Source organism: Balaenoptera acutorostrata, chromosome 12, assembly GCF_949987535.1.
Source record: "Balaenoptera acutorostrata chromosome 12, mBalAcu1.1, whole genome shotgun sequence".
Lineage (NCBI taxonomy): Eukaryota > Metazoa > Chordata > Mammalia > Artiodactyla > Balaenopteridae > Balaenoptera > Balaenoptera acutorostrata.
In genome coordinates, this window is record NC_080075.1 from 39,290,900 (window position 1) to 39,362,988 (window position 72,089).

Genomic DNA, 72,089 nt, shown 5'->3' on the forward strand with positions numbered 1-72,089 from the left:
CACACACACACACACACACACACACACACACACACATACACACACAAAGAGATTTGGCTTACACAATTAATGGAAGTTGACAAGTCCTAAGATGTGCAGTCAGCAAGCTGGAGACCCAGGAGAGCTTATGGTGTAGTTCCAGTCTGAAAGCTGACAGGTTCAAGACCCAGGAAGAGCCAATGTTTCAGTTTGAGTTCAAAGGCAGGGAAAATTCAATGTCCATGCTCAAGGCAGTCAGGCAGGAGGAAAAGCCTCCTTATTTGCAGAAGGGTCAGCCTTTTTGTTCTATACAAATTGGCCTTCAACTGATTGGATGGGGCCCACACATTAGGGAGGGCAATCTTCTTTACTCAGTCTACCAATTAAAATGTTAATCTCATGCAAAAACACCCTCACAGACACACCCAGAATAATGTTTAACCAAATATCTGGACATTCCGTTAGCCCAGTGAAGTTGACACATAAAATTAACCATTGCAAGTACTTATCTCATAGGGTGGTAGCAAAGATTAAATGAAATATTATACAGCAGTTGCTTGGCACAAATAAGATCTTAATAATGCAATAAATGTTAAATACTGTCATCATCATTACTCTACACACTCTTCCTGGGTGATCTTATTCACATTCTTGGATTCAGTGATGGGATGAGTCCTAAATATTTATCTGATGCTTACTGGTTATCATAGAATTCACTTCAAGCTTAACTGTCCAAAGTGAAATTCATCATATCCTTCTCTACAAAGTTGCTTCTCCTCTAGTGTTCACTATACTAATGAATAACTCCAATATGTAATGCCCAGTTACACAATCAGAAACCTCCACATTATCCTTCCCTCCTTTTCCTCTTACCTCCCACATCCAATCAGCAATCAAGTCCTGTTCAGTCTACCTCTTAAATGTCTTTGGTATCTGTTCTCTTCTTTTCGTGCTCCACAGCTATTTAGTTTGTCCATCATTTCTCACCTGAATTATTGCATAGTCTCTTAACCGATCACCATGCTCAAAGATAAATATGATTTATGTCACTCCTCTGTTTAAAATCTTTCAACAGTTCCTCATTGCCAAACTTCTTGGCATGGCATGGCATGGCATACAATGACTTTCATTATCTGATCCCAGAAAATTCCCCCAACCTCAACATTCAGGGTGCCCATGTCACACCCTATGATCTGGCCATATTGAACGGCTTGTAGTTCTCTAAATAGGCCCTGCTATTTCATTTTTCCATGTCTTTTCTTAAAGTGCTAGTTATACTGAAATGTCCTTGCTTACCTGATGAACACCTTCTCATTTTTCAGGACTCAGCTCAACCACCAACTCCTCTTAGAAGTGTTTGCTGACTGCATTCTCATGAAAAATTGATTATTACCCCGTCTACATTCTCACTATTCCCTAAACATCGTTCTAGAAAAGTGCCTATAAAATTTTATTGCACTTATCTATTCACTTGATTATAAGCTTTTTCAGGGTTGGGAACATGGCTAATTAATCTTTGTGTCCGTAGCCTGGCACCATAGTAGATGCTCAATAAGTATTTGGTGAAAGAATGAATGCATGAAATTTGAGGTACAAAAATACAAGTAATTATTCCATGAGTAAATAAATCGACAGGGATGGAAACACAATCTAAATTTTCTCTTCATGAGTTTTCCACTTCTCTCATTATTCAGTATTTGTTAAAGTTCCAAAATAACTGCTGGCACTCATGTTGGTTGGACTAATACTGAGACTATATAGGCTGCATTCTTTGGTGTTCAAGCATACTCCTTTAAAACATTAAAATCTTAACTAGCTTGTCTTTGACATTTTCCAAATATATCTAAAATGTCAGAGCCAGCATTTGGGGCCTACAAATCTTTTGAGTGAAAGCCCAGGCCTTCAAATTGTGTGCCATTCACAGGTTTAAAATAGGAACATGTTCCATGTTGGCTATGAGCTATTTGGAGACTTTGAGGACATTAGGAGAGAATAATTTTATTTGGGGGAGGAATGTTGGAAGGTAGGAGTTTTGAGAGAGAACCTATTTATTATCTGAATATTGAAATGAACACACACACATGCACACACACATGCACGAGCACACACACACATACTTTATTACTCTCAAATCCAAGAATCTCAGCAAGAGTCCGATATGCAGTCCAAAATGCAGTCTAGGGTCTTTCTGATCCCAAAGGGAAGTCTGCCTGAATTTTTAGCAACAAAAAATAACTTTTGGCATACATGAATTAACAGTATATAATCATTTGTACATATAAAATAAGAGAAATTTGTACTAAACATAAAAAGATATGTTCACTTGCAGGAAATGAAAATTTTCCAATAAAAGGAGAAAAACAAGTTTGCAACAGTTTTTTCAAGTCATAAGAAAAGTTTGGTGTGTTCAATTTCCTCTGCATCATGTACTAGTAAATTAGATTTATCGCATGATGTTTTAGAGAAAGGTACCAATATTGTGATTTTTCCTTATGTTCATATCCTAAATACCATTTTTATTTGCTTGGGAGAGAGTAGAAACATAGTTTTAGTTGATTTTTACATAGTCATACGGTAGAGGAAATGCTGAAATTTACTGAGCAACTTCCCAAGATGAAAAACTTTTTAGAATTTAAGGGATAGAAATAATCCAACTTGTTAGTCCCTTAGGATTCACTTTCTGACTGAAATGGCTAGATATCTGAATATACCAAATTTGAAATTGCAGATAGACAACAAAAGATTAGCTACTTTGGTCAAGGAAATGAAGGTATTAAACTAGATATGTGGACTGAGTAGATGGTAATCAGAGGTGCACTCACTTTCCATGACTGAGCTGTCCTCTGTTCAAAGGACTGCAGATTTTGAAGCACTATACAGAACTGTGTGGTGGATACAATTTCAAAAAGAGATTCACAGATTTTGGTATATAAGTGAATGCCACCTTGATTTTCTACACCTAACTTTGGAGCACAAACCCCACCATATGTCTAAGGTACATCTATCTTATTATTGTGGATCTGTTTTAAAGTAACATATATTGACTGAGCATTTACTATATTCCAAGGACTACACTAAGCAATTTACATGTATCTTCTCCTTCAAGAAAAACTGATTGAATTAATAGTAATTGATGTTCATACAAAAGATGAACTATCCTTGGAATTATAGTGACAATTATGAACTCCAGAACATGTGTTGAAGTTATTGGCCATGTGGCCAAATTCTGGGCAATGTGCGGGTCTGCCTGATTCTGGGAAATACACTTGATGAAACTACTTTTAGGCTTGTGACTATTCTGATTAGGTTCAGCTGTACATAGCACAGACTACAAAATAAATATGCCTTTAAACAAGACAGAAGTTCATTTCTCTTTCACTTAAAAGAAGTCAGGAGGTGAAAAGTCCAGAGCTGTATGTCAGTTCCATGGTCATTAGGGACACAGATTTCGTCTATATTTCTGTTTTTATTAGCTATACCTGTTATTATCTATACCTGTTTATTATTAGCTATACCTGATTGTTTTATTTTTGAGGGCTGTTTTAAGGTTTAGAATATGCATTTTTAATTTATCACAATTTACCTTCAAATAATAGTATAATGTAAATTCTAACGATATAATTCCATTTCCTGCTTCCATCCTTTGAGTTCAAATAGTTATTGTGGTCAAGCATTTTACTTCTACTTATATGTTATAATTTTTGCTTTAAATAGTTATCTTTTTAAATTTTTTTAAATGAGGGGAAAGTCTTTTATATTAACTCATGTAGTTATCATTTCTGGCACTTTTCATTCTTTAGCATAAATCCAAGTTTCCATGTGGTTTTGGTTTTTTATGCCAAAGAAATTGCTTTAACATTTCTTGTAATGCAGTTCTGCTGGCAACATTCTCTCAGCTTTTGTTTTCTTTAGCCTTCATTTTTGAAAGATATCTTCTCTAAATATAGGATTCTATGTGACAGACTTTTTTTTCTTTCAGCACTTTAAAAATGCCCTTTCATTGTCTTCTGACTTGCATAGTTTCTAATTAGAAGTTTACTGAATTTTTGTCTTTGTTTCCTTATACATAACCTACCTTTTTTTCCACCAGCTGCTTTTAATCTTTTCTTATCACTAGTTTTCAACAATTTAATGATGTCTTTTGCAGTGGTTTTTGTGAGCATGTGGGAATGTGTGTGTTTATCCTGCTGAGGGCTTACTGAGCTTCTTGAGTCTCTGGATTTATAATTTTCATCAAATTTGAAAATACTTTCAGCCATATTACTAATAATTTTTCTATCACCCCTCTCACCCTCCTCTCATCTGGAACTCCAGTTACACATATATTAGAATATTTGGTATTATCCCACAGATCACCAGGGCTCTCTGGTTTTTTCTTTTTCTTTTTTTTTTTTGGTTTTTGTTCTTCGTGTGCTTTATTTTGGCTAGATTCTACTATGTCTTCAAGTTTACTCATCTTTTCTTATGAGTGCCTAATCTGCTTCTGAGTGTTAATCTGATCCAGTGAAAATTTTATTTCAGAAGTTGCAATTTTAATCTCTAGAAATTCCATTTTTATGTCTTTAATTTCTCTCTTTCAGCATATAGAACATATTTATAATAATTGTTTTAATATTTTGACTGCTAATTCTACCATCTCTGTCATTTTTGGCTTTGTTTATTGACTTTTTTTCCTGAAAATGTAATAGATTACATTTTCCTACTTTGTAATACGTCCTAGTTCTCTTGCTAGTTCCAACGCATCTTCATGCTCTTCCTGCCTACTCTTTAAGTGCTGATGTTCCCAGCACTTAAGACGTAGGCAGGAAGAGCATGAAGATACCTTGATGCTATTATTGGCTCCTCCTTTTCTGCTGTGCATTCTCTCCCTGGCTGATCTCATCTTCTCCCAAAATTTCAGTTACCATCTATATGATGGTATACTCCGATTATATCTTCTGCTGTCCAGATTTCTCTTCAGAGCCCTAGATTCATATATATAACTGCCCACTCCACTTCTCCACCTAGATTCAGAGCCACCTCAAACTCAGCATATCCAAAATGAACTTGTCAAATTCTCAAAATGAACTCCTCAAAATCTGCTCAATGTCTTGTATTCCCTAACTCAGTGAATGGCATCACTAGCTCATAATCGTATAAGCCAAACATCTGTGAGTCATCATCTTTCTCCTTCCTTGTAGTAGGTATTGTGGTTCTCTCCTTCTCAGCCTCCATTCTTCTTTTTCTAGGTAATCACCTCAGTTTTCATTGGGATATCCACACCTTCTCATCACAGCTTTGGACCTAGAGGCAGGGCATATGTCTTTATCCTAATATAACTAGCCTCATGCCATCCCCTGGCCACCATGAATCAATTCTTGAGGCTTCTGGGAAAGTTTTCTCTCCTTTCTAAAAGAGTTTTCATAAATACTCGCTCTTCTTCTCTTCTTGGACCTAGATGATGAAACTCATAGCCATAAGAATTGTTGGCAACTGTAAAGCCAATACTAAGGAAAGAAAAGCAGTGAAACAAGAAAGAAACGTGTCCTTAATGACATCACTGAGCTGTTGAATCATTCAGCCCTGTAGCCCATCTTTTCACTGGACTTTCTATCTAGACAGGTCAATATTGGTTTATTGGTTAAGCCAGTTAGAGTTGAGTTTTTTGCTGCTTGCAACCCAAAGCATCATAATTGATAACTTTCCTTCACCCTTCACCCCCAGACACAGGCAATTTACTCACTAGGTTCTAGTAATTCTATTCCTTGAATAGTGTCTGATTTCCCTCAGTTCTGTCTCCTGCCACTGCCAGTACCAGTTCAGGCTCTCATCTTTTTTAAGTGCATAAAATGCATTTCTAAAATGTATACCTTACCAAAATTTCATCTGCTTCCAATCCTGGCATGGCTTTCCCTTGCTTCTAGAAAAGACTCTACATTCTTTGCATATTGTACAAGATTCTTCATGATCTGTCTCCTTTACCTTCTCGTGTCTCCTTTTGCCACTCCCTTCAATCCCATCCTACCACAGGCAATGCTGAACTCTTTGCTGAACCAAACTACTCTTTGATCTCACGCCTCTAGCACTTTACTCTCGCTGCCCTAACCGTAACCCTAACCTATGCTCCCAATGCTCTCACTCACTTCTCCCTTCTCCTTCCTCCACCAAAGCACACAAACACACTAATTCCTAGTCATCCTCAAGTTTAAATGTTCTTTGAAGCATTTCCTGACCCTGCCTGAGTCTGGGGTAACTGTGTGTCAAGGCACCTAGTGTACTTTCCTACTAAAGTACTTATCACACTGAGTTTGTTTATTTACCTGGCTCCTCCTCTACACAGTAAGCACTTTGAAAACAATAAATCCTTCTTTTACATTCCTGTATTTCTATTTCTGGGAACTAATAAAGTGCCTGAGACATAGTATACTCAATAAATGTTTTTTGAATGAATAATTATGTGGTCTGCAAACATAAGGATACTTGATCTCGAAACTCTCTATCCGAAAACCTTAACTTTTCCTGTGTTTCTGATTTCTAAGCATTAATCTTTTTCTTCCAGAATATGGGGCTCTAGGTAGGCAGAGAAGGAAAACAAGAGAGCCTGGGACAGGTTGCCTATAGTCCTCTGGAGATCCAGTAACATGTCCTGCCTTTCACCACTCTCCTCCACCACCTATTCACACCTGGGTGCCCTGTGTGGGTGTCGACTTAGCTGAGGAGCCCAACAGCATACTCAGACCTTGGTTCAGATTTCTCTTATTGCCAAATGAAAGTTGGCCAATGTATACACCGTAAACAATGTTCAAATTTCCACTTATCTTTTGAACTTATACTTTATGAAATTAGTATTTCTTAAAAATTGTAGGCCTTAAAATTTTAGAAATCTGGATTATTTTGCACTGATCAAGTAAGATACAGCGATCTTAATCCCGAGCTTTACCTTTACTGGCCTTAAAGTTAGATGTGACTAATTGAGCGAAGAAATGAACTACCAGAATCTGACAGTGGCAATGTTCCTAACCGTTTTATAACCTAATTAACTGTTAAGTTATTGGAAGCAACAAGTCTTAGGTTAAAAAAAACAAAAACAAGCAAAGAAAACCTTGAATTTAAGGCAGAGAGGATTCGCCTGAGGGAAGGGAGGGAAATGGTTATTCGTGATTCCGAATTTATGGGATAAAATTAAGCAGCAGGGAAGACCGAGATATGGTGAGGAAGTCAGATTTCACTGGGCACTTATGAGTGGTGAGGGTAGGAGTTGGAGGTGGAGCGAAGTAAGAAGGACTAGCAAAGAGCGGGATCCCTAACAGCACCATAATACAAAGAGGGCCTTGTTCAGCCAGGAGCAGCGCTGAACACGTTCCCTTCCTTAGTGTGTCGGTGAGCATAGTAACAGTGGGGCCGAGCCTCTTCCCTCGAGCATGCGCAGTGCAGAGCGAGCCCGGAAACGTCCTCACCAAGGTACACCTTTTTTCTTCAGAGAACTACAACTCCCAAGAGACCACTCGGCGCCGCGGCACCGCCTCCCGCTGTGGCCCTGCCCCCGTCCCCTCCCTCCGGCCCCGCCCTCCAGCTAGTCCCCTCCCCTCCCTCCGAGAGTGTGTCAGTGACCCAGAGGCGGTGTGAGGCGGAGGAACCGTCGGGGGGCGCCGCCGCCGCCGCCGCCTCCAGCAGCAGCAGAAGCCGCGCCGCGCGTTCGGATTTGCCTCGAGCTCTCCGGGAGCGCATCACAAAGCGGACCCCACGGCTTTCCCTCCGCCCGCGGCTTCTCCAGCGCTCGGCTCTGCGGCCAACTTTCTCTCGCCGGGCTCGGCCGGCAGGCGAGGAAGGCTGCGGTGGAACGCCGGGCTGTCTGCTCGTGCTCCTCGCGCACGCACCCTTCACCCCCCTCGCTCCGGGTCTCGGGGCCGTGCTGGGATTCCGGCCACCAGCAATTGTCCGGTGAGTGTGGCCGCGGCGTGCCGTGGGAGGGGTCGCGGCGGGGCCACCGAGGGATGCGGGCCAGGCGGGCGCGCAACTTCCTCGGCGGCTTCCCCCGGCGGCCGGCCGGCTCTCCCCGCCCGCCTGCGCGCCCCCGCGCCGGAGGCGGCCGGGAGAGGAGTTTGCGGCGTCTGCATCCCGCGCTCTCGCAGGAGGAAGCGCCTTTGTCAGGAGCTGGCGGGCCCCCTCCCCCTCCGCCTGAGTGCGGGCGCTCGGCGGCCAAGTCCGAGCCCCGCGCCCAACGCCCGGCGCCGGGCCGCCAGCTGCTGGAGGGGAGCTCCGCGGGGGCGGGGAGCAAGATGGAAAAAAGAGAAACAAAGGGGGTTGTGGGCTTTTGTTTGTGCGAATCTGATAACTTCTTCCTTCCTTACATAATACAGACTTCCAAGTTAGTCATTCTTTTTATTGTTACGATTATTGCCATCATCTTTGCGTGTCCTTCGCGTTTTCTTTCATCTCTGGATCTCAGAGCACTTAAAAACACTAATTAATTACACCTCCGGGGCCCCTACGAAACACGTTAATAAGCCTGTAAGTGGGTAAACTGAGGTCCAGAAGAGCTCTCTAATTGATGGATACGCTTGCTGTTCCACCGCACCTGGTGTCTGAGGACCTGAAAGCATCTATGAGTAAGAACTCGTTCTTCAGTGCCCCGTGGAAAAGTTAAAGATGCTCATTTTACTTACAGGCTAACTAAAGTCTAAAAGAAGTCGGGGTGATTGTTAGGTAGTTAAAACAATAACTCTTCTTACATAGTGTTTGAATCTTAAAACCTCAGAAGAGTCTTGAAAAATGCTCCGAGTGGGGAAAATACTGTACATCACAAACTCACCTCACCCATCTACTTTTATTTTTGTACATGCAGGTCTCTTACAAGGCGGGAGAGCAGTGATGGGGGATGGGAGTTGGGGGAGGGAGGGCAGAGATTTTTTTAATGTAGGCTTAACAGATTTTAGTCACTACGTGCAAGGAAATGTCTTGGTTTTAATAGCACCAACAACCTTCCCATCGTTTAGTCATCAGATAATTGAGTGAGCACTTTATCCATAAGGCGCTCGTTGTGCTAAGAACTGACGCTTTAAGTGTACGAAACGGTCATCTGTTTGTTTTGGTTCAAAGACTGTACTTCTCTTACTCTGCAAAATGTTATTTTGTTTTCTTAGCAGCTGATCTTTTGTTTTTGAAATGGCTTTGTCTTTTTCTACATTGAATATGTGTTACTTTTATAGCTGAGCAGAATCGTAAGAATGTTGTTGTTGTTGTTGTTTAGTTTGCATAGTAGTGTGAATTTAAATTTTTGAATTGTGGAGAAGGTTCAGTTTCTCCAGTTCTTCGGTTTCAGTTTATGACGTTTTCTTTGTAGCTAACAGAGAAAATGTTTTCTCGGTGTGATCAGATTTATATCTTTCAAAACATTGTCCTTCTTGTACAAATACAGCATATGAATTCCATATGTTTTTTATTCACATCAAAAACCTCTTCTGGAGGAAAATACATAATGCTGAGGACAAGTTTGTTTATTTTGGTAGTTGAACCAAACTGGAAGGTACTAAAAATTTAAATCAAGCATCATTTCTACTAGTTATTTCCTGAGATGAATAATGATCAGAACTGTAGTAACAGTACTTTCTCTTACCCTAAATTCTCTTGAATTTAATTTTGTATTTTATAGTTGCCCCCAGATTTTAGATTCTGGTGGTCCCATCAGAAAAGAAAAAGACATTTGTTATTTTAATATTTTTCCCCCAATCCTCTAACCTGTCCCTTTTCTGTAGTATGTTGAAAGAGATCTTGAGTTTAAAAAATTGAAAAATAAGTTGTTAGGAACATACAGTTAAGTGTACGGAAAATTGTATGTAGTGAAGTGGTTATAATACGCATCTAATAAATTTAAGACTTTTAAAGAGAAAACTGCCACCTAGGTTTTTATTAATATTATAGAAGTGCTGTAATGTAATAATAGTAGTATTTATTGACTTGAAAAAAAAGTGATCTGGGAATTGTGCCTTAGTGGCGGATTTGGGGGGGGGGGCGGAAATCTGTGCTCTCCTTAAAATTTTCATTTAGGTGACCTTACAGTTGGTTATGTTGAACTTTTTCTGTAGCGTTTACAAACCAGATTTGCCAGAGGCATTTGTACTTTAAGGTAGTTACTAACACAATGTCTGCTCAGTCACTGGAGTCCAAAGACAGAAGTTAGTGTTGACTGTCAAAGGCTGGCATTGCAGGTTTCCTAGTTTCTTTGGGACCCTTTAAAGGAAATGAGTGAAAAGTACAGGGCAGGGAACTGAGTCTAGTACTGCTGAGCTACTGAGCCAAGTTTCAAGGGGAAGCCTGAGTGTGTTTGCCTTTGTCTTTGTTTCAGCTTCCTTTCAGGTTGTCAAAATGCCACTTGTATATGAAGAGTTCTGTCAATTCAGAATATGCCTTATTGTGGTTGTCCAGTAGGTCAGATGATAAGGACTAAAGTAGTCTTGCTCTGTGAACAATTGTTTTCAGACAGAAGCTTCTGTAACTGATAGAGATTTTAAGCTGGAGGAGGTAGAATTGAAAACTGTCCTAACATTCTTGCATACATACATCTTACCATGGCATATCAATATAGACCTATTCTCGTATTTGTTAAATCAGAAAGGCTTATATGGATTATTTCATCTGTTTTAACTGTATATATGAAAACATAATGACAAACACATGATGGCACTGAGAGATGGTTCTAGGAGTTTCTTTGGAAAAATCATCTTATTTCATAAAGTTACATTTGTGTCTTTTAATTGAGGAGAATAAAACAAATTTAAAAGCCAGTAGAAAGAAGAAAATCAGTAGAATGAAGGAAACCTGGTGAAGATGTTTTTATAGAGTACAATATTACAGATTCCTGACAATATTGTATAAGGGACAAAATTCTAGCTAAAGTCTGTGAACAGTGAATTCCACTTAGCATTTTCTGTTTATAGATCTCTAGCCATCTTTTCATGATTCTCTCTAAATATATCACACAGGAAAAGTAAATGGAAAGCATTCTTTCAAGGGATTTGGGTTGTTGGAGTTTTTTTTACACATGTGGTAGTGGAGGTTTATTGTTTTTCTTTAAGTTTGACCTCTGCCAGAGAACATTTTCCCCAGACTAATGTGTGGGAACCTCAAAACAAGAAAAATTGGACACTGAAAGAACTAGATATAATTTCAAGTTGTACCACTGGCTTTTTTTATGTTCTCTTGAAAGATCCCTTCTAATAATTGTTCCTTCCAAAGGCTGAAAATAATTGCACTTAGTAGGTCCTACGTAGTTTTTGTTTTTGCTGAATGAATTTACAAGTAATAAAGAGAAAGCACAAGATTTCCTGAGTCAGAGAATTTCTGCTTTTTTTCTTTTTAAGTAGAAGTAACTGATGAACATGTGATTGGAGCCCTTCAATTAGCATAGCTTCCTTCAGAAATAAACTTAAGAGGAAAAGAGCTTCATCAGGTGATTTAAGAGAACTGAATTGCAGATGAGTCTAAGAACACCTGATTATTTTTTCAGACTGTTGTACATGATGTTTTAGGTTTTTTGCCACAATAAACTCCGTTTCAGAGAAGTAGAGTTCTACATGTTACTCCTTGTGTCACGCCTGTAATGCTTTTTTACACCTCAAAATACCATTTACAGAAAAATAGAATATGTTGCTGGTGCCTGTGGGAAAATCCTGATGTTTGTCATCCCTCAGTTAATCGTGACCATTCATGTAGTTAAAAGTTTTTAATTGAGTACACATGTAATTTACTTCCTTTTCAAAGAATTTATTGCTGATTTTTATTTCATAATGAACCTCTTGGGATGTTGCTAGTTCTAAAAATATGTAGTACCCCCCAGTTTCCCACCATGTTCTGCAGTTTCTTTTTCTATTAATTTTTTGGCTGCAATTTGCTTTTTCCCCTAAATTGTCTAAAATGAGCTAAGAAATGTTTAAACATACTTGGCAAGAAATATAGTCAGTAATTTATTATGCTAAGCTTCAGCTGAATTTCCAAATACAAGGTATGTTGAATCTGTTTTAGAGATAGAAGTATACTTACTTTGAAGGGGGCTAAAGCAGGGATATAGCCAATAGATTTCATCTTGGGTACCAAATCTGATTGCCTGGAGGTGATTGCCTGGAGTGTTATGTTTAGAAAATTGGGAGTCCTGGTTAAGACTCAGCAGGAGCGAGTGCTGTGATCAGCAATTTCTGCAGTTGGGTGGGCGGTGGGCTTTTGGCATGAATGCCAAATACTCATTTTGTACTTATTGGATGCCTTTTATGTGTCAGACACTGGTCTAGATGCTGATATCACACAGACTAAAATCTCTGCCTTATGGTGTTTACATTCTAATAACAAGACACAGACAATAAAAAGGTAAAATATTTTGTGTTTTAATGACAAATGACCTGGTTTCTTTAAAAAATAAATAACAAGAAATGGGGGGGCGGATATAAGATTAAAAGCAACTAAAGGGGCATATCCACCAAATGTATTGTGTGGACCTTAGATCCTGCTTTGAGCAAACTAACTGTAAAAGGACACTGATGAAAAATTTGGGAAATTTGGACATTGATGGGTATTTAATAAAAAGGAATTGTCAATTTTTTAGGGTGTAGTAATGTTTTATGGTTTTAAAACAAGAGTCCTTACCTTTTGGAGGTATATTTATGAATTAAAATATGATATCTGGATTTTTTTACTTTAAAATAATTTGCAGGGGAGAGGAGCATAGATAAAACAATATTGGCCATATATCGAAAAATTTTTGAAACTAGATAATGGATACATGAGATTTCTTATATTCTCTCTACTTTTGTGTATGTTTGAAAATTTCCATAATTAACAGTTTTACACACACAAATAAAGCAGAAAGGGGGAAGAGGGAATATGTGGGATGTGAGTATGGGATGGGAGTGAGAAGGTGATAGTTATTTGAGTAAAGACCTGAAGGAGGTGAGGGAGTAAGCCTTGCAGGTAATCTTGGGGCAGGACATTCCAGGTGGAGGGAACAGTGAGTACGGTGACCCTGAGATTGGAGCTTGATTGGAATGCAAGAAATTACAAGAAAACCAGTGTGTCTGGGTTAGAGTGAGAGAGAATAGCAGGGGATAGTCAGAAATATAAAGGAAGGGTAGAGGAGACCAGATGGTATAGGACTTGGTTGTCCATCCTTCCTTTAAAGTAAGGATATTTATTTTATATACTTATCTAAAATAAGTCTAGTTTAGTCCCCCTGGAAGCTCTACACTTATTTCAACAATACTAGCATTACTCAAATTTTTTTGGTTCTTTTTTTTTTTTTTTTATTGCCTTCTAAGCCAGTTTAAGAGCCACACATGAACAGAGCTCATTACTTTCTATTTCCGCCTTGTTTTTAAGGAAAAGGGGGGTATTAGCCACATGATACCTTATTTATCAGATATGACTCAGAAAGGATTTTGACAGAAAGAAAATAGGAAATAACTTCAGGCTGTTTGTAAATGTCAGATCTACTCTGAGAAGGCCATTACTGTTTCTGAAAATCAGATCCACCCATAGACTAAAGAGGAATTTTAATAATGTTCTGGACAATTGTAGCATCATTTAAAGTAAGGATATATAACCTGTGAGACTGACTAACATGGAAGAGACTATACATTTGGATATTTAAGTTCTGTCTCATACATTAAAACACATAACATATACATACAAGACAATGCATATTTCTAAAGTATTCAAAACAGTCATTGCTGATAAGTTTCATTTGTATCATGCATCCAAGACTGAAGAGATGGCATTCATCGTTGTAATGAAATTGTATAACTTTCTTGTTGCAATGGCTTACACTTGGGAATTGAAAGACTAGCACACGTTTAGTGTTAGGAATCTGGCTTTCAAGTCTTCTTGTATTCATGCTTCAAATCTCAGATTAGTAATTTTTTCAAGAACATGCTGATTTCCCATAAAGAACTCTTTTTAAATCTTTTTTTTTTTTTTATAATAAATTTATTTATTTTATTTTTGGCTGCGTTAGGTCTCCGTTGCTGCGCGCGGGCTTTCTCTGGTTGCGGTGAGTGGGGGCTACTCTTCGTTGCAGTGCGTGGGCTTCTTACTGTGGTGGCTTCTCGTTGCAGAGCACGGGCTCTAGGCTCGCGGGCTTCAGTAGTTGCAGCACGCAGGCTCAGTAGTTGTGGCCTGCAGGCTCATTAGTTGTGGCGCACGGGCTTAGTTGCTCCGCGGCATGTGGGATCTTCCCGGACCAGGGCTCGAACCTGTGTCCCCTGCATTGGCAGGCAGGTTCTTAACCACTGCACCACCAGGAAAGTCCCTCTTTTTAAGTATTTATTAAAATTATCAAAAAATCAGTCCTCATCCTCCAAATGTTTGGAAGCCCCACCCCCAGAAAAAGCCCTCCATAAATATGGGTTTTTAAAATCTACTTAAAGGGCAATATACATGTAGAGATTACTAGTTTTGAATATTTTTATACTAGTTCATTTTTTTTTATAAGAATAAGTTTTCCAACCTGAGAAACTAAAAATATTTCAGTGATTTTTACTCTACTGATAACACTGAATAAAGAAGACATCCTTTTTCTAGTTAATTATGCGTAACGGGAAGGCACAATATTTTCTTTAACCAATAATGTGTAGAATATAATGGGATTAAGTAGAATTTGTGAAATGTTATTATATAATAGATTGCAAAAAGTGACCACTAAGCATGTAAGTATATAACTGTATAAGGAATACTTTAACAAAGCTTCCTATTTTTCAGAAAATTGTTAGGAATCTAGTTCTTTAATTCACTCAAGAGTTTTTGTCCCTTTGGTGGATAGATAGATAGGTAGATAGCCAAACCTTTTCTTCATATACTGCACATACTATTAGGATTGAGCTGCTAGGCTGGATTATTTAATGCATTTTAAACACTAACCTATGAGCATGGAACACAGAGCCCATGTTTAATTTCTGGGCTTTCCACTAACTCTGAAAGTCTTTTAAAAGCTATCTTTGGTTCATCTGTAAAATAAAAGTGGTGGTAGTTTTTCAGAAAGGACTTTGAAATTCTAAGGCAGTGACTGTACTTATGTGTGGCTCGTTTTAGAAATAGCTTTCAGTCTTTTGATTTGGTGGTAGGATTATGAATCTGTTTTTCATTTCCATTTTTGTGGAATAAATAACTTCTGAGGGAGGAGGAAGAGAAAGAGAGAGAGGGGAGGGAGCAAGAGAAGGAAGGAAAGAAAAAAATTGGTTCTCACAAAATAGTAAACATGACCATGGATAGATAATTCTTGTAACTTGAATCTATTTAAGTGTCCATGACCTAATGAGCTAAGACTCAAACTTATAAATGAAGTAGAGAATAGTAATGATAATACACCTTCTATTTTAAGAAAAAAAGTTGCTTTGCAAAAGGCACATGTTATATTTCATGTTGACTTAAACATTATGACCATGATAAAGCCTGTACTTCATCTTGGAATTGATGATGATGATTAACAGTAGTTAAGAATTATATGGAAATTCAGTCTATTACTTAAGCTCTATAGATGATTGCAGCATCAGGTTCTAGGTTATTCCTTTCACCTTGTGCATTGCAAATACTCATATTCCACATCCCTGCCTCTCTCACTTCATCTCTCTCTCATGCTCATCTCTCCATCACTCTCACTGGCTCTGTTTATCTTCCTTCGCCAGCTTTAGTAGTGCCCATTGCTCTTATACAGTGTTTTCTACATTTGTCTGCCATTTTTTATATTTATAAAGAGGGCTTGGAATGAATTAAGGACCTAAAAGAAGTGACATGTAGATGGCAAGTATAACACTTTCTCTATTTGTGTCTTATGTGCTTAGCTTCTTTTTGTCTTGTGCTGTTTTTGGTGTGTATTCTGGTTGAGGTATGGTATATTGCATTAGCTGGCACTAACTGACCTATAGGATGGAATACTTTTTGAACTCAGTAATGTAGGAAATAGTAATAAACTCATTGATTTGAAAGCCTCATAAGTTAATCCTGCATCTATCCAGAATCTATATTTAAACTAGCCTAGTGGAATTTCAAAAGCTGTTTTCAGCTCTTGGTGTATGTTGTTGTCTTTTCTGAAAATGTCAAACAATCAGGGACTTCATCATCACTGTAATAATAGTTAATCATAAATGGCCTTGGGGAAAAACTGTGTCTAGACTCATGTTGAGCTGCTTTTTGACAGTCGAGAGGAAAGTAGAAAAAGATCAGTAATATGGTGAAGTCATTTATAACTTCTTCCTTCCATAGAATTAAATATGAGGTGAGTGGCCCTGAGTTTTTGCTAGTTGTAGTGTTCAACATGTCAGTTGGCTTAATCTTCAGAAGGCACAATTAAGTTTAATTTTATTTTGTAACAATAAACGAAAACAATTGGAGGTGTGTGGTTCTTCAAAACCTTAGTGTTGTATTCCTGGTTCTTGGCAGATACTATCCACAGTACTTCATGTTTCTGGGGATTTATGCCAGATTTAATGAACTGCATGTACTGGAAACACTAAAAGCTGATTTTCTTTAATTTTAGACTGCAGTTAACATAATGGATTTTTCTTCGAATTGTCTCTCACTACCATACTTTAAAACTTACCAAAGGACCAAAACATCCAAATTACAAAGTTAAGTTTATCATTCATGAGAAAATGTGTGAAATGTGTCTCTTTTATAAAGTTCTGGCTGCTTCTAATTAGGAACCACAGCCCTATAGACAGACTTCATGTATCTGAAAGCTTTTCAAATTTACTTATTGCTTTACTGTAATTTTCATTTAAAATGGGATGATGCAGTCTCTGAATTAGTCCTGTCAGTTCACTGAAGGAGTTATGAATTTTGAGGTGGACTACCTTTTTTAAATTTCATCACCAACAGCACTTCCTCAACAAAAAGTAAATCCCATTTTGCTGAAGCTTCTTGATTATATCTCTTGTAGAAATGGCACGCCAGTTTATCTGCGTATAGTTGAGCTCTTAAAAGACCAGTCTCTTAAGGCTTCCGCCAGAATTTGCCTCTTGAAGCTGTGTTCAAAATGGCTTCCAAATAGGATTTGGTATTTTTCCAAACTGAATAGTCCGTTAATGATTCAGTATGCCCCGTCATTCTCCTCCTACTTCTTAAATTGAAAGCTCCTTCATAGCATCTAGGTGCCCTGAGTCATCATGGCTAAATTCTTTTTTTTTTTTTTTATAAATTTATTTATTTATTTATTTATTTTTAGCTGTGTTGGGTCTTCGTTTCTGTGCGAGGGCTTTCTCCAGTTGTGGCAAGCGGGGGCCACTCTTCATCGCGGTGCGCGGGCCTCTCACTATCGCGGCCTCTCTTGTTGCGGAGCACAGGCTCCAGACGCGCAGGCTCAGTAGTTGTGGCTCACGGGCCTAGTCGCTCCGTGGCATGTGGGATCTTCCCAGACCAGGGCTCGAACCCGTGTCCCCTGCATTGGCAGGCAGATTCTCAACCACTGCGCCACCAGGGAAGCCCCATCATGGCTAAATTCTAAAGAAGAATTTGTCAAATGGAAAAACTTGGCATGAAGTAAAATGGTCAGAAAACAATCTGAGTCAGAGATAATTCATTGATCACAGTGATACAACTTAGAGGTTGTGGGCTTCATTTAAATCTTTGAATGTACTTACATGTAAGTCTTTATCATAGGACTTGTAAATTCTGAGGACTTACTTATCCCCAGTTAAATTTTAATTGGTTTGATTTTTATTATCTACTACACAAAAATGATTTATTATTATTATTTTTTAATAAGTATATCAGAAAGGAGAAGCAGTATGATTCAGGATAAGAAAGTCTCTTGATTCAGAAGTCAAGAGACATAGAGTTCCAGTCTGTTTATTTAGGATGTATCCACTACCTCACATATTTCACTTAACCTCGCTGAGCCTTAGTTTCCTTTCTTTACAAGGAAGGTCAGCAACTCTATGAGAGCCCTCTTTGGAACCAATCCATGGCAGATAAAGCTAATAACTGACCTCACAGTGGCTTTAGACTCCTTTTTGGTACAGCACTGTCCGCAGCTATATGGCTGGCATTCTAGATGAAATCTGTCCTCTCGGCCTTATAAGATCTCTTCCAACTCCGTGAATCCATGACTTTAAACGATTTGCCTATAGGAAGTCTCTCTCTCCAAGTCTTTACTGTCTTTTCGCATGAGCGTTCAGGGTTGAAACTTACTATGTGAATTTAAAAATTCTTTGTGGTCAGGGATAGCATGTTTATGTTTCACATAGTACTGTAGACTGAATGTTTATGTCTCCCCAAAATTCATATGTTGAAACCTCAACCCCAATATGTTGGTATTTGGAGGCAGGGCCTTTGGGAAGTAATTAGGTCATGAGGGCAGAGCCAGCACACAGCAAAAAGATGACCGTCTGTGAATCAGGAAGTGGGCCCTCACCTGACACCAAATCTGCCAGTGCCTTGGTCTTGCACTTCTCCATCTCCAGAACTGTAAGAAATAAATCTCTATTGTTGATAAGCCATCTAGTCTATGGTATTCTGTTATAGCAGCCCGAATGGACTAGGTATGTTGTGATATTAAGAACAGATGATTGGAGAAAATTCACGGGGACACTGAAAGTTCCAAGTGAAGTGGAAACAAGTAAAAACGGTCAGTGATAACTCATTTCAACTCCTAAGTGTTTCTGTGGCAAAACCCTCAGGTTAGTGAAGTTCAAAGTGATGTTGTGTCTGTTTGGAGGGCACGTAATGAAGCAGAACTAATACTAAACTGAGAGACAAGAAGCCTGAGTTCTGGGTCTGCAAACTTTTTAAGCTAGTTAGTGTCTTCATCTGTGTAATGATAACAGACCAGTGCTTCTCAGACATTAATATAGTGTACGAATTATCTGGGGGTCATATTAAGATGCATATTCTGACTTAGTAAGTCTGGATGGGCCTTGAGATTTTGCATTTTTAACAATCTCCCAGGTGTGCTACTACTGTACGCCATGGACCACACTTTGCTTTTAAAAAAGTACTGTGATGGTATGAGGCTCTTTCTGGCTGGGTCTTTAAATCTTAACTCTACTTCTTTCTCTCCAACTGTTTCACATCGGTTCATTAAGCTTGTTCTTTTGGAAGCCTCTTGTTTTCCTAGACTCATCCCTTATTTTCTCAGTCTGGCAGCTTCTTCAGTTTTGCTGTCTTTCTTTTTCCAGAACCAACTTCATAGGTGGTCATTCAAGTTAGAGGTACAGTAGTATAATAGAAAGAGGCTTTGAGTTGAAGAAAACTGGATTCAGATCCCTCCCCCACTGGTTAGCAGCCTTGGACAGTTGACTCAGTTTACCTCTCAAAGCTTCGAATACCTTCCAAGTAGGGCTGTTGAAAAGAATAGAAATAATATATAAAGCCCTCAGCACTGTGTCAAGCATAAAGTAGGTGCTCAAAAATCAGAAGCTATTTTTATTCTTATTGGCATCCTGATTTGGTTTTGTAGAGGAGAAAAAAGCCGTGGAGATCACTTATTATCTCCATGTTGCTAAATCCAGTGACACTTTTCCAGTATTTATCTTACCTGACCTCTCAGCAACATTTGACATTGTTGCTACTTCCTACTTTTTGAAACATTCTTCTTCACTTCCAGGACACCATATACCTTACACCAACACCTTAATGCTGTTGCTTTTTAATCTCATTCAGAAGCTGCTGCTGTTCTTGCAGAATCCTAAATTTTTGAATTCCACAAGGCTTGGTCTTTTTGTTTTTTAATTTATTTTTTGGCTGCGTTGGGTCTTCGTTGCTGTGTGCGGGCTTTCTCTGGTTGTGGCGAGCAGGGGCTACTCTTCATTGCGGTGTGCAGGCTTCTCATTGCGGTGGCTTCTCTTGTTGCGGAGCATGGGTTCTAGGCGCACGGACTTCAGTAGTTGCAGCACGCGGGCTCAGTAGTTGTGGCTCGTGGGCTCTAGAGCGCAAGCTCAGAAGTTGTGACGCACGGGTTTAGTTGCTTCACGGCATATGGGATCTTCCCAGACCAGGGCTCGAACCCGTGTCCCCTGCATTGGCAGGCGGATTCTTAACCACTGCGCCACCAGGGAAGTCCAAGGGTTAGTCTTAGGTACTCTTCTCTTATTCTGTACTCTTCCTAGGTAATTTCTTTTGTAGAACATTTCCAGGTTTATATTTCCGTCCCAAGCTCCAGATTTGTACATATAATTGTTTCCCATGGATGTCTCAAAGGTAACTCAGATTCTCAGGTTCAAAGTCAAACTAATGGGAATCTCAAGAGTTATTATTTATCTCCTAAGAACATTAATAACTCCTGAGAAGGAGTTAAAGAATTAATATGTAAAAGTCTTTGAAAAATGCCTGACACTTATGATAAGCACTGCATACATGTTAAGATTATTACTTATTATTATCTCAGGTTTACAGGAGAGGAAACTGAACCTCAGTACAGTTGATCCAAGTCTCACACCTATTAAACGACAGTGCCAAGAGTCAACATAGACAGTCTGACTCCAGAACTCCCTTAACCACTCTATTTTACTTCATCTCAACTAATAAGAATTTATCTCATCCTTTTGCACACGGACTCCAAATTAATGGTCTCGTCGTGATCCTAAGAGTATTGTAATTCATTCCAGCAAACACATCTGGTGTTTAAAATGTAGAAGATCTAAAATATGCAGGTAAAATTTCACTTCAGTAAGATATGAGAAGCACAATGATACACATCTTAATTCCATTTTATTCCATGTGTATTTTTTGGTTTTTTCCCTTCCTTGTTAGCAGTTAAGTCACGAAAATCCCTAGAAAATGGAAGTACTAATTCTGTATTACTCTTGAGTGACTTCAGTTGTTGTCATTTACTTACTCTGTTAAATCCTCTTTAGCTAAAATTTTCAGAATGACTTGGGGGCTCAATAGCATGTTGTATCCACATAATATGCTTAAAATCAATAATTTTTATGATTTTGATTAACTATTAGCTCTTTTGAAATTATGTAGTGATTTGTCTGTTTTCAGAAGTCTAAGACATTTCAATTTCCCAAGGAATTTGTCTTTGAATTTTAATTTTATCAGCTGATTTTCAAATAAGAACTTTGATTTTAGCATTATATCTTTGTATTAGATTCTAGATATAGTTGAATCTGCTGAATTTTATAAGCTTTAGTCTCTGACTCTCATTTAACTGTTTAGTAAAAAGCACATCTGGATATTATTTACAGTTTCTATAGAGGATTTACTTCCCCCCTACCCACAATTACTTATTCCTTTTTTCCATTGTTGATTTTTTATTCTTATTCCTTTGCGGCAAAAATTTTTTTTTTATTTTTTATTAAGACAGTATAAAGGCAGAAGATATAAAGTCTTTCATAGTCTTTGAACTTAGCAGGGGGTGGGGGGTTCTTGAGAAGGAGAGTGGATTTTGAAAAACCAGAATCATCTATGGGGAAGAGTCTGTTTTTACCTTGTTTGTGGAACTGAATTCTATGACCTAGTGTATTTATTATTGGAAAACACTTAAAATAGTTGTTATATCAGCTTAGACTGTATTTTGACAGAAAACTCCATTCAAACTGGCTTAAGTAGGGGTGAGCCCGGGGGGCGGGGGAAGGAGATTTATAACAGTTTGTGTAAACTGGTCCAGGATAGGTGTGGCATCAAGAATGGCTCCACCCAAGGCTCAAATAATGTCATCAAGACTCAATTTCTGTATGTTTCTTGGCACTGCTTCCTCAGTGTTAGCTTTGTTCTCCAGCCCTACATAAGCAAAAGATAACTTCAGTCCCTTCAGCCCCTAAATCCTTAGAGTCACGCGTATCTGGAAAGATTAACCATCTTTTTCCTAGAAGTCCCAGCAAAAGTCTCACTGCATCTCATGGGCTCATAGTAGCCCACTTCCCTTGTAGCCAAGGGAATGTGAAGTTTGGATTGTCTGGGACAGAGCCATGTACCCAGCTATCGAGTTTGAGGGTGTAGTCAACTACACCAGACACACATAAACTATATGTATTTACAATAAGGGAATGAAGATATCATTATACCACCAGAAGAGTGAATGTTTTTTGGGCAGTGGAAAATAGATGTATTTTATAGTATCTTTTCCATTTTAAGAGTTAGCACTCAAAGACCAATTTGATTTTTTTTTAATTTAGTATTTAGCGCTAATTTGGAATTTGTATAATTTCACTTCCAAATTACTGTTTAAAGCAATATGTAAATGGGAATTGCTAGACTTTTCACCTCTGAAGAGCTTTGAGAATGTATCAAAATTTAAAATTTGGTGCTATGTTAACAAATACCATACTACTAATTTTCCTATTATCTATGGTAATCCAGTTTGTTGATAGCTAGTTCTTGTGATATAGGGCAGTGTCTTTATGGATTAACATCTTTTTCTAGGTTGACACTTCTTTAATGCCTTAAGCAGACTGGGCTCTTGGACCAAGAACTTCATAAAGAACCATAAAATCGAATATTCTCTCCTGGACACTCAGGGCCTTGGTGAGAGGAGGTGGAGTAAGGGGCGATAAGGGACACTAGTAAAGACATTACATATTGATTTCTATGACTGATTTTAGTCTGAAAATGAAAACTTGGTTCTTACTGAAAAAATAAGATACCCATTGTAGGGTTTTTCTTGCTTTTCAACATCAAAAATATGAAATGAAGTGGCAAATGATATTTACATTTCAGTCTCTAATATAATCATTTAGCTATCTCCTTCTAGTTTTTATGTTACATTAATATGTATATGAATGAGTACATCCATCCCCATAAGGCTTTAACATTCTATAATCTCTAGGAAATTTTAGTTTTTTTCTTTTAAGTTTCTTGATACCCCAGAAATATTTATGCTTTATCCACCAAAATTAAAATGAAGACTCCAAAGGATCTAATGTAAATGTATAATTAACATCATCTTTTCCTTTATTATTAAGTGCTGCAAAATGAGCAAAACACTCTCTTCAGGGAGTTTTCAGCTTTCATAGGAGATAGCACAAGGTCATGCATAACTGTAATGCAAAGCTGGATATAAGGATAAGAGTTCAGGGGATGAGGAAAAATTTCCTGATTGGAAAAGGAATATCAAATGGGTCTTGAAACATTAACAGAATTTTTTTACAGGTAAATAGGGATAACATTAAAAGTTACTGTTTACTGAGCATTTATTATATATTCAGTTTCATTTTTGTCAAAAACGTGTGTTATATATGGCATAGAGAGGCACAGCCATGGCACTTTATACTTGGGAAGAAGTTGGAAAGAATTTGAATTACAATGGATTTAAAAGACACTTGCTTTAAAACTTAAAAGTTGACGTAATGGAGCTTATTGGGGCACATCAACTGGGGAGCTTTCTATTTCAGCCACCACAGTAACTCTTCCTAGTATAAATACTAGTTGAGAATCATTTCTAACAAAAATTACATTGTTTCTCTGTAGGTAATCAATGATTTGAATAAAAACTTAACAGTGCATACATTGCCTTAGGGGGTGCTAAATTAATGTTCTAACATTAGAGTCATTATTAAAGAAATTCCTGTAACGGTATTTGGATCAGCAGTATTACCAATTGCAGACTGTATTCTACATCTTCTAGAATCAGCAATGTATTTATTTATGTGGTTTTTGTATAGGTGTTAGTGCATTTTACAAATATAGGATGGTTTGTTTAAAGTGGATTTTCCACAATACATTGTGACATTAAATGAGTGGTCTTAGAAAATTTATAAGTAGTCTGAATATTTACTGAAGAACATTTTTATAATAAAAAAGGGAGTAATATATTTCATGAGTTATTAAGAATTTGTCTTTTTAAGTCTTAAAAAGAGCAATTAGACAAAGCCTATTCGAATGATTATAATTGCAGTTTATTGAATTATATGAAAAAGAGCCCAAATTAGTTTAAACAAATAAGATCTGAATCTGTGGTATTGTGTGCCTAGTATTTTTTTCATTGAATGTCAGGGGTATATTAAAGTGCCTACATTTATGTTTCTCTACAAAAGATTGTTCTGACAGTAAGTTGAAGTCATTTTCACCATTTATTGCTGTCTAAAAATTTCCCTTGACTTCACATTTTGTTCTGAATGTCTTGGTTTCTTTCCTCCACCTACACAATATTGAAGGCAAGTGAAGCAAGAGTTGCAATATGAATTTGAGAACCCTGGCTTTTCTTTTTCCAAAACAAAATACACCTTTATTATAAGGTTGCTTTTTATTGCTACCAAAAAAAGGGCTTTTTGGCAAGTGTTCAATAAATGTGTGAATAACCTAATTGATTTAGTGGAATGAATAGGAAGCTTTGCTCTTTGTCTTTGTAGATACTTGGCGCGGTAAACACAGTGATAGACCAAGTGCTATATGGTCAAAGGTAAAAACAAAACCAAAAAACTCCGAAGCCCCTCCAAACTTACAGATCCAAATAGCAATTTCTTGTCTATGTCAGGGCCTTCAAAGAGAAAGAGCAATATGTTAATTAAATCTTATTTCTATTATGAAAAATAATCATGTTAACGCACATAAAACTCAGTGCTTTGACAAATGTTAATATGTTAAAATATTCATAGAGGAATTCAATCATTCAATCCTCTTTAAGAATTGTAAGTTGTATGAAATTCAAAGATATGTGTGCAAATTTAAACATACTATATAGTCTGCAATAAAACTCCAGTAAAGGCAGGAAGCATAATTAGGACAAACAATTAAAGATAACAGTAGAAGCAAATTAAGAATTTTTTAATAACTCATTACAGATGTCATATTAGTTCAACTCAGTCTGTAACTCTGGTTAAAAATGAAAAATTTTAGGAAAATTTTGAGGTTGTGTAAAAAAATATATATATATTCTGTAGTGGGAGAGGAAAAAAGAAAGAAGTGGTGGTGGCAATTAAAATGTATACGGTACTTTTTAAAAGTACATTTACAAATCTGATCGCTTAGTTTTAAAAGCATAGACCTGTATAGTGTATAACTTTATTTGCTTATAAGACCATTATATGGTTAAAATAGGAAATCTCAGAAGAATTCTAGGAGGAAAAGGTGTTTTCCCTAATTTTAATGACTCCTTTAAGATAAGAATATTTTTCATTTAATCTTTGTATCTATAACTCCTGGCACAGTACCTGATCCATAGTAGGCCCTTCATAAATGTTTACAGAACTAACCTTAACTTTAGAAATTTCAGGATAGACAGTGTTATTTTTTTGGCCTTGAAAACTGTACTCTCCCCCAACCCCCCAGCACACACACACACCTTTGTATGTCAGTTTTGATACAAATAGGTTTTCAGTTTTGAATGTGAAGAAAACTGATGTTTTTCATCTACCCAATCTTAGCTTGAACTGAAATTACTTAAAAGGGAACTCGATTTAACAGCATTCCTTCTTTTCAGGTATCTGGTGTACAGAATATAGATTCTAAACCATAGGGGTGGGAAGAATCTGGTTTTATCTGAGGTGACTGATGGGAAAAAAGTCAATAAACTAAGGTGGAGAACCAGTTTGAAAAAAGGATCTCTTCCTGTCTAGTGGTCATTCCTAACAAATGTAATTAGAGGGAAGCTAAATTCTGACTTTCAAATGTTAACTGAGGCAACAACCTAGATTTTCCAGGTTAGTTCCAATTTCAGGTACAAAATTACTTTGACAACAAGGAGAAGAACTATGGTTAGCAAAATTGCAGTTGTTGCAGTCAAGGTCTGGTTGGAAATAGAGTTTGAGAAAAACAGTTAAAGCAGCATTAAATGAATATACTTTTAACACGACGAAGTTCCAAAAGGCATCCACTTCCGATTCATCAGTGTTAAAAACCTGACTCACTTAACATTGTTTAAGAAACATTGCTGTGATGCTCATAATCTACTAAAGCATAGTCTCCAAACAAACTTATACAGAATCATACTCTGAAAAGTTTTCAAACCAACTCTTAATGGCTTGAAATTGGATGAGTTTTGTGCTTTTGTTCTCCCATGTTTTATTGTTATTGTTTAATAAATATCAGCAAAAGGGTTATGTAACAACCTGGGCTTTTGCAAGTTAATATGCTTTAAGAGAATGTTTTTTCTGGTCTTGGTAGCCTATCCACTATTGAAAAAATATAGTGTAAAGAGATTTTATCTATTGTCAAGATATAAAGAGGAATCAATAATTGTTGTCATACTTTTTTCTTTATGCTGAACTGACTTTTTTAAACTGAGGTTTTAGATTTTATTGTACAAATATTAAAAATCATAACGGATGAGTGATTTCTTTAGTTTCCTTCCAATCTACCCCAGCCAGCTTCTCATTCTTATAGGTAAACTCATCCTTGGTCAGGTTTGTCCTGGTTCTCAGTACCTAAAAATATGAAAACCATATCCAACATCAAACAGATTCCTTTTGATCAGTTTGGCCTGGCTAGTTTTAAAAAGTTTAATAAGCATCTTTCAGCTTTATATACAGCTTCGTACTTTATTTACATACTTGCCTTCCAGAAACATGTGTGCAACTGATCTCACTTAAAGAGAGAGCCACATTACTAATCTGTTCTTGATCCATCAACCTGAGAAAAAGGAAAGGTACAAATCCTCCCTGTGTGGCTTTCCCTCTGGGAGAAATTGACAATTAACGTACACAAATGCTGAGGGAGCCCACACCAACCTTCTGTATTCATCAATATAGATTTTCATAAATAAACAGTAAAAAATTGTGAGGAGAATCAGTAACTAGAAAAGGAGCCATGCTGCTTGTGTCCTTGTGGGCTTTGTATGGCTTACATCATCCATTTCATCTTAATGAATTGGCATATATTTCCCTCTTCAGATTAACTTCTCTTATATCAGTTTAATCTGTTTGGAAAGATAACTCTTTCTTCGAGATGACTTACCAAGAATCCCCAAAATGAATTTTATGTGTTTACTACAGCCTATATTTTGGGTCAGACTATCCCAACATTCTACCCAAATTTGGCAAAAACCCATTTTACCATAATGTAGTAATAAGCAGACTAAAAAATTTAATTTGACGTAATATGTTCTTTTTATCCTAGACATTGTGGCCAGACATCTTTTGGCCCTGGCTTGATTGATTGGTTGACTTTTGCTGTGTAGAATGGTAGACAGGATGTGTGTTTAGACTCAGATGTCAGCTTTTGCCACTTAGTTTCTAAATGACCTTGAGCAAATTATTTTGCCTGATTTCCTTATCTGTCATAAGACAGTTGTAAAGATTGAGTTTAACAAATGTAAAGTTCTTACCAGCTACATAGTAGGTAATACAAGTTTGTTTTCTTCCTTTTCTGAAAGCTTTATTTAAAGACTTTGGACTAACTCCAGAGTAAAGTTCAATCTCTACCCAGACTCTTAAGGCCCACTATATCAGGCACTTCTTTACCTTTCAGCTCTATCTCATTCAGTTATTAAACATTTATCAATGCTTGCTGATACAGTCACTGAGCTTACAGAAGGTTACATGGTCCCTGATTTCCAGGCTTACTGTTTATTGGTCTCCTAACCAAACCCTTCACTCCTGGGAACCTACCCTTTCCTGAGCACACAATACATTTTTTCCACTTGCCTTTTTTAATCTTGATGCATGTTGTTTCTCCCACCTGAAATGCCTTTTCCCCACTTATCAGAATCTAGACTGTCTCCCAAGGCCCAACTCAAATACCGGTCATTCTATAAAGCTTTCCCTGGGTCCTCTCCACCAAAGTGGTAACACTTTTCTTTGAAGTCTTACCTTATCTGTTGTCTTTTGTTTTAATGTGGTACCTGTCCTTTACTGATTTGGGTTGGACTGACTGATTTACACCTTTTTTTTCATAACTGTAAGTAAATGAGAGGTAGTATAGGGAATCATACCTTTTGCATTAGTTTGCATACTCCTATTGCTTCTGGCATTGTAGTGAATGCTCAATAATATGTTGGATTAGTAATTGCATTATTAGACTCTAGATGTGACTCTAGATGTGAAAGTAAGGAGACCACAGGCCTCAGTTTGAAAATTACTCAAACATCTAAGTTGATTAAAGTGCAAGGAAGCCCATAATTGCTGTTGTTAGTAGAAGAAATCATTAATAAGCATTTAATGGAATCTAGAATGTTGAGAGAAGGGTGGCTCTTCATAATCCTGTTGTGGAGAGATACCATCATCAGTTAATTTTCTAACTGTTTTCATCTATTCAGCCAAATAAGACTATAAGCTGTTTAATACTTTAAATATTTCAATAATACTTCCCTTTATAATAAACTGGTAAACGTTAAGTGTTTTCCTGAGTTGTGTGAGCCATTCTAGTAAATTATGGAGCATGAAGAGGTAGTCATGGGAACCCCCAATTTATAGCAGAATTAAGGGTTGCCTGGGATTTGCAGCTGGCATCTGAAATGGGGCCCTTCTGTAGGACTGAGTCCCTTAACTTGTGGGATCTGAGCTTACTCCAGGTGGATAGTGTCAGAATTGAACTGATTTCTTGGACACCCAGTTGGTGTCAGAGAATTGATGAGTTGGTTGGTGTTAGAGGAAACACCAGTCACTCACACTCGCTGAAGGTGATGTAAGATGTCAGCAAAACCAAACCAAAAAAAAAGCCAAAAAACCTGTGTCTGCAGTTAAAGGTAGATTGAAACAGAATGTGAAATTAGAAATTCCAAGCCTAATTGTGAATTTTGAGATTTCTGGTACAAAAAGCAGTTGGTTTGGGAAAGTCTTCAGCTCTGTTTGTGAAAACTTGTATATCTTGTAGAACGTTCAAATGATTGTTTCCCTCAGTTTCTATGGTTCAGGAAGTAGCAAGTTCAAGATCAGTATTTGAATTCCAGGTGCATGCTAGCATCCAGTGATCTTGAGTTTATGGCGGGTTTTTTTGTTTGTTTTTTTTTTAATGTGGTAATGCTTTCTTTCTCTCTGTTATTATAATAGCTTCATTGAGATGTAATTTATATACCATACAGTTTAACCAACGTAAAATGTATACTTCAGTGGTTTTTAGTATAGTCATGGAGTTGTGCAACCATCATCACAATCAATTTTGGAACATTTTCATCACCTGAAAAAGAAACCCCATAGCATTTAGCCATCACCCCTTCCCAACCCCCCCATCCCAGCCCTAGGCAACCACTAATCATACTTTTCTGTCTCTGGATTTGCCTACTCTGGACATTTCAAATAAATGGAATTGTAATATGTAATCCTTTGTGGTTGCCTTCTTTCACTTAGCATAATGTTTTCAAAGTTCATCCATGCTGTAGCATGCATTAGTATATTATTCCTTTTTATTGCCAAATAACGTTCAGTTGTATGGGTGTGCCACGTTTTATTTATCCATTCATCAGTTGATGGACATTTGGGTTGTTTCCACTTCTTGGCTATTAAGAATAATACTACTGTGAACATTCGTGCACAAGTCTTTGGACATATGTTTTCATTTCTCTTGAATATATACCTAGGAGTGGAATTCCTGGGTCATATGATAACCTTGTGTTTAATCTCTTGAGGAATTGCCAGACTGTTTTCCAAAGTGACTGCACTTTTTACTTTCCTACCAGCAGTGATTTTGATTTTGATTTTGATTTTGAATTTTCCACATCCTCGACAATATTTCTTTTATGGATGATAGCTGTCCTAGTGGGTGTGAAATGGTATCTCATTATGGTTTTGATTTACCTTTCCCTAATGGCTATTGATGTTGAGCATTTTTTTTTTCCTGTAGTCATTGGTCATTTGTATGTCTTTGGAGAAATCTTTTTCAGATTCCCTTACCAAATTTTAGTTGGATTATTTATATTTTTATTATTTAATTACAAGAGTTCTTTATATATCTGTACCTGGATATAGATATGTATACCATTCTGTGGGTTATCTAATGCAGTGCTTTTGATATCTAGATTTCTTTGGTTTGTTTAGGGAGACTTCCAGGTTAGCAAAGCCGACAAAGTGGGAGTGTGACCAGTTCTGGGAGGCATGACCCATCTGGTGAGCAAAAAGAAACAAATCTCCATGGTATGCACATTATCAAACTTTTATTTGTCTAATTTTCAGCTTTTTCTTTGTGGTATAAAGTAACAATACACAGCAAAAAATAGAGCTAAAGGTAAATACTTGGCCATCTCATGTGATTATACTATGGTACAAGGTATGAGTTACTTGTTAGCTGACTGCTCTGTTCTTAAGTGTTTGTGGTATTGCCTCCAAAACTAATGAAACAACCTAACAGAAGTCAAAAGATCTATTAGCTGGCTCCACTACTTAGTCCTATGACTTAATCAAATACCTTACCCTCTCTGGTTGTAGATTTCCCTCATCTATAAAATGAGGGAATTGAAAATTGAGTAAGCTGATAGGATATTCGTTAGGGTTCTTTCCAGCTTTAATATGTGGTTATATGATACAGTAATACCAGTGACGTTTTTCTTCTTCTTCTTCCTGCCCCTAAACAAGGAAGACATGCCTTGTTGAAAAATCTTAGGCCCCAAATACCTTTTCCTCAAAAGGATGAGAGTTAAATGCATTTGGCAAGTAAAAAACCGGGCACATGTAGATATTCAGTAAACGCTTATTGTGGAATAGCCAAGGCCATCTATGTGAATTTGCCTTATGGGTTAGAGGAACATGACATAGCTGTTACCGGTGAGGTGGAACTAAAGGATGAAATAATGTATAAGCCTGCTGTGGGTGTGGCTAGACGTAAAGGGACTAGGAGGAATGAGTCCTTGATTGCATCCTCAGAAGTATTCGGAGATCATTAGGGGAGAAGCAAGCTCTCAGAGAGGTCAGTTGTGTCCAAAGGTAAAATCAAAACCTAAACTACAACACATAAGAAAAACAGGACGTGAGAAAAGAAACATCTGAAAAAGGCATAGAAATTGTGAGGTAAGTACACTTTGTTTTGTTTAGTTTTCTTCTGGATTGATTTTTTTAAGTTTTCAGGGTACTGAAAGTTTTTTCTTGGTCTCTGAGCCCAACTGAGATAAGTGCCAGAAGTTCAGATATTGTAGGTGAAGACAAGGAAGTTTGACACCTGTATGCCAAGGCAGATATGGAAGAAGAGTGGGGGAAAGGTCATTGAGATTAAGGTCCATCTGCCAGAGTTTGGTAACTTTGATTCCTACCAGCCGACAAAGCTACTTAATGTTTTATTTTTGTATTTGACTGGCTTCCATGATGTTATTTAATCAGACATCATTGTAAATAAATCGCATGTGAAAAGAAAAAAGAAAAAGAAAAACAGGTAACTAGTCAATTCAAATTGGGAAAGAAAAGCTTAAAAATTTAATTCTAGCCCTTTTCCCTTATGAATATGGGTCTTTGTCCCATTTAAAAATTGCTCATCATACTCACTTAGTAAATAGGGAGGTTTTGTCCTTAATGTCTTCTTAGAGCTCTTTAAGAAAAATATATGCCTTCAGGAGATTATTTGATATAAACACAGAGCTTGAAATATGTAAGGAATTTTTATACTCTCAGTGCTCTATTTTTAATCATTAAGGTAAGTCATTATGATAGTATATGAGCTATTGATATATTGACTGCCTTAGGAGCTGAGCAGGAAATACACTCCCAAAATTAAGAGGTCAGTATATTGGTCTAAAGAATGGCAGGTCCTCAGGTTTTGTTGTGGAATCAAGTTTAAGGCATAGTCAATAACAACTACATTCTGTTTAGTATAAGTATTGGACCTGTCATGTCCGGCTTCTTGAGCAGTTTCATCAGCCTAGAAGCACATGACAGGGCAGGATCACCAAATAGCAAAATGTTAGAATATGCCCAGATCATTTTTACAAATAGGTTTCCTGAACTGAACATGTATCTACATTGGACAAAAGCAGACTACCTGAGCAGATTTACTTTACAGTAACCTAAGTGGGCCTGCTGCCAGCAGAATGAGCAAAAGAAACAGTATGCAGATTTACACAAGAATAGCTTCAGGGGATGTGACACAGTTATGGAATGCTGGGTAGCAACAGAAGTAGACTTGTAGCTATAAGCTAGAAGAGGGTTCATTTTGTGACAAGATATTATTAGACCTAGGGCTACCAAAAGTATTTTTGTGTAAGAGCATACGCCCCCTAGACTCAAGCTGAACAACACTTTAGTGGGTGAAGAGTATAGATGGTTTGCATATGCAGCTTATTAAACAGGTATGGAGCAGAATTTGCTCTTGTGACTTAATTTAGCATGCTTAAAAAAATCTTAAATGTAATTAAGCACAAAACAGGTTCACCTTTGGCTGTGTAGAGGAATATACAAGTTACATGTATAACCCTTCACCATAAGGAAACACATTTCTTAAGAAAAGGTACAGGGGGAAATCAATTTTCACTGCAAAGTAAAGGAGCTGTTGCAGTGGAGGATTGCTGGACTGAATGTCAATATTATGACATAGTATAAGTGTGTTTCATGTTTGGTAATTGCAATCATTGTTGCTTTTGTTGTGGTCATCCATGTACAATGCTTGGTGTCAGTCTATCTATCTCTTGTAAAAATAAAATACAGTGTGTGTGTGTGGAAAAAAAAAAAAAAAAAGAAAAGGTACAGGGGAATTTGGAGAAGCAGGCAGTAACTCCTCAAATGAAGCTTATGAGTAGGACGATCTAAAAGCAGCTGAAGTCAGTAAGTCAGGTGCCTTCAGTAGCTATTTGGTGAAACTTGTACAATCCCAACTCCCTCTGGGTACTGCTATCATTTCTCCATGTTTATGAACACCCAGTGAATCTATTTTAAAGTATAAAGCTGGAAATAGACAAGCATGGTCAATTAAAAATATGATTGAATGTTCACCTGTTCTTATGCCTGGGATCATGTGGTTTTTTATAACAAGGCCAAAAAAATCTGCTTCATTTGATAGTTCTAAAAGGGTACTCTTTCTTTACATATGAGTGGTATTGATTCTTCTGTTTTTTTTAAATGGAGTGTTTCTTAACAGATTGAGTATTATACTAAATCTGTTAAAATAGGCTATTATTCTTATCATGAAAACGTAATTCAGTATCTTAGTTATATTTCCGACATTTTTAGAGAGCATTTATGTAGTTCAGTCAGCCTTTTAAGAAATAGAATACTCCCTTTTGAGGTACCTTATTCCATAACTTGAAATTCAGCCAGTGTTAAAAATTGTTCCGTGCTTTCCTCTTACTTCCGTTTCTTCCCTTTTGGGACACAGACTTCCTTAGGGAGGAGGGAGGAGAAGTGAATTCTGAATTCAGCCAATAGAATCTAGAATTACATAGTGTTTACCTATTTTGCATAACACAGGCCCACCCACACATATTATGAAGGTGCTTAAGTGAAAACACTGAGCAGACTGCTATTCTGTGTGTGATTCCAAGGGTAATTGGAAGATGCTTTAGTACTATCTGGATTTTATCCTCTGGTGAGAAGGTTGTTTATCTAACTTGTGATAATAGCGATGGAATAAAGAGGTAGGTGTTCTGTGGCTTAATTTTAAGTGTCACATTGTCAGTGCTTCGGGTTAAAGGTAGGGTTGTTAAAGGAATGATTTGAATTATCAGATGGTTTTATTTAATTTTTTCACATTTTTTTCACATTCAGTTTTAGAAGTATGTTATGTATAAATTATATTTCCTTCCCTCTTAGAAAAAGGGTTGAATAAATCTCAGGCTCCAAGGATTTTGTGTTTTTAGGGAGGTTTATACTATTAATCTTAACCTCTTATTAGTCTTAAAGAAAGCATAAGACAAATAACTACAGGGCTTTATTGCCTTTTGACTGTTGGTCAGCAGAAAACTGAAAACTCTTCATTTGCAGTATTTTTCCAATCCAAGCCACAGTATTTAGTTTTTAACATGCTTTGGAACTCAGTGTTGTCCATTGTTTTCTTTTGAATTATTAAATTTGAGAATTACGTTGCTCTCTGAAGGAAATTGTTTGGTAGCCAGAATGATGGTGCTGTCATTGTACTTTGGTTAGCTGTTGACAGCTTATTCAGAATCTAGTTTTTTGACCATAAATCTCCTGAGGTCCTCTCAAAGAGATCTAGGCCTTTGAGATAACTACAGTTTACTATTTAAACATTTTTATAAGTTAGGGAAAATTTATAAAGAATTTTTGTAAATATTGAGTCTTGCTTTATAAGAATTTTAGGTTATGTCTCTACCTGAATGTTTTGTTGTTCTTCTCTGATGTGGTAGGAAGAGATTTAATAATTTTATATCTGATGATTGATTGAGGGGGGGGCGGCGAGTAAGGCTCTTTCTGCTAAAAGATGAACAGTTATAAGTTCCCAGCAGTGTTCTTTTCTGAAGCATTTTATTTTCATTAAAAGAAAAGATATAACTAAGGTTTTTTAAATTGAAAATTCATGAAAAAACAATGTTTGCTAGAATACTGACATGCTGCCCAGTAATGTGTGTTCATTTTTTATCAAATTTTCTAATCTATTCGTGAAGGGGAAGTATCACTCTCTTGTGTATGTATACAACAAGTCAGCAACCAGAAGAGTTGCAAATTAGGAGGAAAAATTGATCATAATAAGTTACCTAATCGGGGTATTTGTAATGTGATACTATAACAGTAATCAGAGTAGAAAGAGGAAATTTGTAGAAATATCCAAGCTATATGTATGTATTATTTTCCTAATAAAGAGTTAAATAGGAATACCATACTGAGTGATTTAAAATATTCACTCTGCTAAAAAATAGATGTTCTTAGCCTCCCACACACAATGTCTCTAAATTACTGCTATAAAAATTTATGGGGAAAACATTATGGTTTGGTCAGAGAAAGATCAGCTGCTGTTACTTTTGAGAACTTTTCATGAACCAAAGAAAAATTAAAACTCATAACATGAAACTCTTGTTCATTAGTGAGATTATAATAGTTGTCATCTTTTAACAATGACTTCTCTCTATGGGTAGCTGATTTTACTGTTAGAAAAAATATTGGAGATTCATTTGTAATTTGAATTTTCAACTACATTTCTCTTTTCCTACTCCTTTTTGATAGAGCTTATGGAATTGTGAAACTATAAAAGAGTTAAAGTTAACTTCCCTGTAAGAGCAAGAAATACATGTACTAAATCTTATCTGATTTAGATGTAGTTTTTTCCACTATTGAGAATCAATCATTTGTATAGCATTCAACCTTGAAACTAATTGCAGTGATCTTTGAGGCTTTTGAATATATTTCAGGGTGTGTTATTATTATGAGCAGTAGAAGATTAGAACTTGCTACATGGTATCAAAGTTACCTACAAAGAACTGATTATAAACATTTGTTTAGATACTGAGAAATTAAGATGCATCTCTGAGGAAATAATTAAATATTAAGTGATGAGGCAGCATCACCATAAATTAACAGTTATTATCAAGACCAACTTTGTATGCCTAACTAAATACATTTAACAAATACTTGATTTTTTTTTTTAACATGGCATTAGAACCTTGAAAATCACTGGTTTAACTTTCACAGTTTGAATAATTTTAAGAGACTCAAAATTCTATGACTTGGATATTTTGTGAGCGAATCAAGCAGATGACCCAACATACAAATCTCCGTGCAGCTTTGTTGTTCGCATTCAGTTCTGGTGACAAATCCTATGAGGTGTGGAAAATATTACCCCCATTTTTAAAATTTATTTATTTATTTTTGCTGTGTTGGGTCTTCGTTTCTGTGCAAGGGCTTTCTCCAGTTGCGGCAAGCGGGGGCGACTCCTCATCGCGGTGCACGGGCCTCCCACTATCGCGGCCTCCCCCACTGCGGAGCACAGGCTCCAGACGCACAGGCTCAGCAGTTGTGGCTCACGGGCCTAGTTGCTCCGCGGCACGTGGGATCCTCCCAGACCAGGGCTCGAACCCGTGTCCCCCGCACCGGCAGGCAGACTCCCAACCACTGCGCCACCAGGGAAGCCCCTACCCCCATTTTTTAGATGGAAGATTATGTGTTATAGGACTGGTTTGTAGGTTTGAGAATTCGTGAAGGACCATGGATATAGCCCTCATGACTGTCAAGGGCCAGAGTTCTCAGGGTTGGCCCTAGGCAGTCATAGCTTAGTCCTTCACAAGTCTCTCTTCTAGTTTGAAGAAAACAGTATCATAATGAAATAATTAGTGAATAATTCAGGAAAGTATTTGACTTTTTATTTCTTTAAAATAAAATTTTCAAAATTTTATTTTAAATGAAATCTGTCAAAATTACCCAGGGCTGATGCTTCCCAGCTCTTCTTTCTTCCAGCTCCCCTTTCTATTCCCTTTTATACACTCTTTAAGACCAGGATTAATGTGTGTAGGTGGCTAGAACTCAAATTCAAATACTGTTAGAGGTTTCAGTGTAGAGCATTAATTCAGAAGCTATGATATAATTCCATATACAAAGTGTTTTCTAATGATGCCACCTAGAGCATTCAATAGTAAATTGCCCTTATGTCGTAACTTTTTAAAAAAGAAAAACCTGTGAAGCATGATTCTGCCAAATTCAGATCAGTATGCATCACTTTTGTTCAGGTATCACTCAGTCCAGTGAGTGTCCACACTTTTTTTTTTTTTTTTTTTTAATTTTTATTTATTTATTTATTTATTTATTTATGGCTGTTTTGGGTCTTCGTTTCTGTGCGAGGGCTTTTCTCTAGTTGTGGCAAGTGGGGGCCACTCTTCATCGCGCTGCGCGGGCCTCTCACTATCGCGGCCTCTCTTGTTGTGGAGCACAGGCTCCAGACGTGCAGGCTCAGTAATTGTGGCTCACGGGCCTAGTTGCTCCGCGGCATGTGGGATCCTCCCAGACCAGGGCTCGAACCCGTGTCCCCTGCATTGGCAGGCAGATTCTCAACCACTGCGCCACCAGGGAAGCCCGAGTGTCCACACTTTTGTAGTAACAACTTTATTCACCAAAGAGGCTGTGGATGGGACAGTTACACATCAGAGAAAGGACATGAGACCAGACACTGTGACTTGACAGGGCCAGCATAAATGGAAATCTTGAACCTTTAGGTTGTGGGAGGGCTGAAAGGAAGCAGACTTTGAATCATGAATTCATTTTTTTAATTAAATTTTTTGTTTTTAAATTTTTATTAAATTTGGAGGGCTATTTTGTTTTCTATTTTTATTGTCTTTTTAAAAAATTTTTATTTTGAAATAATGTTAGCCTTACAGAAAAATTGGAAAAATAATGCAGTGAGTTTACATAATACCCTTTACTCAGCTTCCTCTAATGTTGACAATCTATATAACCAGGGTATATTTATCAAAACCAGGAAATTAACATTGGTACAATATTGTTCACTAAACTATAGGACGTATTCAAATGCCAGTTTTCCACTAATGTCCTTTTTCTGTTCCAGGATCCAATTCCTGATCCCATATCCCATGTAGTTGTTGCATCTCCTTAATCTCCAATCTGGGAGTTTCTTAGTCTTCCCTTGTTTTTCATGACCGTGGCACTTTGAGTACTGATAGTTATTTTGTAGACTGTCTGTCAATTTGCGTTCGTCTCATGTGTTCTCCTGATTAGATCTAGGTTATACATTTTTTGGCAACATAACCACCGAAGTGATGTGGCTTTAGTGCATCATAATCAGGGAATACATGCTATCAAAATGTTTTATTACAGATAACGTTAACCTTGATCAGTTAGTTAACATGGTGTCTCCCAGGTTTCTCCCACTGTGAAGTTACTGTTTTCTCCTTTATAATTAATAAGCATATTGGGGGAGGTACTTTGAGGCTATTGTTACTGCCTTTTTAAAATGCGTGTAATTTGGTCAGCGTTTTAATAAAAATAAGGACTAGAGAAAACCCAGATTATTCTAGAGTAATCTAACTGTCCAAAAATAATCATTGCACAATACTATTTGTGGAACATGGACTCCATATTCCATTTTTAATTTCATAGGTTGGTATAGATTTCAAGTGGTTGGGAAAAATCTATTTTATTCATTTTTTTCAAATTTAAATTTTATCCAAGGGACTTTTAAACTCAGCTTTAAAATTGAATTACTAAGAAAATTTAAATAGTCAATATTATAGAAGTTTATCTCATATTAGGACTATACCATTTATGTAAACTCTCACTCTTTAATACATTATAGTAGGAAAAGAGTTGGGGGCTTTTCTTGTTGTTTAGTTTCCCAATGTAGTTCTTTCCTCCCCACCCCCCATGAACTTTTCATTTTATTTTATTTTATTTTTTTTAAACATCTTTATTGAAGTATAATTGCTTTACAATGGTGTGTTAGTTTCTGCTTTAAAACAAAGTGGATCAGTTATACATATACATATGTTCCCATATCTCTTCCCTCTTGCATCTCCCTCCCTCCCACCCTCCCTATCCCACCCCTCTAGGTGGTCACAAAGCACCGAGCTGATCTCCCTGTGCTATGCAGCTGCTTCCCACTAGCTATCTATTTTACATTTGGTAGTGTATATATGTCCATGACACTCTCTCACCCTGTCACATCTCACCCCTCCCCATCCCCATATCCTCAAGTCCATTCTTTAGTAGGTCTGTGTCTTTATTCCCATCTTGCCACTAGGTTCTTCATGTCCTTTTTTTTTTTTTCCTTAGATTCCATATATATGTGTTAGCATACTGTATTTGTTTTTCTCTTTCTGACTTACTTCACTCTGTATGACAGACTCTAACTCCATCCACCTCATTACAAATACCTCCACTTCATTTCTTTTTATGGCTGAGTAATATTCCATTGTATATATGTGCCACATCTTCTTTAATTTTATTTATTTGGTTGCACTGTGTCTTAGTTGCAACAGGTGGGCTCCTTAGTTGCAGCTCGCCGGCTCCTTAGTTGTGGCATGCGAACTCTTAGTTGCGGCATGCTTGTAGGATCTAGTTCCCTGACCAGGGATTGAACCCAGTCCCTCTGCATTTGGAGCGTGGAGTCTTAACCACTGCTCTTTTTTTTTTTTTTTTTTTTTTTTTTTACTTTTCATTTTAAACTCAGTTGTTTCCACAGTTCCAGAGTACTAGCTAGAGTTTGAGTTGTAACCTTGGTTTTCTTATCTATTAAACAAGGAATATAATAGTTCCTACCTCATAAGGTTGTTCTGGCATTAAATCAGTTGATACACGTAAAGTATTTAGAACAGTGCTTGGCACGGAGACAGAACCCAGGAAGTGTTGGACACTATGAAAAAAGGGTAGCACAAGCATGAGTTGCCTGCCGGTGTTGGATGCTGACTTTAGAAAAACTATAGAATTTCCAACGAGTATACTTTTATCAGATGTTTTATGTTCCAAGTAGCTATCTAATCCCACTGAATTTGCTGCATTCTGCAGAATTTTCTTTGCGACTTTAGTGGTTAAATCTAGGGGAATTTCTAGTCTTGCTTTCTGAGAAGTATATTATCATTTTAGGAACTTTGGTAGTCTAAAAGAGTTGAATACAGGCCAAGCATGGGCAGAGACAGTAAAAATGTTTGAGTCCTTAGTTGTGTCTTTTAAAATACATTTTCTAGATGTGGGGAATTAAGTGATCATTTTGGAGTAGGGTGGCAAGGTTGTATTTAAACCCCCTTCCCCCAGTCAGGAATACTGCCCTGCACTTTTCTCTTGGCTGTCACTTTTCTGGGGGTGCATGAAGGCTTCTGTCCCTAGGCTATCTGGACTCTCTTCTAATACATGTTTTTTTCTTCCTGGTGGTGCCAGGAATTTATCTTAGTGTAATACCCTGCTTTTCCCCTTGGGTTCCTTTCTCCCCTCCTCATTTTTAAAATAAGCGTGCAAAGTCCACTATTTACTGATGTTTTTATTGTTGGTCACTACCAGGAAGCAGGGTTGACAAATACAGTGAGCACTGAGGAAGTGACAAAGTTTCAAATCTCAAAAAGCCCTAGTCATAATTGCATAGTTGTGACTAGTGTATGCTGGAGTATAACTTGTCTAGAGTTTATTATACTTTTTAATCTCTCTCCTAAATGGCCCCATAATAGGGTCTCTTACTCTTATTTAGGAGTCAGCCCCACCCAACCTTGTTTGGGGTGTGATTAGTGGTATCAAAAAACCTGGACTACTTAACTTGTAGGAGTGTCAGTCTTCCCATTTATCAAATGGGGATAAATGATTATACTTGGTATAGTTGTGATAGAAATTAAATGAGTTAATGTATGTTTAATTAATACACGGGTTTCAGCCAGCTCTGCCAAATATTACCTGTGTGGCCTTGAACCAGTCATTGGCCCTTCTGACTGACAACTTCTGTTCCCTATCTGGAAAATGGAGTTAATAAGACTTTCCTACCTAATTCACATGGCTATTGTGAAGGTCAAATAAAATAATCTTATGAGAAAGCACTTTGCTAATTAACATTCTGTGCAAGTACAAAATAGACCTTAATCTAAGTTTGATTCAGATTGATACGCCTTTTGATTTAAAAGCATTCCCCTATGCTTTCCAAAGCCTACTTCTAGTTTCTCTAGGTATGGGTCCCCTAGGTCAAGAAGATATTTCCTTATCTGGCCTCCACAGATTAGCCTTTCTCTAAATGTCAGGCTACCCAGCACTGGCCTTATAGCTACTTCTTTGGCCAGTCCCTTCAACCACTTGAGAGAGGTTGCTACAATACTAAAATATTTTAAATGCACAGAAATATTAATAATTAATCGCCATCAAGGTAAGATGATAGTTCTCCCATTCTCACTCCCAGCCACTCTTATCAAGTCTAATAAAATACTGAAACTGCAGCTTCAAAGCCATTGCCTTCACTATCACAAGGCTTAGTAATAACCTTTTAAGACATCAGTATGATTATGGTAGTAAGCAAATGTTTGTTAAATACCTTGATATGTGCCAAGCATTATACCAAAAGTATGGGAAATTTCTCTCTGAAAAAAATTGTTATCCCATTTGTTCTCAGTGGCTCTGAGGGTGAAGAAGGATGGGGAGGAAGTTAGGGGATGGAGTGTGGGAAGGTGAGACATTTTTGATATTACAACCAGGGGTGCTGCTGAACTTCTTAAAATGCACAGGCCAGCCCCCTGCCCCCGTGTCAAAATGTCAGTAGTGCCAAGGCTGAGAAACCCTAGTTTAGAGGAACAAATACTATCTGTGGGAAAGATGTTCGTTGCTTTCCCATCAGGATGAAAATACGTTATCCCTGTAGCTGATAGAATATCAGCATGTCATTTGGCCACCTTAAAGGGGGAGGCTGGGAGTTTGTCCAGGGGGTGCCCTGTATCCTGAGAAGGGGAACATGGCCTTAACTTCCTTCAGTGCTATATTCAGAAGCCAGAAGACACCGACAGAAAGTAAAGTAGTAATGTAACCTCATACTCCTACAGCTGACACCATTATTTCTCCTATTCCTCCTCTCCTTTTATGGAAAATGCTGCTTATTAATCCTGCTGATTGTGAAAGAAGGAAGGTGATTAATTTTTCACTCTTATCAAGCAGCTGCTATAAGTTTACCTCCCTCCAATCATCAGCTAAATTGGTTTCATAAAATGGCTCTACCACAAATATAAGAAAACAGTTCCTTCTGTTTGAGTCATCCTTTTGAAATCAACCACAGGAGAACTCTAGTGTAGATGGAAATCTGTTTCATCAGAGATAATATATGCAATCCACATTATATTTTTCACCATAAAGAAGCTTTGTAACATTTTCATGTTTTAAAACATTTTCCTTTTTTTCCCAGCACCTCTTATGCCTACTCACTTGCCCGCCAAAATAGGAGTGTTCAAAAGATTATGTAAACATCTTCCTAAGATCTGTTTTGTCCCTTGCTTAGTGTTTCTTTTGCTTCTTTTTATTTTTCAGGACAGGAATCTTGTACTTGTGTTTAGTATGTAGTAAGCAAGCAAAAAGGCTGTGTGCAATGTACAAAAAAAAAAGAAAAGAAAGTGTTATGTTGAGGGAGCAATTTGGACAAAGATTGGTTTCCCAGTTTTCCTTCTTAAGGTAAAACTGACAATTACGTATTATAGAGTCTTTCCTTTGCAAAGACTTGATAAGAAAACAATTGTATTTCACTGGCCTTTAAAGAACAAATGATTAGAATGTTGTATCAGTCAAATTAATGAGACTATTTCTAAGAAATATATTTTTTATGGCTAATTATTCGTGTTTTCCTTGCCCACACAAAAAACAACACTATTCCAGAATATATTTCTTTTAAAAATTTGTTTAACTTGGGAAGGTTCCTGCTGATGAGAACAGCATGCTTAGTTTTCAAGGATCAAGCAAAGCTTCAAAGTAATAGATATTATAGAAAACAGCCTTATTAATATCTTAGCAAGGTTTTCTTTATCATTTTTTTCGAGTCTCATGTAGAATTAATGGTGCTATTTCATATTCTTTGTGCTAGATCACCTTGGGATAGGACTGAATATATGGGGTCAGACCAACTAACTTAATTGAATACCAACAGGTGGGGCCTGTGATTGAGGCATTAGAATATAAATACTTTATGTACATACCCATTTCATGTTCTCAGGAGCATGACTTCAGGAATTGATTTTGAAGAATTCTGTATATTATTCAGATTTCAAAACACAGAGATTATATGAAGAGAGTGAATGCAAGAGCACTATCTAGCTGCTGGGCTTTAGGATTATACATAACCAGTACTACTAAAGTATTTTATTACAGATTTTAGATTATTAGATACAGAAATAGAAGCCAAGTTTGTGTTCCTGTGATTGAAATTTTGATATCACTGATAAAATACCCCAATTCAGACCTTCTAAGGGACCTAACCAGAGTAAGAATAATTGGGAATATGTTGTTTTTCTTGGCTCATTTGGCCAGCGGTTCTAGAAGGTATAGAATGGTGAGCATATGCCAGCCCTACTCTACTAATTCCTTGTCAAAGCTAAAATTTGTTCCTTTTGCTATAGAGGCAATAGGACTAAATCTATAGTGCCATGTGCACATTACTTGTAAATTCTTATGTTAGGACCAGATGGTCTCTTATATATTACCACCTCCAAAATTATCTTCATTTTACTTTAGTCCCTTCATCTTTAGAGTTGAGGAAACAGATTACTTTGTTCAAAGAGAGAGCTAGAACTGGAACATAGGCTAATACTTGCTAGCCATGCTTTAAACTAATATCAGCCAAATATGGACATTCATGTATCATTTTCAGATTTTTGCCATATATGTGTACTTACTAATCCTATTAATACTATTGAAATAGACTTCTTTAAGTTCTTTTTAAGGAAATGTTTTGCTACTATAAATGAAAACCCCCCACTTCCTAAAAATAGAAAGTAATTCTAAAAAGGAATCTGAATCAAGACAAAGCAGTGTTATTAAAACTTAATTTAAATTTTCAATTTAATTAATACTTGTTATTAAAATTTTAATTCTTGCTGTTCTCGGTCAGAAGTGTGTCAAAGCAGTGTTTTCATGTTTGACGGCAGTACCTTAATTGTCTAAGAAGACCACATTTTAAAACCTCTAGTTAAGCTTCTGCTTAGCTTTTTAAAATGGAATGCTTCTTTAGGGGAGAAAAGATATGGATACATATTCATAAAATAAAGTATGATACAGTGTAGATTAGATGGTCTTGTTATATGGAACTAAATTGTTTTTTAGTTAATTTTTCTTAAAACTTTTACATTTTTACATTGAAGGATTTAGTTAGCTTCACATCAGTTTCTTTTTCTAAATGGGGTATTTGATCAGTATAGTTTATTTTACTTAAATGAACATTTCTGCACAAACCTAATGTCTCATAATTATGGTGCTATACCTATATATCGATTTCTGTAAACTTTGAACAATTTAATATATTAAAATCTGGTCATCAAAAGCAAATTCATCTCGGGAGATGAGAAGATTTTATAGCATATTTGAAGGAAATGTTTTTCTTAAAATAGTTCTTTACGAATGTTTCATTTCTTTAATTTTGTAAGCAATTTTAAAATTTACCAACAAAAAAGTTAGTGTGTTTGTCTGGATTGCTGGTCTAAATGTGTATGTCAGTTACAAGCGAATAAAAGGGCATCAAAAAAGCTAAGCCTTGTTTTTTTACTTGTTCTTATTCATTGGGCTACAAATATTCTGTGTTGCCTTCTCTCCAGAAGTGTTGCTGTACAAGCATATTTTACTGTAATGTAGAAAAAGGCAAGTAGGCATTTTTCATTCATGAGTTGCCTATGAAACCAGTTAGTGGAAGGATAAAACCAAGAGACTTTCATGGGTTAGCTAGAAAAGTTTTCTTGTGAAACCTTCATAACAGGGCTATCAGGAAGACCAGGGGGAGAATAGATATAGGAAGTACCTGGTCCCATTAAACTTCTGATAAAATAGACATCGTAGTATTGTGGGGATTATTTATTGTAGTGATTCTTCTAGCTTATCAGAAGTGCTAGTCTTTTGTTTTTCATACATGTGTCAAATTTACATTTTTAATTAAACTTTTTATTTTGAGATAATTGTAGATTCACATGCAGTTGTTAAGAAATAATACAGAGAGAGAGAGAGATCCTTTGTACCCTTTACACAGTTCCCTCCAATGGTAATAGTTGCAAAACTATATAGTACACTATCACAGTCAGAATATTGACATTGATAAGGATACAGAACATTTCCATCACCACTGTGGTTCTTTACTGTTGCCTTTTTGTAGCCACGCCCACTTCCCTCCTACTCCCACCCCCTCCTTAACCTGTGGCAACCACTTACCTGTTTTCTGTTTCCATAATTTTGTCATTTCAAGAATGTTATATAAATGGAATCATACGTAACCTTTTGAGCTTAGATTTTTATACTCAGCATAATTCTCTAGAGAGTTGTCCATGTTGTTTCATGTACCAATAGTTTGTTCCTTTTTCTTGCTGAGTACTATTCCATAGTATGGGTGTACCACAGTTTAATCATCCACTCAGTAAAGAACATCCAATTGATGTTGATTCCAATTTTTGGCTATTACAAACAAAGCTGTTATAAACATTTATGTACGAGTTTTGTGTGGACATAAGTCTTGATTTCTTTGCGAGAAATGCCCAGGAGTACAATATATGTATTGCCCTAAATAATTGTCTTAAATATTTCCTTTACATACATTTGGAACTACATAGGACAGTGTTAAAATTTTTGCTTTGACCTTCAGACCTAATGCAGAAGATTCAAGAAAAGGAAAGCTTATTTACCCATATTTTTTTTTTTTTTTAATGAGGATCTTGAATCAGATGCGTATGTTTGATTGATTGATTGATTGATTGATTTTGGCTGTGTTGGGTCTTCGTTTCTGTGCGAGGGCTTTCTCCAGTTGTGGCAAGCGGGGGCCACTCTTCATCGCGATGCGCGGGCCTCTCACCGTCGCGGCCTCTCTCGTTGCGGAGCACAGGCTCCAGACGCGCAGGCTCAGCAGTTGTGGCTCACGGGCCCAGCCGCTCTGTGGCATGTGGGATCTTCCCAGGCCAGGGCTCGAACCCGTGTCCCCTGCATCAGCAGGCAGACTCTCAACCACTGCGCCTCCTGGGAAGCCCTTTACCCATATTTTTACTACCATGTTCTTTCTTCTTTTCTGATGTTCCAAGTTTTTTTTCTTATCTTCTGTCTAGAGAATTCCCTCTAGCCATTCTATTAGAGTAGATCTGCTGGTGACAAATTCTCTTAATTTCCCCTCATCTGAGAATGTCTTGATTTCCCCTCCATTTTTGTTGGGTGTAGGAATCTGGTTGATAGTTATTTTCTTTCAGCACTTGAAAAGGGCCACTTTCTTCTGGCTTCTATAGTTTCTGGTGAAAAATTAATTGTCATTCTAATTGTTTTTTCCCCATAGGTAAGGTGTAGTTTTTCTCTGACTGCTTTTAAGAAAATTTCTTTGCCTTTAGTTTTCAAAAGTTTAATTCTGATGTGTCTTGGCATAGATTTCTTTAGTTTTATCCTGTGTGGGGTTTGTTCAGCTTCCTGAATCTGTGGTTTTGTTTCTCTTTTCAGATTTGGTGAGTTTCAGTCATTATTTCTTTGAGTACTTTTTCAGCTCCACTCTTTCTCCTTTCATTCTGGACTCTGGTGATACAAATATTAGATCTTTTGCTGTAGCCCCACAGGTCCATGAGGCTCTGTTTTTTTTGTTGTTGTTTTTTGTTTTCCAGTCTATTTTTCTCTCTGTTGGTCACACTGGGTACTTTCTGTCTTCCAGTTCACTGATCCTTTACTACATTCCTTCCATTCTGGGTTGAGCCCATCCAGTGAGCTTTATATACCTTCTGTTTCTTTGCAGAGACTTTATATTTTTTTGTTTGTTTGTTTGTCTATCCCAAACTTGTTTGTAATTGATTACTGAAGCATTTTTATCATGACTGGTTTAAAATCTTTGTTAGATAATTCTCACATCTATGTCATCTAAGTTTTGGCATCTGTTGATTATCTTTTTGCATTGTTTTAATTCTGTCTAGTTCTTGATATAATAAGTGGGTTTTTTTTGAAACCTGGACATTTTTGTATTAAGTTCTGACACTGGATATTATCCAGACCTTCTGTTTTCACTGGCTTTTCCTCACATTGCTCTGTCAGGGGAAGAGGGGGAGCCTCTTTGTTACTGCCAGGTGGACATGGAAGTCCAGGTTCCCTCCTCAGCCTCCATTGACACCTGAGGGAAGGAGATCCTGCCTAGTCCAGGATGGAAGTCCAGCTCTAGACCACTCCCCGTGGTCTCCACTGACACCACTAGGGAAGAGGAGGGGGCATGTTACTAGCCAACAGGGTGGAAGTGCTGGCTTTCTACTTGACCTGCTCTGACACTACCTGTGGCAGGGGCAGGGCCAGGGGAGGTCAGGCCGCCTCATTATGGCCTCATGAGGTAGAAGTCTGGGCTCCCCACTCAGGCCTTGCTGGTGAGGGTGGTGGTAGGGTCACAGTGTTTCCTGTGGTGTTGGCTGCAGTAGAGCAGTTATTGTCAAAAGTTTTCTGTCTTGCTAAGGCTGCCATTTTCTTGTTCCTTTGATTAAAGAGGCCAGACATTTGTCAGGTGTTTGTTTGTTTTTCTGTCTGCCAGTTGGCATTTCCAGGTTGCTAGATTCTTCAGCTCCAAGTGTGGGATTATATTAGGCAAAAAGAAAACCCAAAGAACTCACCACTGTTCCGCCTTCTCTCTACTTTTCAGAGTCGTCTTATGTATTATATATAATGTCCAGGGTTTTTAGTTATAATTACCAGAAATAGTAGGGAAAATAATGTCTACTTCATCTTCCTGGAACCAGAAGTTGCTAAATTTACATTTTTAACGTATTTAAACGGTTATATCAAATATATAACCATTATTGGGGAAAATGTCACATACTTTATATATTATGTGATACTTTGCATAATATTGTGCTCACAAGGACTGCTAGAAAAGAACATCTTTATTTAAACTGAAATTCATTGTTCAAATTATTAATGAAAACTTTTCCCCTCTAGGAAATAATGCAAAAGGTGTCCCAAGGCTCCTGATCAGTGAACAGAGATTTGAGAAAAACAGCCAAGCTCATGTTTTCTCCTGATCAAGAAAATCATCCATCCAAAGCACCAGTAAAATACGGTGAACTCATTGTCTTAGGGTAAGGTTTCTCCATCTGATGAGCATATAATTGAATGATATATGGTAACTTGAACATCTAGGTTAAAAGTACCTTTTTTAGAATTTATATCCTACCGATTTCCAAAGAGTATTTAGAGCTATAGAATAGTATTACCAAATCAAGAAACTCTTTTAATTCTCATTTTATTATCATCTTTTATAAGTACTCAAATGCTACATAAACTCTGCCTCACCCTCACCCCTAGAAAGGACAAACCTTAAAGATGAAGTAAAAGTGGTATTTGTCTAAAGTCACATAGCCAGTCCATTTGTCTTTCCTGTCCCTTCTTTTAGAAAATTTGCCTCAGCTACTTTACCAAAAATCCCCTCTCTGCTTAGGTCATTTCGTGTGGGTTAGTATTTATTTATTCCTTTCCCCTCTGAGGTAGCCAGGACCTTGCTACTTGTTTACTTCAAAAGTAATCTCATCCATTCAACTGACACAGATACAATCTGTGATTGAGGAATAGATGATTCCATTATTTCAGTTTATTCAATCTAAACTTGCCACAGCTGTCAAAATGGAGACACAATGTTAGTCTGTTTACTAGAGATCTCAGAAACTAGAAATTGTGAAATTTACTTTCCCCCTACTGTTTCTCTCCTGCTTAAAAAGCAGCTCTAGACATTACAACATGTTTTAGAATCAGTTTGGTGCAAATTCTTCTTTAAGTGAGAATATGTCTATTGTTTCAGATAAGAAAGTAAGAAAAACTGGGGAGATAATATGGCATTACTAAGCTTGAGTGGAAGCCAGGAATCCTGGATTCCAGTGCTTATTCCAACACTGCTAGCTGTATGGCCTTAGGCAAGTCAGTTAACCATTCTGGGCCTTAGTTTCCTCTTCTGTAAAATGACAGGTAGACAAGATCATCTAAGGCCCTTTGAGATAAAAAAGCAGGTTTTTTCTCAAAAACAATTTAAAAGATTGTAAACAATATAGTAACTACAATATTACAATTTCAAATCACATAGATTTTGATGTATTAGTGACAAACAGCTTTTAACCACCAAAAACTATTCAGAGTTAAATTCTTCAGGAAATTTGAGTCATTTGAAGACTTAGAATTTAAAATTTAGTATATGGTTTAAACTGGGTCTTTTAGCCCAGCAGTTTCTCAGTTAATCTTATCAGTAGTAGTTGTCTCTGTACCTGGCACTTGGTATCTTAAAATGCAAATAATGCTTCTTCTCAACCCTCTAGAAGGAGAAGTCAAGCTACATAAGGTTGTCAGTTTCATGCTGTTGCTTTTTAAAAAAGAGCTCTGAGCTGCAGGAACACAGTGTGGGAATAGAGAGCATATGTCCAGAAGAGGAACAAGGCAAGCTCTGGGTGGACAGTAGTGAGGGGCAGTGAGGAGCCCACAGTGGGTGGGCTGGGGCCAGCACAGCCTAGAACAGCAGACTTCATGCATTAGCTGCCAGACGCCACTCTGAACTTCCAGCAGGGGTTTTCTCCAGTAGAGTCAGAGTGTGTGACATTTTATAAAGGTTCAGTGTAATTTCTGTATCTGACAGTCTTTGAGTAAACTCCCTTCCCTTCCTCGTCAGACACTAACGTAGGCCATTTTACAAGTACATTCTCCTCCACCCCGAAAACTGTCCCCATTCCTTGCCTCATTTTCCCCCGGATTAACCAACTGTAAATAAGAAACCATCAAACCAAAGATTTTTGTCGGGCGGTGAGAAGATAGTACATGAAGAGAGGTGATTATTAAGCTACCGTTCATGCCGCAACGGTGCAGTAAAGAATGAAAAAAGAATGACAAACACCTGGATTCCAATTCTAGCTTTGCCGGTGTCACTTGTGTGACCTTCAGGAAATAACTTAATTCCTCTGCGCCTCTGAGGAGCTTAATTCCTCTGAGGGATAACTTAATTCCTAACCTGTAACAGTGGCTAGTTGGGTGCCAGCCTCGCAGTTTTTATGAGAATGGATTAAGTGAGGTGATGTGTGGAACAGAGCCCACTAGTGCCTAGTACATAGTAAACACCCAGATGTTTTGAACTTTTTTCCTATTAGTTCAGTCCTTGCTTCCTTGGCTTAGCTTTAGGGCATAATATATGCTATCATGGAGAAATGGTCATAAGGTCTGAACAACAAAAGTATGTTTAACTACCACTTCGTTACACTCAGTCAGGCAGGTTTTGCTGACATCATGTGAATGTGAGTGTGTATATGCAAGTAGCTGAGACTTAAATCTAAAAATTCCTTATTTCAGAAGTTCAGCTATTAATAAAATGTTTGGTTCATAGTTAAAGGAGATTATATTGTACTTTTAAAGGTTGTATTAGCACATGCAAACTCACCTTTTTAAAAAAAAGAATGCGTCACATGAAGATCATATATGCCATTAATCAGCTCTTGATTATCTTGAATAAAAGAGGGAAGGAAAATATGGATAATTCACAGCTGTGTGTAATCCAAAAGGTGCTTCTCTGTGACTTCGAATGTCACCAGAAAGAATCTCATTTTGTTTCACACTCAGGCAGCTGGTCTGAGGATCAGCAATTGCTAGAAGTTAATTCCAGACATGTATAATCTGCTAATACATAATGAATTGGGGATTGATCCTCTAAGATGAAGTGTAAAACATTTGTTTTAGAATTGTGTGGTTCTTACATGAGATCCCCTAAACTTTTTTCTCCTCCATCAGGTATAATGGGTCTCTCCCAAACGGCGATAGAGGAAGGAGGAAAAGTAGGTTTGCTTTGTTTAAAAGACCTAAGGCAAATGGGGTGAAGCCCAGCACTGTGCATATTGCTTGTACTCCTCAGGCTGCAAAGGTAAAAAATAAAATAAAATAAAAATAAAAACTAAATAAATTAACTTGGAGAAATTGAAAGACTTGTACTTGCTGTTTATATTCTCTAGCATTCCCTTCACATTCTGTACCAGAAGTTTCCTTTTGTTTGGGTGGGAGAAGACGCTTTGGAGATAGGATATCTGAAGAACTGCCATCTGGAAGAGCATAGGACTTTTTTTTTTTTATGACAAACTGGCATCAGAGGGTGGAAATTAGAAGGGAATAATTCCTTTTTCTTATTAAAAAGGTGGGGTGGGGTGGGGCCAGGGCTTTATGTAGTATTTGGAATTGTGAAACTCCCTTGAGAAGTAGGGCGTCCTGCTATTACCAGAGAGACCCCGCCTGGGCTGGGCAGGGAATGTGGTTCATAATATTTGTATTCAGGTACTAGAAGCATGTTTGGATGGGGTGATTTTTTTAACTAAAGATCCTATGGATGCTCTTGTTTTTATTTATTTTTTGTTTTATGATCGTCATGGCTTTTAGCATACTGCCTTGAACACAGTAGACCTCAATAACTATTAAATTGAATCAAAGCTATGAAAGCAAATACCCAATTGTGTCTATAATATAACTTCTCAATCTCCTGGACTATTTAATGCTTCTCACCCCCTTTTTATTTCCCAACCAAGATCTCAAGAAGCTGGGCCACCATTTCAGGACCCTTGGGCTTTTCCTAGACAATAAGGGGGAATTTCAGATCTTTACATTTCCTGTGAATTCCTCTACTTCCAATTTTATAACAGACTGAATTTGATACTGTGGTGAGTGAATAAAAATTACAAAGAGTTCTTTGACTTCTGGAAGTATCTATATCTTTAGCTAAGCAGCCCCAGAATGTACATTAATATTACACCATCTGAGGTATATTTTTGTAGGTTTAATAAAAGAGAGAGAAATTGGCATACAGTGCCTTGCTCTAGGTCACAGCTCTGGTCCCTGAAGTCAGTTGGATTTTTGGCTTTGTTTCATATCCAGTGTGGTGTCTAAACAGGAGTTCTCATGCCTTGAGTAGTCTTCCTCTTTTACTGTTCGAGAACCAGTGAATGTAGAAAAGGGACAGTTTCTTTTAGGTGTTTCTTTCTGCTCCTTTGCAGAGAAGGGATGTACTGATAAATAATAAGCAGGTAGTGGAGTGGAAGGCTTATTGATCCAATCTGAGGAGCTTCTTTCCAGTATTTCCCCACAGAAGTGCTCTTGACATTTTGGGTGTGCCAATTCTTCTCTATACAGGACTGTCCTACGTGTTGTAGGATATTTAATATTCTTGGTCCTCAGCCACTAAATGCCACTTTAAGCCCTCAAATCATTGTGACGGCCAAAACTTGCACCTACGTATTTCCAAATGCCCCTTACACAGCTAATATTACCTCTGGTTGAGACCCACTATCAGAAATCTTTCTGATCCTTACTTCTATAATTTCCTATTCTGTACTTTTCTTCATATTTTTACTGTCATGCTCCTAATGTTTTCATTGTTGGCTCCTTTTCATCTTTACTAGGCAACAAGAATCTTAGGGGTCAAAAATTGACATTTTCCTCTTTCAGTTTTGGAGGGATGTGGTAATGAGGTCGTGAAGAAAACTAATTGTTTAGTCTGGCAGTCATCTGGGATGAGTGGTTAAACCCTGCCTTCCAGTCCAGTGAGAACTTGACATAGTTCTTATTCTCAATCTAAGAGTAGGTCTAATAGTTTAAAAAACAAACAAACAAACAACAGAAAAAAACCAGGGCCTGACAATCTCAAAGTACACAAAACCTGTGTTTTTAAATCCCTTTAGCCATTAAGAATTAACTTCCAAAATACTGAGCAATTCTTTCATTGAAAAATCAGTTGCTTAATGCTGAGTTAAAATAATTATAGGTTTTTAAACCTTTAAAACCATTTTGTAATGTTTATGAAGACATAATGTGTAGTAAAACATGTTAAGCACGTGCATGGGAGTGACCTACACTGCACTCTTGAGATTCAGTACCTCCACAGAGAGAGGGGAGTAGGGAAGGACATGTAAGCAGCCTTCATTATATCTGCAGTTTAATTTCTTTTAAAAAATCAGAAGCAAAAAATGGCATTAGTAAGAATGATAAAGCTGGGTAGTTAGTACCCAGGTGTTTATTTATTCTCTTTGTATATTTGAAAATTTCATGATCTTAATTATCTTAAAACTGTGGTTTTAAGGCTTTATCTATTACAGATTAGCTACAAATTGAAACCAAGTAAAATTTTATAATGCCAAAGTTCTAATTAAGAAAGTTTTTTCATTTAGCCTCTTTGCTGCCTATAATCATTCTTCTATGTCTTTCTGTTTTCCTTCTATGCAACCTGTTTCCACTTCCTTTGTGCAGGTTTTTCCCCCTCTGCTATTATCGTCAACTCATATACATAGAAAACGCCTGAAAACAAAACTGAAACGTTCTTTTTAGCAATGTTTTTAGTTTGGCATAAGTCAGAAGTACAGTCATAAGCATTGTATCCATTTCCTTTGGTATGCTTAATCATTCTATGAATTTTTCTGTATCTAGCCCAGCATATGGCAAATATTTGTCATCTACAGAGTCACAGAATGGCTAGGAAAACCAATTATCTCTGCTTATTTGTTAACTTTAAACCTCTTTGAGTTACTTTAAAAATAAGACTCCTCTTATCTTGCAAGATTTTGTATTTTCTCCTTATCAGAGCACTACTGAGTACTGCTTTCAGTTTCTACCTGGGATTTGGTTTCGATTACCTTATAATTTAAAATACTTATAATGGAGACTCAGATTGTATAATGTTTTTATACAGTGAACTTATGTTCTTACTCTATAATTGCTTCAGTGTACAGACATACCTCAGATATATTTGGGGTTCAGTTCTAGACCACCACAATAAAGCAAATCACAACAAATTTTTTTGGTTTCCCAGTGCATATAAAAGTTATGTTTACACTATGCTGTATTCTACTAAGTGTGCAATAATAGCATTATGTCTAAAAAAATAATGTATATACGTTAATTTAAAAATACTTTATTGCTAAAAAATGCTAACCGTCATCTGACAGTGCAGAGTTGGCACAAACCTTCAGTTTGTAAAAAAAAAAAAAAAAAACGCAATATCCGTGAAGCATAATAAAATGAGGTCTGCCTGGATTCTTCCGCATCCCACTTAACCTAAGAAACCACTGTCACAGCCGAGGTTACGGAAGAGTTATTAATCTCTACCCTAAATTTCAGGGGGAAAATATGTTACACACATAATAAATAGATGACCTTTTTTTTTTTAATGAAAAGATTATCTATTTTGATTGACCTACCTGCTAATTTTTGCTATTGATCTTTCCTTCCTTAGGCAATAAGCAACAAGGACCAGCATAGCATATCATACACCTTGTCTCGGGCCCAGACAGTGGTGGTTGAATATACTCATGACAGCAACACTGATATGTTTCAGGTATTGTAACATCTCCATTTTTTTTTTTTTAAGTTAAAAACCTGTTGTAAGTGACTTTTGCTGTGGTCTGATTAAGATTTGTCATATTTTAGTGCATTTCATTAAAATATATATTGATTTCTAAACCATATATAGAAGTCCATGTAGCATGGTTAAAAGATGGGCTCTGAAATCAGAATTCCTGGTAAACATTACTTAGTTACTCTCTGCCTCCGTTTCCTCCTATAAAGTGCAGATAATAGAACTTCCCTCAGGCGACTATTAGGAGGCTTAAATGTGTTAGTACCTATAAAGTCCTCAGAACTGTGCCAGGTACCTGGTAAACACTTAGCTATTAATATTAGTAGCTATAATAATTATTAGCTATTATTATCTAAAAAAAGGAACCAAGAGAGATTTTGTACACATTTATGATTTTTTTTTTTGCTATTACTTGTCACCTTCCTCTCTAGGCAACTGAAACTACAGGCAGTTTCTAACTGTTCACATCATATATGTGGAGTCAAACTTGCTTCTCAGCACATATTTGGTCAAAGCTATTGGCGATAACAGTTTTTATTTCTCTCATTCTTTGTACCAATCCAGTGCTGATGGTTTTATAAATTGATAGATGATGGAAAAGCTAAACCCAAAGACGTAAGCAAAATTCATGATATCTTCTCCCTTAATATTGGGTTTTGTAAGGCCTTGCGCTTTTTTGAAACAAATGGGACATAAAGTACCTAATAATGTTGTTCTTATACTTGTAGTCCCAATGACTTTTCAGTTTTTCTTTATTTTACAAGAATTAAATGAAGATGAATAAGGCCTGGAGGTGTCTTTGCTGTAGTCAGTAACAAAGTATTTCTTAAAGTCACTCTCCCCCACATCCTTTTAATGGAATGCTGAATTTTTTAGAACAGTAGAAATATTTTTAGTTCCAAAGGTCTGAGACCGTTTTCTTTGGATATCATATTCTTAAAAATAAAGGGACATCCAATGTTACATTTTTTAACCAACAAATTTCCCCCTAACACTATCCAAACTAAATAAAAACTTTGTACTTGGTGGCAGGATAAAAACACTGAAGAATTTTATCTAAAAGTATGCTGATATAAGGAATTCTTAAAGCTCAACTATGCAAAGAATGACTTAAGAGTCGTCATCTTTGTAAAGGGTCAATATTTTTTCTTAGTAACGGTATTCTTTAATTTTTTATGATACTACTTTATAACAAAGACATTAATGAACTGATTTCTAAATGTTTACTTTAAAACTCTGTGACATTTGTCACTTTTGTCATCTCTTCCACTGATTTCCTTTTTTCTTTTCAACATTCATCTTCCAAAATGAAATTAATTTATACTTGCTAGACCTTTGAAGATGTTTAATTCACTGACACCTCACCCAGCAGAACTTAGTTCTAAGAACCTTGTCTCTCTGAAATATGGCCAAGAACGAGGAAGAAAACAAAAAGGACACCTAGGCATATAAGATAAATGCCACAAAGTCCATGCACTTTTCCCTGCTCCCTGGAGAATCCCTTAGGCCATCACTAGGAACCTTTTGAAATACTGTTCTTTGAAGTTTGGTTATTTTGATTTCTCAACCCATGGCAGAATTAGAGTAACTAGTTAGAGGAGGGGTATGCTGCTAGAGGCAAATATGCCCAACAGCAATAGATGGTAGCTGACAACCTGACGGAAGAGACACAAGAATCCTGTGAATTATACATAAGACCTCAAAGCACGGCTTTGTAAACCTTTAACATAAGGATCAGCGTTCCTTTACACCTTTATAGCACCTGAAGACATCAGTGCAGTTCAGCTTAATATAAATGGTATTCGTAGTGTAATGTCCTGGAGTCATCATAAAAGATTTACTTTTATGTTCATTATACTCTGTTAAGGAAACTAGAGTAATACATGGTAGACATATTTCTGTCCAAAGGGGTTAAAATTAAAATCTGCAGCCACCTAGAAATCTCAGCCATCCTAAACTCTTCATTCCCTGAGGGTTTCATATATTCTGGGTTGTAAGTTCCTACTAAATTTTATTGCTCTAAGTGATTACTACATCAGAGGAAATGTGACAGATTGGTTTTCAAGGGTATAGATGCCCCAGAGTTAAGTATGATAAGTTTGAGCATTAGAAATTTCAGAGGCTTAATGATTTCACCTTACTGTTTGTGCCTTTCTTGAGTGGATTTTCCACTGTGTTCCTTTGAATAGGTTTATAGATATTTGTTTTTCCCTTAGATTGGTCGGTCGACTGAAAGTCCCATTGACTTTGTAGTAACTGACACAGTTCCTGGAAGTCAAAGTAATTCTGATACACAGTCAGTGCAAAGCACCATATCAAGATTTGCCTGTAGAATCATATGTGAACGGAATCCCCCCTTTACAGCACGGATTTATGCTGCAGGATTTGACTCATCAAAAAACATCTTTCTTGGGGTAAAAAGCTTTTTTCCTAAATGTTGCATTTTATAACCACTTCTATTTCCCAATTACAAATAAACAGAAGCTCACTATTTTTCCTACTAGGAGAAGGCTGCCAAATGGAAGACATCAGATGGACAGATGGATGGCTTGACCACCAATGGCGTTCTTGTTATGCATCCACGCAATGGGTTCACAGAAGACTCCAAGCCTGGAATATGGAGAGAAATATCAGTGTGTGGAAATGTATTCAGCCTGCGTGAAACCAGATCAGCTCAGCAGCGAGGGAAAATGGTAAGTACTGGATGTAGCTTCTTATTTAACAACAGTAAACGCATAGGGTGAGTTGGACTGAGTGCATTACATATTCCCAAAAACTATTAAATCTTTTGCTGACGCAGAGTACCAAGTATGGCTATCAAGTGCTGACTACCAAATACTATACCAGGAGGATAATATCTTAATGTTTCAATTAGAACACTCTAAAAATTTATTCTTCTTTTATATTATGTTAATATATTTTAAAACCTAAGCTTTCCCAATTTAAACAGCACTCTGTGTATTTTCTACTTGTATCTGTATATCTTTGACCAGCATATTTACCAAATTGGAAATATTAAAATTACTGATCAGCCAGATGTTTTAATCATAAATTGTCTTTACTATAAAGCTGAAAAGAGGTAAGTTACTGCTCAATATTTTATCCTTGATTTTCAAACCCATCTTTTTCATGACTGCCATTCGAGTTTCTTAAATAAACAACCAGAGGAAATCTTGATTCTTGAGTAAGGAGCACGTAAGACTGAAACTCTTAGGTAAAAATCCAAAACTCAGTGGTGAATGTGTTTTTTTGATTCTTGTTTCCTCTAGGTGGAAATTGAAACCAATCAGTTACAAGATGGCTCATTAATTGACCTCTGTGGTGCAACATTGCTGTGGCGTACTGCAGAAGGCCTTTCCCACACTCCTACCGTGAAGCATTTAGAAGCTTTAAGACAGGAAATCAATGCAGCACGACCTCAGTGCCCTGTAGGGTTCAACACACTAGCATTTCCTAGTATGAAGAGGAAAGATGTTGTTGATGAAAAGCAACCATGGGTGTATCTGAACTGCGGCCATGTGCATGGCTATCATAACTGGGGAAACAAAGAAGAACGTGATGGAAAAGATCGTGAATGTCCTATGTGTAGGTCTGTTGGTCCCTATGTCCCTCTGTGGCTTGGATGTGAAGCTGGATTTTATGTGGACGCCGGCCCTCCAACCCATGCGTTTAGCCCGTGTGGGCATGTGTGTTCAGAAAAGACAACTGCCTACTGGTCCCAGATCCCGCTTCCACATGGTACTCATACTTTTCATGCAGCCTGTCCCTTTTGTGCACATCAGTTGGCTGGTGAACAAGGCTACATCAGACTTATTTTCCAAGGACCTCTAGACTAACAGACCGTTGTCCTCCAGGACTACATTATACATTTATAAGCTAAGTGATTTGGGTTTTCCAACCTGTTGTCCACATCACAGTTTTTCTGCTCTGGTCATTTGCATTAAGATGAGTAATTTTTTTAAACATTTATAATAAATAGTAGCAATTTCTGAGCAAAAATCTGGGAAACTCAAGCAAAGGAATTTCCAAAAGTACCAGACTTCTGAATTCTGAGTTTTGAAAATATATTTTGAGGAGAAAAAGACATAGTCTAATTTGATGCCTTCATTTTAGTGTTTTGAATCACCCATCCTCAGTGTTGAAAAATTGTTTTGTATAACTGAGGATACTGTTGGTTCAAACTATGTTAGTTTACAGTTTGTTGCAAACATTGTAAAATACAGCAACATGTATATTAACTTTTTTTCTATTTATCTTTATTATAGAAAATACCTTAGAATGTTCTTGGTAGAGTAGCATGGTAACGATGGTCTCACACTCTTGGTGTGAATGGTAGTTTAGCAAGCATAGCTCAAGGATTTGCAAAGTTAGGAAGAAGGACAAGAGAGCCTCTCTCCCCACCCCCATCTAAATATGAAATTTGGTAAATTAGAATACTTTGTAAAAACAAATTCATATTAATTACCATTATGTAAGAGGTGTTTGTTTTTAACCACATTGAAGATAATCAGGAAAGATTTTTTTTCCTCAATGTTTCTCCCATGTGTAGTACTATAACAAAAACTTAATGCTAAGAAACATTTCACATGCTCCTTTGAATATGCAATTTAATCTAGATTATCTATTTTTCTCCCATGATAACTAATCTGTTTTTAGTATCAGCAACATTTGGCAAGTTTATTTTTTAGATATAAACTGTGGTTCATCTGTTCACTGTTTCTAGAAAAAAAATCATTCCCATGAGAAAAAGCATAAATAACAAGAAAGGAGAGTGATTTGATTTGCTTTTAGAAAAAGAAATGCTTAATTAACTATCCTGTATTTGGACTTATTCAGGTAAGAAATTTAGAGAGATATAAAGGGTTGAATGACAACAGTGCTCTTTTTTTTTTAATCTAGCAGACCAGCCTTAACTGTGGGCTTGAATCCTAAAAGGACAGTTGCCACAGTGTGACTCAAGGAAATGCTTGGTTGGCAAATGAGCACCAGTGACAGCCAAATGGAGGGACATACTTGCATGGTCAGTTTATTCTCTAATTCCAGTAAGTTCTTTGCTTTCAGAAGCAAGAAAACATTTCTTCTCCCCTCCCCCCACCCCCCCTTTTTTTTTTTTAACACACCACAAGGAAAGTATAGACAGTTGCACTACATCAAACCCTTTGTGACACTTGTAGAAATCAGTACACTTTTAGATTAGACAGAATCATTTTTTTAATCTTTTGTTTTCCTTTAGTTCGAAAAATTGTATTATACTTAATTGACTCTAGCAAAATTTTGTATGTGGTAGCACAGCTTTAATTTATCCTATTACAGTGCTGTTCTGAATTTTCTTTTGGTTTTTAAAAAACAAAACCTGTTGCTTAGAAGCCATGAACTATTTTACTTTACTTCAACTTGTCAAAATTTCCTTGTTTTAAAAAATCATTTGGGTTCACTCAGGAAATGCATGTCAGGAAACTTTGTATTATAAGTTGACTAGTTGTGATGTATCAGTAACTGCTGTTACTCCTTTTTCAAAGAAATATAATTGATTTTGAAGTTTTCTAGATTGTCACATGCTTTGTGACTAATGCAAGGAAATCAAGTCCTGTGTTGTATTTGTTCTAGTCATTTCTATTCAGGCTATATATTGTAGCTGATTTTTATTTGCAATTAATTTATTCAAACTGAGTAAATACTTTTCAAAATAGATATTTGAATTTGCCTTTGTGAGTTCATTTTTGCATAACTGAGAATGGGAAACCAGAAGTGAAAACTTGTGGACAAATCTAGTCCACACTCCAAAAATATTCACTTGAAATAGATGAGGAGTTTGCATTTAATGTAACACTTTAAATCTCTGGTTCTCTTGGGAAAGCATCTCTTACTTATCAATAGAGGAACTTCTTTAGTGGTTGAATAATTGAGGCCTTTTTCTAAGTTAAGCCCTGCTGGAGAGATGGCTTGTAGCAAGTTGCGTACTAGACCGTTTAATAGTGCCTCAGTGATCATAAAAGGTTCATGTTCTTCCCGAGGTGCCTGAATTTCCTCCTACCAACTAAGAAAAATCTGGTTCACTTTCTATCAAATTTAAGTTTTGAAAACTCAGGTAATTTAAATCTTTAGTCATACTTTTTCTGTTCAAGCATTTTAATTATTAACTCTTTCATTTTGCCAATGCCTAACGGAATACTTTTACTTATTCAGTTGTATTAAGGGAATGTCAGTATTCTGGCCAAAGAGAAGAAGTTGTATTTAGGTCTCCTAAATGCACTCTCAAGAAAGACAATCTTTATGGCTCAATTCTTTTATCAAAGTGATCTTAATATCTAAATGTTCCTTACATTGTACAGTGAATTAAATTTCTCTTCATCTAAAATGTTAGGGTCATGAAGCAAGACAGGGTAGATATCTAGAAAGAGCAGTCTTTCATCATGTTATCTTCTCGAAGCTGTGATTGCTTACTTTCATGATATAAAAATCTTCTAGTATGTGTGAAACAGGATAGGAATAAATAATCATGTAAATATATAATTACATCTAACATGAGTACTCCCACTCCACTCTTCCTTCAGAAGAGTGCCCCAAGAACCATGTGTGATGCATGACCTTCTGACACATAGACTGAGTGAGGGCACCAGTGAAAGTCCATCCATTATTTCTTTAACTTTATAAAAAAAATATAATTCCAACATGTTGACCCCTCATCCCAGGCGATCATCTTATGCTATCCCACTTTAGAGACCACTGGCTGAAAGATCTGTGATCCATTCTTTGGTTTTTGTGTTCTAAGCATTAACCATGTAGCAAATCAGATCACCAAAATACTACATAACTGAACTGTATTACTCTATCTCCCACTCCCGCTTTCAGAATTACTCCTATATAAGTATACTCTAAGGCCATGCCCTCAGAATTTTACCCACACATTCTTACAGCGGATATTTGAATATCCACTGTGCAACAAGCCCTGTTCTAACACTGGGTGATGTAGCAGGAAAAAACAAAACAAAACAAAACCCTGCCTTCATGGGGTTTACATTCTAGTGGGGAAGATGGAAATAAACATGAAAATTAAAAGACATAGTATGGTAGTGAGCAGTGCTGAGGGACAAATAAAGCAGAAAAGGGAGATACAGAACGTCGATACAGAGCGTCATGTGTGATGTGTGTGGGTGTGCGGAGTGTTTCAAGTATTAAATAGAGCAACAGAAAGCCCCGCTGGGAAGGTGGTATTTGAGTAAAGATCTGAAGGGAGTGGCTACTTAGGAGAAGAGCATTTAGGCAGAGGGAACACCAATTGCAAGGGTCCTGACGCTTGGAACATTTCTGTAACAGCCAAGAGGCCAGTGTGGCCATGTGGTGTGAAGGGAGAGGAGGAGCAGGTCAGGTCAAAGAGGTAAAGAGACAGAGAAGAAGTGGGGCATGGGGGTGGAACTAGATCTCAGAGAGCCTCCTGAGATTTTTGACTTATTGTGAATGAGGGGGGGGCCATAGGAGGATTTTGATCAAGGGAATGACGTGCTCAGACTTCGATTTTAATAAGATCCAAATAGACTGAAGTGGAGCAGGGAGACCAGTTAGGAGACTGTTGCAGTAATCCTGGGGGAAAATGATGGCGACTTAGGTCAAAGCGTGGGGGCAGTGGAGCTGGTTTGAAAAGTAACCAGAATCTGGGTAGGCTTTGAAAGCAGAGTTGATGATATTTGCGGCAGATCAGATACGGAGTGTGAAAGAACGAAGAGGAGTCAAGGACAACTTGGTTATTAGCCTGAATAACTAACTAGAAGGATCGAATTGTCATTTAGTGAAGTAGAGAACAGTTTGTGGGGGAGGGTGTACTGACTGTGGAACTTAGCTTTGGACATTAGATTTTGAGACTCCTCTTAGACGAGGTATTTACCGAAAACTGTCTCTGCTTCTTTCTTTTCTTTGACTACTGTCAAAGTTCTTAATTATTATCATCAGTGTTCCCCATGTATCCTATGCTAGCTTAGAAACAAAAAAGTATTCCTCCTGATTAAGGGCCAGCTTCCTTTCATTGAATTAGAGAGTCAGGATACTTCTCATGTTTCTCCCTTTGCTTTGGCTGCCCTCTGAGGAAATGAAGTTCTGTTTTCAACTACAGTAACTTCCTTTAGCCAACTTGTTCTGATACAGTTTTTCTCCCATCTCGCTCATATACACCTTTTTCCTTAGCTCTTGCTTTCTTTTAAAAAAAATTCTCAGTTTTATTGAAGCTTAATATTTTGTTGCTTCAAATCCTTTCTGGCAGTGGCAGAGCACAGTTGTGTTTGTTTTAATTTTAATATTTAAATGTTAACGGAAAACAACTCTTGAACCTATTTTATAAGTCCAGATTTTAATATCCAGCTTCCCTTAAGGAAATATGCCTGTCTTTGATAATATTGTCAGCAGAAAATGCAGTAAAGAAGATCAAAAGAGTTCTTCTAGTAATCATTGTAAAATATCATGTCCAAACATTCTGTTACATGATATGATGGGAATGCTGGTTTGTTTAGACTGACATTAGATTGTAAACCCAGCTATGTATGCTAAACTACAGCATAAAAATTCCTCACAGCTAACATTTGAGCGTTTGCTATGTGCCAAGCACTGTTCTAAATGCATCATTCTAAGTATATTACTGATTTTATTTAAAATTCAAAACAACCCTTTGAGAGAGGAACTATTATCTCCATTTTATTTTTTTTTTAATTTTTATTGGAGTATAGTTGATTTACAATGCTGTGTTAGTTTCTGCTGTACAGCAAAGTGAATCAGGTAAATATATATATATGTATATATGTGTGTGTGTGTGTGTGTGTGTATATATATATATATATATGTATCTCCACTCTTTTTTTAGCTTCTTTCCCCATATAGGTCATTACAGAGTATTGAGTAGAGTTCCCTGTGCTCTATAGTAGGTACTTATTAGTTATCTGTTTTGTATATAGTAGTGTGTATATGTCAATCCCAATATCCCAGTTTGTCCCTCTCCCACCTTACCCCCTGGTAAGCATAAGTTTGTTTTCTATATCTGTATGTCTCCATTTACAATAGAAACCAGACACAGCAGTGTCTAGTAACTTGCCCAAGGTTCACATGGCTCATCACTAGAGGAGTCAAAATTTGAACCTCGGAAGTCTTGCTCCATACCTGTGTACACAGGTGCTACATTTTACTGTCCACCCCCCTCCAATGGAATTTGAAGTCTTTTTTTAAATCAATTTTAAACAATTTTTCAAAAATGATTTAAGGTGGCTTATAAAAATTATAATGAATGTTAAACATCAATAGTAAAAATTTTTGGAAGAAGTAAAAGAATTTGGTATTATAACAAAGTAAGAATCAGCATTGGCATGAGTACACAAGTAGATTTAATGAAGGCCTGTAAACTTGCTAAAGGCGAGTCACAAATAGATTTAGTGCAAAGGTGTTTAGTAGGTTATTCAATAAGGGGAACGTGATCAGTTACAAGATCCAGGCAGCTGCCTGGAAGGTAGCAACAAATCCACTGCTACAGAAACTTGTACTCATTTCTGGTCCTGCAAGCAGAGAAATTCACATTCAGGAAGCAGTGCCATTCCTTCATATAAGTAGATTCATGCAGTATTTGTCTTCCTGTGACTCGCTTATTTCATTTAGCATAATGTCTTGAAGATTCATCCATGTTGTTGCGTATTGCAGAATTTCCTTCTTTTTTAAGGCTGAATAGTATTCCAGACTATATGTGTATGTGTGTGTGTTTATTTATTTACTTTATATCCATTTATCTGTCAGACATATAGGTTGTTCCACTTCTTGACTCTTGTGAATAGTGCTGCAGTGAACAGGGAGTGCCAATATCTCTTCAAGATTCTGATTTCAATTCTTTTGGTTAAATACCCAGAAATGGGATCACTGGATCATATGGTAGTTTTGCTTTCCATAGAGGCTGCACCATTTTACATTGCCACCAACAGTGGGCAAAGGTTCCAGTTTCTCCAGCTCCTCGCCAATACTGTCATCTTTTGTTTTTGATAATAGCAACCTGACAGGTGTGAAGTGATATCTTCTTGTGGTTTTGATTTGCATTTCCCTGATGATTAGTGGCATTGAGCATTTTTTCCTATACTTGTTGGCCATCTGTATGTCGTCTTTAGAGAAATGGCTATTCAAGTGCTTAGTCCATTTTTTAATCAGGTTATTAGTTTATTTTACTATTGAGTTGTAAGAGTTTCTTATATACATGGTTTGCAAATATTTTCTCCTATTCCATAGGTTGCTTTTCCATTCTTTTGTTTCCTTTGCTGTGTAGAAGCTTCTTAGTGTGTCCCACTTGTGTATTTTTGTTTTTGTTGCCTGTGCTTTTGGTGTCATATCTGCTGCTTCCCCATTTTAATGATGGAACACATTGAAAGAATTCTTCCCCAGGTTGATAAAGGGCTGTCGTGGTGCCTGGCACATGTAGATGCTCAAAAACTATTTCTTATATAATTATAGAAAATTGTTAGAACTCTGAACTGTTAAGCTATCCAAACAGTCTGAGTAGAAGCATTAACAAAAACAGTCAAAAGAATGAAGGTTACAGAAGCTGTTTATTTAATCAGAAAATGTGTTTTCATTGGTCGAAAAGACAAAAATGGAAAAGGTGGAGGTATGGCAAAAGTGACAATTACTAGAAGGTTGACAGGGCAACAAGGAGAAAACCCATGGGTGGTGTCAGAAGAGAACAAAAAGGATTATCCTGGAGAAGAGAGAAGAAATATCAATTATAGCCCAAAAGTATGTCATCCAGAAATTCAAGTTTTTGAGCCTTTTATTGGTTGGGGAAGACACAGAAGACAGCCAAGATTGAAAGGGAAAGTTAAGATCTACCCACCTTAGAATTTCCTAAAGTTTTACTATATCATATTACTGTATAACTATTAATAAAAATATAGAATATAAACTAGAAGGGATCTTGGCAATTAAGTTACAGGTGAGAAACCAAGGCCTTGTTAGGTAGTAGCTACCGATTGATAAATCCGGTACTAGAACCTCGGTCTCCTGTGTCCCCTAACACTCTTGATTATCATGAACTTGAGTCACCAAGATTCAGTTCAATGGCCATGTTTTGTTTGTTGAAGCAGAGATAAGTACATGCACTTTAATCGTTTTTATTTTTAAATTCAAAGTGTCAGCAGAGTTAAAACATCAACTCTCATTGTCATATAAACAATGGCTCCCAAACGTAGGGGATGGTCTGTTTCAGAATTCTTTTCATTAAAAGGTTATCTAGTTTGGAAATGAAAGATAAGAGTAAAAGAAAATCAAGAGTTGTTCAGTAGTGTCACTGAGAGCCATTTGGCCTCTACGTGAATCATTCAGCCAACAAGAGCGCTCACTCACTGACAGGGCACTTATTTTACTTTTCTATTTATTGTGAAGTTAGCACAGTTGTTTTGCATACCGCGCCTCTGCAGGAATGCAACACATTCAGATACCCTTCACTTTCAGTAGGCGTCTTTTTCAGTTGACCTTTGGAAAATAAGTTATTTGAAGTGGTGATTGTAATGTCTCATTAAAATGTTAAAATTACTGTATTGTCAAGCAACTCAGAATTTTTCTTGGTCCACAATGTAATTGAATAATAATAGCAACCTAAATCCTAAGTACCCATAAAGTTGTCTAAATCTTGAATCTTGAGGGGCAGATCTTTAGGTGGAGAGAGAGGAGTTAAATTGGGCTAGGTGTACAGACACAAGAAAAGGAACTTCCACAAGAAAGGCTGTCAGAGACCTGTAGGTGGTAGGAGCTCCCAAAGAAGGGATTGGCTCTGGTGACAGCTGAGAGGGGTAATGGGAGGAATTCCCTACTGTGGGTCTTGGTAACATGTTAGGATCCCTAAGGCAGTTACTTCCAAAGTTGAGTTTGCACAGGGATTGGGGTCGGGAAGTTAGAGAACTTGTGGCCCCCAACAGAGAAAGCATAGTAATTATCCTAATGTCCAGGTGTGGAAATTATGGGCAGGAATCATTACATCCAGAGACAGGCAGTTTCTTGGATTCCCCCTTCACCACCACTGCCTCTCTCTCAAGCAATTTCTCTCTCTCCTTCCCCTCCCTCCCCACACCCCAAACACCTGCTCCCAATTTTGGAATAAGTATAGCTCCTCATGATGACTTTTTGAAAGAAACAGTGTTCACTTGAGTGTGTAAATTCTGACAAGTTTGTTAGTGTAATTTCTATATTAGTCACACTGAATGAATGCAAATGTTAGTTGTATTTTTGATTGATTTTTTTCAGAGCACTCAACGGTGGCAAGAAGCCCTGAGTCAGGTGTACTATGCACAGTTGGTATTTAGTTGTAGAGGTAACGTAATATAACTATGACGTGATACTTGTGAGGTGATGAAATGAAAGTCAAAGATACTACTCTTGGGATGTGGCCTTTCGCAGAGAAGCACTAAAAGAACGTTTACTGCTTTGGTACGTGTTACAGGATTTTTAAAGTTTGAAAGTTAACAATCAAGAGTTTGTTTGAAGATGCTTTTATGGTTTCATTATTCTACTGACTTCAAATATGGCCATATTTATTTACCGAAGTGTTTTAATTCCTTTTTAAATACAAAAGAGCCATTGAAAATATCTGGGTGGAATTTCACAAAAACAAGGAATTCTTCAGACAAGGCACGAGTCCAAGCCTTAATCCAGCCTGGCCTCGGATACCAGTCCTCAGATGTTCCATTATCAGAGTCGGTAACAAAGGGCAGTTATTCATTGTAAATAAACTAGAGCCTAAGTGAGTGAGGAGAGTGAGAAAATATCAAGCTATACAGTCCCTTTGGAGAGGATCTAATTATACTAAAGCCAGCATTTCCTGTAATTTTGTAACATACTTTTATGTTTAACTCCTTGGCTCTATCTGTGGTCATGAATCTTATTACCTGATATCTATCTGTGGTCATGAATCTTGTTACCTGATATCCTATGGGAAGAGAAAATCCAACCCTTTGACATCAGTTAATTAATACTCGTTCTACCTCATCTTAGTTCCTAAGGACTTTGGTGCTGGTCCTATGTGTGGAACTAGACTTGTAAGAGCAGATGGTCCCAGACTAATACATTTATGGTCTCTTCAGTTGGGGAGCTCAGTAGCTTCTTTGATATACAACAAAGTCAGAAAGAATTTTAAATGAATTATAAAGCTATCTTCAGTCTAAGGACCTTCTTAATCATTTAGTGGCTAAAGGAAAGGATATTCCAAATTATTCATAGCCAAAACATCCCTGAAAGGGTATAGTTTGGGGGACAGTTCAGAGCAGTGACCCAACATGTCAAATTCCCTAACAACAAATTCCAAGGAACTTGTCTCTATGAGCCTGTGTTGGAATTTAATTATATGTTGACCTGTGACACCAGTTTGAACATCTTTTTGATCTGCGAATATGCTTGGTTGTAATGGGAATTCAAATAGAAAGTCGATCTTAACCTTTTGATGCTTTCCTTCATTATGAATTACACCTGCTTACCAGTGACATATTCTACAAAATGGGAGAGACATGAGTGAAAGAATTGATATAACATGTAGTAGTTTAAATTTTTAGCCTGAGAATATTACATTAATTTAACTTTTGTCATGTTCATTGCTCGTTATGGCTGACACTTTGAGCTACCAACTAACCTTCTGGGTTCCCAAATACCCCTGGTCTGATTTGTAAGTACACTTATAACCATAAGACCCAGCATTCACTAGAGAAGATTTACACACAACAGGAAGCTCACATCTCATTGAGTTGAGAACATTTCCAGAAAATCTGTTTTGTGGCTTTCTTTTTTTTTTAAGTTTCTCTTTTATGTGGAAAGGTGATAGAAGTCTTTATTTATTTGGAGAACTTGGTATAAGTAAACAAAATGGAATCTTATGCAGTGACAACTTCATCTTCCTGATTGGCAAGAACGCACTGACTTTAAGACCCTCTTTCATTTGCTTCCATTTGCTTCCGTTTTCATGGTTCATTTCCAGCCAACACAGCATTTCTGAAATGCCAGCATTTGCTTTGTGTTTTCTGGCATTGTATCTAAGCAAACTAAACTTAGATGGGTGCCAACAAGGTAATGCCATGCTTTTGTGAAATTCCAGAAGATCAGTTCTTTAAATGAAATTGGAGATAGTGGAGTTGGTTTGCTGTTTGATCCAAAATTTGATCTCCTTTCTGGACCAATTGTTTTCTCATGGAGAAAAACTATTCTATGACCAGCAAACAGGAACCAGGGGCTAATATATACTGGAATGAATGGATAAGAAAGAGTAAGTAGTGCAATGCATCATGATCAATGTGATTAGAAAAGTAGCTCAGAGCAAAATTCTTTTTGGTATCTTAAATGAGTGATGTGATTTGGACCTGTATGTCTGGGACAGAAACTATTTATCTGATTTCATTCTGCTGCTTTTTTTTTTTTTTAATTTATTTTTGGCTGTGTTAGGTCTTCGTTTCTGTGCGAGGGCTTTCTCTAGTTGCGGCGAGCGGGGGCCACTCTTCATCACGGTGCGCGGGCCTCTCACTGTCACGGCCTCTCTTGTTGCGGAGCACAAGCTCCAGACGCTCAGGCTCAGTAGCTGTGGCTCACGGGCCTAGTTGCTCCGCGGCATGTGGGATCCTCCCGGACCAGGGCTCGAACCTGTGTCCCCTGCATTGGCAGGCAGATTCTCAACCACTGCGCCACCAAGGAAGCCCTCATTCTGCTTCTTAAAAGCTACAGGGCCTTTGGCAGTAGAGTACAGGCTGCCCTCTTGAAGGGAAGTCTGTGCAAGAGAATAAAATACTTGCAGGAGACAAAGTTCGATCCTTCATAAAACTTGAAGAGAGTGTGAAAAATAAGAGGATGTCTTGTATAGAGTCAGCCTTCAGTTAAATATTCATTGAATATTTGAGCAGAACTGGACCCTTCATCCTTCATGAAGGATGATGAGTTATTTTTAATTTTCTAGCAACCTTGAGATCACAAGATAGGAGAGAAGAACTTCATTCTTGAGTGGAGAGGAAAGTAATGAGAATCTTTGCTGACAGTTGTGATATACCTTTCTCTCCTTGTTCTGTGGGAGTCATGGGGAAACCTCAAAGAAGAAAGCCTGTTGACAACTTAAATTGGAAAGCAAGAGCTGATTTTAATTGGTCTTTTTCTCCACATGAACATCACAATTTACAGTGCTCTATTAAATTCAGTGGGTTTTTGTTTTTCAACATTAAATAAGATGTCTAGAGAGGGATTCTTTCATTTCCCCCACCCTGAGAGCAGTTGTTTCATTGAATACCTTCTAATTACCTGACTAGTCAGACGTGTTTATCCACTGGGAAGGGAAGCATGTATTGAATACCTACTTTGGGTTCATTTAGTCAACAAAAATATATTGAGCATCTAGTAAGTGAGAGGCACTGAAACTATAAAGAATAAAACAGACATGGTCCCTACCCTCACAATGCTGAAAATCTAGTCAAAGGGAACGAGTAAGTAAGCAATTACAATATGTGTAAGTGCTATGACAGAAATAAAGATCGTTTAAGGGCACATAGGAGGGGCACTAAACCAGACTTGGGAGGTCAGAGAAGCCTGACTTGAAGGAAGAGGACAGGGGAAGGTGGCAGTGGAGGCAGTGGGAAGAGGATTCCTAGCGAGGGATGAGCTTGTGCAGAGGCTCAGCACCAGTAGAGAGCAGTGCATATTTGAGGAGCTGAAACTGAATGTGGCTAAGTGGAAAGTACAAAAAAGGGGAGGAAAAGATACAGGAGGGAGACACATCAGACAGGGCTTTTGTAAGAAAAGCCAAGGTGTCCTTGAGCTCTATCCTGATAGCCATAGGGAGACGGGGAATGACGAGATCAGATCTGCACTTTTGAAAGATCACTCTCTCTGACTGCTGTGGAGAACAGGTATGCAAGACTGGATGCAGAGAGACAAAAAGTTGCAGAATAGCCCAAGTGAGAGATGATTGGGAACTGCATACAGGAAGTAGCGGTGGGAATGGAGAGAGGCAGATGGATCTTAAACATTTAATGTATTTAAAAGTAGACTTGGCAGGACTTTATGACTGACCAGATGAAAGAGGAGCCATAACTCTGGCTTGGGCAACTTGATAGATGGTAGTTCATTCTCTGTGTGGTATAACAGAAGAGCAGGTTTATAGGGAAGGGAGGAGGATGAATATAGCTTGAGATCACTATAAACTATCCATGATGCTGTTCTGTTGGCAGTTGAATGTATGATTCTGAAACCCAAAATAAGATCCACCTTGGAGATACGGATTTGGAGAGTATCAGCCTGAGGTCCTATGAGTAAGACCTCCCAGGAAGCTGTGACCCAACCAGATGGAACATTAACATTAAGGGGTAGGGTGGAAGAAGAGACACCCATAGCAAAGACTGAGAAAGAGATGTCAGAGGGAAAAAGACAGAAAACCAGAAGAGATCGATGACGTGGAAGTCAAGAGAAGAGAACCCATTAAGGAGGGCTGGTCTACAGTGTCAAATTACTGAGGAGCAAAGTAAGTCAAGGGTTGAGCAATATTCTTTGGATTTAGCTACAAGGAAGGTGTCTGTGACCTTGACAACTGCATTTTCAAGGAGTGAGAAAAGTAGAAGCCAAGCTTCAGAGGTTTGAGGATGATGAAGTGGAGACCTGGAAAAGTCAAATAGTTTGATTATGGAGGGGAGGAGATGGAGAGGGAGAAGCAAAGGAGAGAAGGGAGGGAAGGGAGTAAATAGGGAATAGAGGAGAGGCAAGAAGGAGAGAGGAGGAGAAGGGAGAAAACTGGACAGAGATGCAAGGTTGAAGGAAAGATTTTTGTGTGTTTGCAGATTAGAGCTACTTAAGGATGTTTAAAGGCTGAAAGGAAGGAGCCTTTGGAGGAGGGGAGGAAGATAATGGATAGAGCATAGGATGGAGGAGATTGGATCCATAGCACATGGGAAGAATTAGCCTGAGACAAGGTAATTTCATTGTAACTGGAGGAAAGGGAAAAAAAACAATGGTGTGGATATAAGCAATGTTGGAGGTGGGCAACTGAGGGGGGAAGTTCTTATCTAATGGTTTCTTGTATCGTCCCTCTGAAATAAGCAGAGAGGGAAATAGGAGAAGAAAGAATGAAAATTTGAGGAGCATGAAGGAGGTTTGAAGTGGCTACGGGAGAGAATTGGAGACACTGCTGGGCAGCACTGAGGACCCAGGTGATGGTGGAGAATATACCACATATTGGCAGTGATCTGCTTAGTCATGTGATTTGACTGACCATCAGCATTTGAACCCCCAGTATTGATGTGGGGAGGCAGTTAGATTGGTCCAATATTGTTACATAGTTATGTTTGGTTGCAAGTGACAGAAAAAAAAAAAAAAACATGAAAGAAGTCGATTGCCCTCTTACATAAAAATCCAGGCAGACTAATAAGGCTAGAATAGAGCACCAGTGTGTCAGGAATCAAAATTCTTTTGAGTGCCTTACTTTGCCATCAGGGTTTGGCTTCCATGTCATGGTCTAACATGGTTACTCCAGCTCCATCCATTTTGTTTGCATTTTGGTCAGCAGGAAAAAGGCAGGACCAGCAGAAGGGCATATGCCACTTCTACCTAAATCCATTGACCATAGCTTGGTCCTTTGACATATCTAGCTTCAAGGAGGCTGAAAATTTTAGTCTTTATTATGGATGGCCATGTGACCAGTTACATTTTAAATTTAAAAATTTGAGCCCAGACCTTGGGAGATACTAAGAATCACTGCCACAAGAGGGTTTACCTGGGTAGGTACAACAGAATGGGGCTAGGAAGTAAATGATATTGTCAAGAGGGATTTAAGTAGACAGAAGGGAGCCAATAAAGGTGAGGAAGGAGCTGAGTGATCTGGTCATTTTTGTTCAGGTATCTCTTCACCCTAGTGTGGCTTATGTATTGTCACACTTCAGAGGAAAGTAAACCCTCAACTTCGGGGTGATGTGCCCTGATTGTCTCAGCCAGTATGTCTTGGTGGGGCACTATTGGCATTTGAGGCAGGCCAATTCTTCATTGTACAGGACTGTCCTGTACATTGCAAGACATTCGAAGCTCCTAGCTCCCACCCAGTAGATGCCAGTGATACCCCAGTCATAACAACATGTTTCAATAATCTTAAGGAGGTGTTACTGCTCACAGTTGAGAACCATTGGTCTAAATTAATCATGGTAATCCCCTCTCCCTTGCCACGGTGATTGGCTCAAGGGTGGACAATTCAGACCTTAGTGAAGTAGCACATGGCTGTCTCCTAGTCACCATGATTGGTTCATGCTATTCCAACTAATGGAAGGTTAAGATTTTTGTTTGATGCTTATAGACTCACTCACTCCCTCTCAGTCCCTCTGGACATAATGAGGAAGTATGTGGGCCCAATTGCTGCTGACATCCAGCCTATAAACACTAGGGGAGTCAGTCCCAGAATAAAGCAATGCTGAGGGTTGGTGGAGTGGAGAGACAGAAAGAAACAGAGACCATAGTAA

At 37.4% G+C, this 72,089-nt stretch overlaps 2 protein-coding genes across 4 annotated transcripts in view; both read left to right on the forward strand.

The window, feature by feature from the left end:
- Positions 1–7,764: 7,764 nt before the first annotated feature.
- Positions 7,765–59,313, forward strand: PELI1 (pellino E3 ubiquitin protein ligase 1). 3 transcript variants are annotated; one of them, XM_007189735.2, is made up of 7 exons: positions 7,765–7,899; positions 47,205–47,344; positions 50,022–50,151; positions 53,500–53,601; positions 55,839–56,036; positions 56,127–56,315; positions 56,892–59,313. In XM_007189735.2, exons 2-7 carry the CDS (start codon positions 47,274–47,276, stop codon positions 57,456–57,458), a joined length of 1,257 nt encoding a protein of 418 aa, XP_007189797.1. In that variant the 5' UTR covers positions 7,765–7,899; positions 47,205–47,273; the 3' UTR covers positions 57,459–59,313. The 3 variants fall into 3 exon arrangements, with proteins under 3 accessions (XP_007189797.1, XP_057414647.1, XP_057414646.1); XM_057558663.1 differs by lacking the exon at positions 7,765–7,899 and adding an exon at positions 29,864–29,882; XM_057558664.1 differs by lacking the exons at positions 47,205–47,344; positions 50,022–50,151 and having other exon boundaries at positions 7,768–7,899.
- Positions 59,314–65,907: 6,594 nt separating this feature from the next.
- The window catches only part of VPS54 (VPS54 subunit of GARP complex), a 150,463-nt gene continuing 144,281 nt past the window's right edge, over positions 65,908–72,089 (forward strand). The window contains exon 1 of the mRNA XM_007189731.3: positions 65,908–66,057. The gene's annotated coding sequence lies outside the window, so the exon portion shown is untranslated. The remainder of the gene's footprint in view (positions 66,058–72,089) is intronic.

Excerpts from the sequence above, each read along its gene's own strand:
- PELI1 (XM_007189735.2), top strand. The coding sequence starts at position 47,274 with ATGTTTTCTCCTGATCAAGAAAATCATCCATCCAAAGCACCAGTAAAA. Across the intron at positions 47,345-50,021 it reads GGTGAACTCATTGTCTTAGG|GTATAATGGGTCTCTCCCAA; the intron begins GTAAGGTTTCTC and ends CTCCTCCATCAG. Across the intron at positions 56,316-56,891 it reads CTCAGCAGCGAGGGAAAATG|GTGGAAATTGAAACCAATCA; the intron begins GTAAGTACTGGA and ends TGTTTCCTCTAG.